This window comes from Coregonus lavaretus (assembly GCF_964263955.1).
Source record: "Coregonus lavaretus genome assembly, chromosome: 15".
Classification (NCBI taxonomy): Eukaryota; Metazoa; Chordata; class Actinopteri; order Salmoniformes; family Salmonidae; genus Coregonus; species Coregonus lavaretus.
This window is the reverse complement of record NC_140002.1, coordinates 13,754,697-13,826,785: the sequence shown is the minus strand read 5'-3', so window position 1 is coordinate 13,826,785 and position 72,089 is coordinate 13,754,697. Positions and strand designations below refer to the sequence as shown.

At 42.8% G+C, this 72,089-nt stretch overlaps 3 protein-coding genes across 4 annotated transcripts; 2 read left to right on the top strand and 1 right to left on the bottom strand.

Annotated features, from left to right (window-relative positions):
• The first annotated feature begins 25,645 nt into the window (after positions 1–25,645).
• On the top strand, positions 25,646–42,793 carry LOC311142948 (remodeling and spacing factor 1-like). The gene is made up of 16 exons (XM_084178714.1): positions 25,646–25,821; positions 30,589–30,680; positions 30,871–30,963; positions 31,302–31,507; positions 31,691–31,809; positions 32,064–35,047; positions 35,270–35,542; positions 35,896–36,000; positions 36,146–36,225; positions 36,333–36,387; positions 36,569–36,687; positions 38,421–38,488; positions 38,896–39,121; positions 39,436–39,659; positions 40,112–40,297; positions 40,506–42,793. Exons 1-16 carry the CDS (start codon positions 25,668–25,670, stop codon positions 41,015–41,017), a joined length of 5,496 nt encoding a protein of 1,831 aa, XP_084034840.1. The 5' UTR covers positions 25,646–25,667; the 3' UTR covers positions 41,018–42,793.
• A 2,525-nt stretch (positions 42,794–45,318) lies between these two features.
• LOC311142916 (methylosome subunit pICln-like) lies at positions 45,319–63,700 on the top strand (the record flags this gene model as incomplete). 2 transcript variants are annotated; one of them, XM_084178658.1, is made up of 7 exons in its annotated part: positions 45,319–45,677; positions 45,826–45,962; positions 55,674–55,796; positions 56,065–56,163; positions 56,715–56,894; positions 62,609–62,663; positions 63,359–63,700. In XM_084178658.1, coding segments are annotated over 7 exons (759 nt in total). In that variant the 3' UTR covers positions 63,360–63,700. The 2 variants fall into 2 exon arrangements, with proteins under 2 accessions (XP_084034784.1, XP_084034783.1); XM_084178657.1 differs by lacking the exon at positions 63,359–63,700 and having other exon boundaries at positions 45,514–45,677; positions 62,609–62,756.
• Positions 63,701–69,445: 5,745 nt separating this feature from the next.
• LOC311142777 (aquaporin-11-like) lies at positions 69,446–71,727 on the bottom strand. Its single transcript, XM_084178448.1, has 3 exons — positions 70,964–71,727; positions 70,499–70,615; positions 69,446–69,729 (listed from the first exon to the last, which is right to left on the bottom strand). The coding sequence occupies exons 1-3, from the start codon at positions 71,649–71,651 to the stop codon at positions 69,623–69,625; spliced, it is 912 nt and encodes a 303-aa protein (XP_084034574.1). The 5' UTR covers positions 71,652–71,727; the 3' UTR covers positions 69,446–69,622.
• Positions 71,728–72,089: the final 362 nt, after the last annotated feature.

The following is a 72,089-nucleotide window of genomic DNA, read 5'->3' as shown; positions in this document are numbered from 1 at the left end:
AGTTTTGATGTCTTCACTATTATTCTACAATGTAGAAAATAGTCAAAATAAAGAAAAACTCTGGAATGAGTAGGTGTGTCCAAACTTTTGACTGGTACTGTATGTTGACCCGAATAAAACAAGCATCCTTTGGGCATGCTTTTTAATGTTTGGAAACTTTGTTTCATTCAGTGAGCCATAGAACTAGTCTATTGTTGCTGTTTTGTACTTCTCCTTCAAAGCACTGTCACATTGGATGTCGATGAGCTCCAATTGTCTGGTGGTGCTTTCTCATGATACAAGCTCCAGCTCAGTCTCAATCTTGGTGAAGTCTGAGAAGCGGCGGGAAAACTCAGCATGCAGGTCGATCAAAGTGCTGCTGTACAGTTGAAGTCGGAAGTTTACGTACACTTAGGTTGGAGTCATTAAAACTTGTTTTTCAACCACTCCACACATTTCATATTAACAAACTATAGTTTTGGCAAGTTGGTTAGGACATCTACTTTGTGCATGACACAAGTAATTCTTCCAACAATTGTTTACAGACAGATTATTTCACTTATAATTCACTGTATCACAATTCCAGTGGGTCAGAAGTTTACATACACTAAGTTGACTGTGCCTTTAAACAGCTTGGAAAATTCCAGAAAATGATGTCATGGCTTTAGAAGCTTCTGATAGGCTAATTGACATAATTTGAGTCAATTGGAGGTGTACCTGTGGATGTATTTCAAGGCCTACCTTCAAACTCAGTGCCTCTTTGCTTGACATCATGGGAAAATCAAAAGAAATCAGCCAAGTCCTCAGAAAAATAATTGTAGACCTCCACAAGTCTGGTTCATCCTTGGGAGCAATTTCCAAATGCCTGAAGGTACCACGTTCATCTGTACAAACAATAGTACGCAAGTATAAACACCATGGGACCACGCAGCCGTCGTACCGCTCAGGAAGTAGACGCGTTGTGTCTCCTAGAGCTGAATGTACTTTGGTTCGAAAAGTGCAAATCAATCCCAGAACAACAGCAAATGACCTTGTGAAGATGCTGGAGGAAACAGGTACAAAAGTATCTATATCCACAGTAAAACGAGTCCTATATCGACATAACCTGAAAGGCCGCTCAGCAAGGAAGAAGCCACTGCTCCAAAACCGCCATAAAAAAGCCAGACTACGGTTTGCAACTGCACATGGGGACAAAGATCGTACTGTTTGGAGAAATGTCCTCTGGTCTGATGAAACGAAAATAGAACTGTTTGGCTATAATGACCATCGTTATGTTTGGAAGAAAAAAGGGGTAGCTTGCAAGCTGAAAAGCACCATCCCAACCGTGAAGCACGGGGGTGGCAGCATCATGCTGTGAAAAAGCGTGTGTGAGCAAGGAGGCCTTCAAACCTGACTCAGTTACACCAGCTCTGTCAGAAGGAATGGGCCAAAATTCACCCAACTTATTGTGGGAAGCTTGTGGAAGGCTACCCGAAACGTTTGACCCAAGTTAAACAATTTAAAGGCAATGCGACCAAATACTAATTGAGTGTATGTGAACTTCTGACCCACTGGGAATGTGATGAAAGAAATAAAAACTGAAATAAATCATTCTCTCTACTATTATTCTGACATTTCACATTCTTAAAATAAAGTGGTGATCCTAACTGACCTAAGACAGGTAATTTTTACTAGGATTAAATGTCAGGAATTGTGAAAAACTTAATTTAAATGTATTTTGATAAGGTGTATGTAAACGTCCGACTTCCACTGTATGTCTCAGCGCGGCACTGCGATGTGTGCGCGTTCAGTGCGGCCAGTGTTGGAAAATGAAAGAGACCGGCTGCTCATTTGTCTGGAGAACAATATAAGTTTATCCTATAATGCTTTCACGTTGGAATACAGTTCAAGCACAAAAACACAATTTCCCTGCAGTTTCACATTTAGATCGTTCAGATGCCCCAATATGTCCACACCGAAAGCAAAGTCGCCCAGCCAGTCTGTGTCTTTTAACTCGGAGAAGTCGTCAGCTTTACCGACCTTATCAAGGAACATACCTATCTCCCCTCTCAGTTCCCACACACGGCAAAATACTTTTCCCAGGTTTAGCCAGCGCACATTTGAATGGTACAACAAGTCCTGGTGCTCTGCCTCTGTGTCATTGAACAGCTGAATGAACTGATGATGGTTAAGCTCCCTTGCCCGTATAAAGCTGACAAGTTTTACAACCCCTTTGACAACATTTTCCAGCTTTAACACACTTTTAGCATGCTTGCTTGAAAAATGAAGATTGAGATTATATTCCTTAAAAACGGCAACGCTTTCTTGGCATATTAGTAAAAAAGTATTTTGCTGTCCATTCTGCTTCAAACACATGACATTCAGTGTCCACTTTTGTCATTTTCGCAGCACTCATTTTTTCACCTCAAAAGTCGTCAAGCAATGAAGTTGCTATGATGACTGAGCGCATTCTGAATCTGACTGTAGGCCCAAATACAGAGCGCTGCCAGACTACAGCGCCATCTATTGGAGGTTGTTTGTATATCATGGAATTAGTAATTTTGGGTCATAAATCGTAACTCAAATATAATAATTTGAATACATTTAATAAATGACTCGCGGGCCTGAATTGAAGTGCCCGGCGGGCCGGATACGGCCCGTGGACCCTACTTTGCCCCCACTTGCCCTAGCCCCTACTGCCCAGAGTCAAGACACTTGTGGAGATCTGAGAGGGATTGATGGGTGGTGACATGGTGAGAGTTCCACCTTACTCTCTGATAGGCATGGTGGAATTTTGCGGGTATTGCTTACACCTGTCCAATTCTCTCAGATCTCCACAAGTGTCTAGGGGTAAGGGCTAAGGGTTGTTTCTGGACAGGACCCCACAACCCTTTGGGTATGTGGTGGACCTACAGCTCAACACTTAAAGCATTGGTTGGATGTTTAATTCCATTGCTGTACACACATAGATTTGCACAGGTGTAAACTGGACACACCCACGGCACCTTATCGAGCTGAACAGACAGGTCTGGGTAGCTAGAGACCTGCTGTAAACAGTGAAATAATATATTTACATGTCTGCTATTCACACCCATGTGTTGTGACTAGAACTGTTTGGCTATAATGACCATCGTTATGTTTGGAAGAAAAAAGGGGTAGCTTGCAAGCTGAAAAGCACCATCCCAACCGTGAAGCACGGGGGTGGCAGCATCATGCTGTGAAAAAGCGTGTGTGAGCAAGGAGGCCTTCAAACCTGACTCAGTTACACCAGCTCTGTCAGAAGGAATGGGCCAAAATTCACCCAACTTATTGTGGGAAGCATGTGGAAGGCTACCCGAAACGTTTGACCCAAGTTAAACAATTTAAAGGCAATGCGACCAAATACTAATTGAGTGTATGTGAACTTCTGACCCACTGGGAATGTGATGAAAGAAATAAAAACTGAAATAAATCATTCTCTCTACTATTATTCTGACATTTCACATTCTTAAAATAAAGTGGTGATCCTAACTGACCTAAGACAGGTAATTTTTACTAGGATTAAATGTCAGGAATTGTGAAAAACTTAATTTAAATGTATTTTGATAAGGTGTATGTAAACGTCCGTTTCAACTGTATGTCTCAGCGCGGCACTGCGATGTGTGCGCGTTCAGTGCGGCCAGTGTTGGAAAATGAAAGAGACCGGCTGCTCATTTGTCTGGAGAACAGTGGCGGCTCCTGAAAAAATTCTCAGGGGGGGCAATTTTTCTGATGATTTAGGTGACCTACACATATTTTAAAAAAGATATGTCCAGCAACAACATGAAGACAGGGGCAGCATATAAGTCAATACCAGAAGCATTTATTGACTGATCTCAAAAGTGTTGGCTTACCAGGGTTGGTGGAGCCCTCAGTTTCATCTTTGCCTCGCAAAGCTAACTCAAACACTCCGCAAAACTTCACACACTGGATTAGCCGGCTGAGGATGTGACGGTTCTTGCTAATGTCGTAGTAAATATATTTGTTATAGTGAATATGGAATATGATATGTTGAGTAAAATGTTGTGCTAAGATCTATTTAGGTCAGGAGCTGGTTATAAGTTCTGTTCCTATCCAATAACAATGGACAAAAGGGTCCTATCTTGTCAGCCTTGTCAGCAGGTGGCCAAGGACAACACCCACGCCATAGGCCTCTCAGTTCTTCCAACTCACGAGTTCTTGCTCTGAGGACACACACACACACACACACAAACACACACACACACACATCATCACTGTTAAACACACACACACACACACACACACACACACACACATCATCACTGTTAAACACACACACACACACACACACACACAAAAATCCCCTCTCTTAGGCTGAACATTTGAAGACAGAGAACTCGACTCAGAGCCAATGCAACAGTGACAGTAGCCTGGAGGGGACCTCGCCCAACTCATCAGGACCAATCAGAAGATCAGAACTACTAGATTCAACCTACTTCATTTATTGCATAAAATGTCTGCACACAATGTTTCGGGGCTCTCTTCAGATAATAATAATAATAATAATAATATGCCATTTAGCAGACGCTTTTATCCAAAGCGACTTACAGTCATGCGTGCATACATTTTTGTGTATGGGTGGTCCCGGGGATCGAACCCACTACCTTGGCGTTACAAGCGCCATGCTCTACCAGCTGAGCTACAGAAAGTGGATACTCATGGATGCGCATCGCAATTGTAAAATGTCAACACAATTGGAGACACCACGTCATTTTTGGAGACATGTTATTGACAGTAAACTATTGTAGATGCGACTGCTAACTAAATAAAACATTTTAGCTGGCTAGCTAATCATCTTAGCTAAATGTGGGGCAAACAATTCAGTTATTTACCGTTAATTTGAGGGATTGGGGTGAAAGAAATCGAGTTACATAGTGATACTTTACGATATACTGTATTGACAATATCGCAATATTTTAGCGCTAGTTGGCTGTACCTGCACCAAAACACCATTATTGTTCCTTCATAGCTTGTTCTCAATCTTTTCACATTGGGAGCCAATTTGTTTTCAGCACTTTTATTTCCATGACTGATCAAAACTCGTTCTCATGGCTTTCTGATCCCTCTGCAACAGACATATGGTGCGCAATAAAATCACAGTATCGAATCGCAATACGTATAGAATCATGAGACTCGCAATGCTGATGCATATATCTTATCGTGAGGTTCCTGGCAATTCCCAGCCCAAGTTCATTTGCCACAACAAATCTCTTCGCTAGCAAACGCGATGTCTTCTCCAAAACGGCAATGTGTCTCCAGCAATGTTTACTTTTTTGACGTTCTATGGCATCTCCACTTTCCAAGCATATATGACCACATGTAATATTTTGGTAAGTGATGCAAATAGTGAACTATGTAGGGCCAGGATGTAAAATATATGTAGCTGCAGCAATTTCTCTTATCTGATATGGTAAGTAATGGGGCTTAATTTATAGCTCCCTAAGAGTTTGACGAACGGGTCCGTGCACGCGATTCCAGATATCTTTACCTCTGAATAAACTGCCTTTATTATACCATATCCACCCTGTCCAAAGTCTCTACTTGGTCTCAGTTCTCCAGTAAACTTGTGATTATCAACACTAACCTCATCGTTGTGGCGGCGGACAGCTAGCCTGTATCCCTCATCAAGTTGAGTGGCAATGTTATTTTTCCGTTTGTACCAATTTTTGGAAAATCCTCGGGTGTAGGACTTTCCGCCACTGGCGCCCTGTGCTCTTCACAGATGAAAGCAGGTTCACACTGAGCATATGTGACAGACGTGACAGAGTCTGGAGACGCCGTGGAGAACGTTCTGCTGCCTGCAACATCCTCCAGCATGACCGGTTTGGCGGTGGGTCAGTCATGATGTGGGGTGGCATTTCTTTGGGGGGCCGCACAGCCCTCCATGTGCTCGCCAGAGGTAGCCTGACTGCCATTAGGTACCGAGATGAGATCCTCAGACCCCTTGTGAGACCATATGCTGGTGCGGTTGGCCCTGGGTTCCTCCTAATGCAAGACAATGCTAGACCTCATGTGGCTGGAGTGTGTCAGCAGTTCCTGCAAGAGGAAGGCATTGATGCTATGGACTGGCCCGCCCGTTCCCCAGACCTGAATCCAATTGAGCACATCTGGGACATCATGTCTCGCTCCATCCACCAACGCCACGTTGCACCACAGACTGTCCAGGAGTTGGCGGATGCTTTAGTCCAGGTCTGGGTGGAGATCCCTCAGGAGACCATCCGCCACCTCATCAGGAGCATGCCCAGGCGTTGTAGGGAGGTCATACAGGCACGTGGAGGCCACACACACTACTGAGCCTCATTTTGACTTGTTTTAAGGACATTACATCAAAGTTGGATCAGCCTGTAGTGTCGTTTTCCACTTTAATTTTGAGGGTGACTCCAAATCCAGACCTCCATGGGTTGATAAATTTGATTTCCATTGATAATTTTTGTGTGATTTTGCAGTGTATATTCTAAAATTTGAGTGAAACATATGGTAAGAGCATCGTTTCATTTGGAATGGTCTGTTTTTGAAAGCATATTAAGGAACAATTCTCATCTCCATTGTGAGCCATATTTACAGTTATCCAATCACCTCAGCCCAAATCTGACTGATTAGTTATTACCTGTATCCAAGTGCATTGCTGGATAATTCTCACTGCATAACCATCACCATGAAAAAGTATAATCCTTGCCTACCCCAGTCACGGTTATTAGAGTCTTAATGTGAACTATGGGTTTGGTCACCTCTCATGGCAAGGGCATCAAAGTCTGGTGTCAGATTCTCAGAACAGCTGACAAGTGGTCATTTGTTAAAATTGACCTGTGACAGGATTTGTTGTTATTCATGACTGAGAATGTTTGTTCACACACATACAGTACCAGTCAAAAGTTTGGACACACCTACTCATTCAAGGGATTTTCTTTATTTTTACATTGTAGAATAATAGTGAAGACATCAAAACTATGAAATAACACATATGGAATCATGTTGTTAACCAACCTCATGAAGCTGGTTGAGAGAATGCCAAGAGTGTGCAAAGCTGTCATCAAGGCAAAGGGTGTCTACTTTGAAGAATAGTTTTGATGTCTTCACTATTATTCTACAATGTAGAAAATAGTCAAAATAAAGAAAAACTCTGGAATGAGTAGGTGTGTCCAAACTTTTGACTGGTACTGTATGTTGACCCGAATAAAACAAGCATCCTTTGGGCATGCTTTTTAATGTTTGGAAACTTTGTTTCATTCAGTGAGCCATAGAACTAGTCTATTGTTGCTGTTTTGTACTTCTCCTTCAAAGCACTGTCACATTGGATGTCGATGAGCTCCAATTGTCTGGTGGTGCTTTCTCATGATACAAGCTCCAGCTCAGTCTCAATCTTGGTGAAGTCTGAGAAGCGGCGGGAAAACTCAGCATGCAGGTCGATCAAAGTGCTGCTGTACAGTTGAAGTCGGAAGTTTACGTACACTTAGGTTGGAGTCATTAAAACTTGTTTTTCAACCACTCCACACATTTCATATTAACAAACTATAGTTTTGGCAAGTTGGTTAGGACATCTACTTTGTGCATGACACAAGTAATTCTTCCAACAATTGTTTACAGACAGATTATTTCACTTATAATTCACTGTATCACAATTCCAGTGGGTCAGAAGTTTACATACACTAAGTTGACTGTGCCTTTAAACAGCTTGGAAAATTCCAGAAAATGATGTCATGGCTTTAGAAGCTTCTGATAGGCTAATTGACATAATTTGAGTCAATTGGAGGTGTACCTGTGGATGTATTTCAAGGCCTACCTTCAAACTCAGTGCCTCTTTGCTTGACATCATGGGAAAATCAAAAGAAATCAGCCAAGTCCTCAGAAAAATAATTGTAGACCTCCACAAGTCTGGTTCATCCTTGGGAGCAATTTCCAAATGCCTGAAGGTACCACGTTCATCTGTACAAACAATAGTACGCAAGTATAAACACCATGGGACCACGCAGCCGTCGTACCGCTCAGGAAGTAGACGCGTTGTGTCTCCTAGAGCTGAATGTACTTTGGTTCGAAAAGTGCAAATCAATCCCAGAACAACAGCAAATGACCTTGTGAAGATGCTGGAGGAAACAGGTACAAAAGTATCTATATCCACAGTAAAACGAGTCCTATATCGACATAACCTGAAAGGCCGCTCAGCAAGGAAGAAGCCACTGCTCCAAAACCGCCATAAAAAAGCCAGACTACGGTTTGCAACTGCACATGGGGACAAAGATCGTACTGTTTGGAGAAATGTCCTCTGGTCTGATGAAACGAAAATAGAACTGTTTGGCTATAATGACCATCGTTATGTTTGGAAGAAAAAAGGGGTAGCTTGCAAGCTGAAAAGCACCATCCCAACCGTGAAGCACGGGGGTGGCAGCATCATGCTGTGAAAAAGCGTGTGTGAGCAAGGAGGCCTTCAAACCTGACTCAGTTACACCAGCTCTGTCAGAAGGAATGGGCCAAAATTCACCCAACTTATTGTGGGAAGCTTGTGGAAGGCTACCCGAAACGTTTGACCCAAGTTAAACAATTTAAAGGCAATGCGACCAAATACTAATTGAGTGTATGTGAACTTCTGACCCACTGGGAATGTGATGAAAGAAATAAAAACTGAAATAAATCATTCTCTCTACTATTATTCTGACATTTCACATTCTTAAAATAAAGTGGTGATCCTAACTGACCTAAGACAGGTAATTTTTACTAGGATTAAATGTCAGGAATTGTGAAAAACTTAATTTAAATGTATTTTGATAAGGTGTATGTAAACGTCCGACTTCCACTGTATGTCTCAGCGCGGCACTGCGATGTGTGCGCGTTCAGTGCGGCCAGTGTTGGAAAATGAAAGAGACCGGCTGCTCATTTGTCTGGAGAACAATATAAGTTTATCCTATAATGCTTTCACGTTGGAATACAGTTCAAGCACAAAAACACAATTTCCCTGCAGTTTCACATTTAGATCGTTCAGATGCCCCAATATGTCCACACCGAAAGCAAAGTCGCCCAGCCAGTCTGTGTCTTTTAACTCGGAGAAGTCGTCAGCTTTACCGACCTTATCAAGGAACATACCTATCTCCCCTCTCAGTTCCCACACACGGCAAAATACTTTTCCCAGGTTTAGCCAGCGCACATTTGAATGGTACAACAAGTCCTGGTGCTCTGCCTCTGTGTCATTGAACAGCTGAATGAACTGATGATGGTTAAGCTCCCTTGCCCGTATAAAGCTGACAAGTTTTACAACCCCTTTGACAACATTTTCCAGCTTTAACACACTTTTAGCATGCTTGCTTGAAAAATGAAGATTGAGATTATATTCCTTAAAAACGGCAACGCTTTCTTGGCATATTAGTAAAAAAGTATTTTGCTGTCCATTCTGCTTCAAACACATGACATTCAGTGTCCACTTTTGTCATTTTCGCAGCACTCATTTTTTCACCTCAAAAGTCGTCAAGCAATGAAGTTGCTATGATGACTGAGCGCATTCTGAATCTGACTGTAGGCCCAAATACAGAGCGCTGCCAGACTACAGCGCCATCTATTGGAGGTTGTTTGTATATCATGGAATTAGTAATTTTGGGTCATAAATCGTAACTCAAATATAATAATTTGAATACATTTAATAAATGACTCGCGGGCCTGAATTGAAGTGCCCGGCGGGCCGGATACGGCCCGTGGACCCTACTTTGCCCCCACTTGCCCTAGCCCCTACTGCCCAGAGTCAAGACACTTGTGGAGATCTGAGAGGGATTGATGGGTGGTGACATGGTGAGAGTTCCACCTTACTCTCTGATAGGCATGGTGGAATTTTGCGGGTATTGCTTACACCTGTCCAATTCTCTCAGATCTCCACAAGTGTCTAGGGGTAAGGGCTAAGGGTTGTTTCTGGACAGGACCCCACAACCCTTTGGGTATGTGGTGGACCTACAGCTCAACACTTAAAGCATTGGTTGGATGTTTAATTCCATTGCTGTACACACATAGATTTGCACAGGTGTAAACTGGACACACCCACGGCACCTTATCGAGCTGAACAGACAGGTCTGGGTAGCTAGAGACCTGCTGTAAACAGTGAAATAATATATTTACATGTCTGCTATTCACACCCATGTGTTGTGACTAGAACTGTTTGGCTATAATGACCATCGTTATGTTTGGAAGAAAAAAGGGGTAGCTTGCAAGCTGAAAAGCACCATCCCAACCGTGAAGCACGGGGGTGGCAGCATCATGCTGTGAAAAAGCGTGTGTGAGCAAGGAGGCCTTCAAACCTGACTCAGTTACACCAGCTCTGTCAGAAGGAATGGGCCAAAATTCACCCAACTTATTGTGGGAAGCATGTGGAAGGCTACCCGAAACGTTTGACCCAAGTTAAACAATTTAAAGGCAATGCGACCAAATACTAATTGAGTGTATGTGAACTTCTGACCCACTGGGAATGTGATGAAAGAAATAAAAACTGAAATAAATCATTCTCTCTACTATTATTCTGACATTTCACATTCTTAAAATAAAGTGGTGATCCTAACTGACCTAAGACAGGTAATTTTTACTAGGATTAAATGTCAGGAATTGTGAAAAACTTAATTTAAATGTATTTTGATAAGGTGTATGTAAACGTCCGTTTCAACTGTATGTCTCAGCGCGGCACTGCGATGTGTGCGCGTTCAGTGCGGCCAGTGTTGGAAAATGAAAGAGACCGGCTGCTCATTTGTCTGGAGAACAGTGGCGGCTCCTGAAAAAATTCTCAGGGGGGGCAATTTTTCTGATGATTTAGGTGACCTACACATATTTTAAAAAAGATATGTCCAGCAACAACATGAAGACAGGGGCAGCATATAAGTCAATACCAGAAGCATTTATTGACTGATCTCAAAAGTGTTGGCTTACCAGGGTTGGTGGAGCCCTCAGTTTCATCTTTGCCTCGCAAAGCTAACTCAAACACTCCGCAAAACTTCACACACTGGATTAGCCGGCTGAGGATGTGACGGTTCTTGCTAATGTCGTAGTAAATATATTTGTTATAGTGAATATGGAATATGATATGTTGAGTAAAATGTTGTGCTAAGATCTATTTAGGTCAGGAGCTGGTTATAAGTTCTGTTCCTATCCAATAACAATGGACAAAAGGGTCCTATCTTGTCAGCCTTGTCAGCAGGTGGCCAAGGACAACACCCACGCCATAGGCCTCTCAGTTCTTCCAACTCACGAGTTCTTGCTCTGAGGACACACACACACACACACACAAACACACACACACACACATCATCACTGTTAAACACACACACACACACACACACACACACACACACATCATCACTGTTAAACACACACACACACACACACACACACAAAAATCCCCTCTCTTAGGCTGAACATTTGAAGACAGAGAACTCGACTCAGAGCCAATGCAACAGTGACAGTAGCCTGGAGGGGACCTCGCCCAACTCATCAGGACCAATCAGAAGATCAGAACTACTAGATTCAACCTACTTCATTTATTGCATAAAATGTCTGCACACAATGTTTCGGGGCTCTCTTCAGATAATAATAATAATAATAATAATATGCCATTTAGCAGACGCTTTTATCCAAAGCGACTTACAGTCATGCGTGCATACATTTTTGTGTATGGGTGGTCCCGGGGATCGAACCCACTACCTTGGCGTTACAAGCGCCATGCTCTACCAGCTGAGCTACAGAAAGTGGATACTCATGGATGCGCATCGCAATTGTAAAATGTCAACACAATTGGAGACACCACGTCATTTTTGGAGACATGTTATTGACAGTAAACTATTGTAGATGCGACTGCTAACTAAATAAAACATTTTAGCTGGCTAGCTAATCATCTTAGCTAAATGTGGGGCAAACAATTCAGTTATTTACCGTTAATTTGAGGGATTGGGGTGAAAGAAATCGAGTTACATAGTGATACTTTACGATATACTGTATTGACAATATCGCAATATTTTAGCGCTAGTTGGCTGTACCTGCACCAAAACACCATTATTGTTCCTTCATAGCTTGTTCTCAATCTTTTCACATTGGGAGCCAATTTGTTTTCAGCACTTTTATTTCCATGACTGATCAAAACTCGTTCTCATGGCTTTCTGATCCCTCTGCAACAGACATATGGTGCGCAATAAAATCACAGTATCGAATCGCAATACGTATAGAATCATGAGACTCGCAATGCTGATGCATATATCTTATCGTGAGGTTCCTGGCAATTCCCAGCCCAAGTTCATTTGCCACAACAAATCTCTTCGCTAGCAAACGCGATGTCTTCTCCAAAACGGCAATGTGTCTCCAGCAATGTTTACTTTTTTGACGTTCTATGGCATCTCCACTTTCCAAGCATATATGACCACATGTAATATTTTGGTAAGTGATGCAAATAGTGAACTATGTAGGGCCAGGATGTAAAATATATGTAGCTGCAGCAATTTCTCTTATCTGATATGGTAAGTAATGGGGCTTAATTTATAGCTCCCTAAGAGTTTGACGAACGGGTCCGTGCACGCGATTCCAGATATCTTTACCTCTGAATAAACTGCCTTTATTATACCATATCCACCCTGTCCAAAGTCTCTACTTGGTCTCAGTTCTCCAGTAAACTTGTGATTATCAACACTAACCTCATCGTTGTGGCGGCGGACAGCTAGCCTGTATCCCTCATCAAGTTGAGTGGCAATGTTATTTTTCCGTTTGTACCAATTTTTGGAAAATCCTCGGGTGTAGGACTTTCCGCCACTGGCGCCCTGTGCTCTTCACAGATGAAAGCAGGTTCACACTGAGCATATGTGACAGACGTGACAGAGTCTGGAGACGCCGTGGAGAACGTTCTGCTGCCTGCAACATCCTCCAGCATGACCGGTTTGGCGGTGGGTCAGTCATGATGTGGGGTGGCATTTCTTTGGGGGGCCGCACAGCCCTCCATGTGCTCGCCAGAGGTAGCCTGACTGCCATTAGGTACCGAGATGAGATCCTCAGACCCCTTGTGAGACCATATGCTGGTGCGGTTGGCCCTGGGTTCCTCCTAATGCAAGACAATGCTAGACCTCATGTGGCTGGAGTGTGTCAGCAGTTCCTGCAAGAGGAAGGCATTGATGCTATGGACTGGCCCGCCCGTTCCCCAGACCTGAATCCAATTGAGCACATCTGGGACATCATGTCTCGCTCCATCCACCAACGCCACGTTGCACCACAGACTGTCCAGGAGTTGGCGGATGCTTTAGTCCAGGTCTGGGTGGAGATCCCTCAGGAGACCATCCGCCACCTCATCAGGAGCATGCCCAGGCGTTGTAGGGAGGTCATACAGGCACGTGGAGGCCACACACACTACTGAGCCTCATTTTGACTTGTTTTAAGGACATTACATCAAAGTTGGATCAGCCTGTAGTGTCGTTTTCCACTTTAATTTTGAGGGTGACTCCAAATCCAGACCTCCATGGGTTGATAAATTTGATTTCCATTGATAATTTTTGTGTGATTTTGCAGTGTATATTCTAAAATTTGAGTGAAACATATGGTAAGAGCATCGTTTCATTTGGAATGGTCTGTTTTTGAAAGCATATTAAGGAACAATTCTCATCTCCATTGTGAGCCATATTTACAGTTATCCAATCACCTCAGCCCAAATCTGACTGATTAGTTATTACCTGTATCCAAGTGCATTGCTGGATAATTCTCACTGCATAACCATCACCATGAAAAAGTATAATCCTTGCCTACCCCAGTCACGGTTATTAGAGTCTTAATGTGAACTATGGGTTTGGTCACCTCTCATGGCAAGGGCATCAAAGTCTGGTGTCAGATTCTCAGAACAGCTGACAAGTGGTCATTTGTTAAAATTGACCTGTGACAGGATTTGTTGTTATTCATGACTGAGAATGTTTGTTCACACACATACAGTACCAGTCAAAAGTTTGGACACACCTACTCATTCAAGGGATTTTCTTTATTTTTACATTGTAGAATAATAGTGAAGACATCAAAACTATGAAATAACACATATGGAATCATGTTGTTAACCAACCTCATGAAGCTGGTTGAGAGAATGCCAAGAGTGTGCAAAGCTGTCATCAAGGCAAAGGGTGTCTACTTTGAAGAATAGTTTTGATGTCTTCACTATTATTCTACAATGTAGAAAATAGTCAAAATAAAGAAAAACTCTGGAATGAGTAGGTGTGTCCAAACTTTTGACTGGTACTGTATGTTGACCCGAATAAAACAAGCATCCTTTGGGCATGCTTTTTAATGTTTGGAAACTTTGTTTCATTCAGTGAGCCATAGAACTAGTCTATTGTTGCTGTTTTGTACTTCTCCTTCAAAGCACTGTCACATTGGATGTCGATGAGCTCCAATTGTCTGGTGGTGCTTTCTCATGATACAAGCTCCAGCTCAGTCTCAATCTTGGTGAAGTCTGAGAAGCGGCGGGAAAACTCAGCATGCAGGTCGATCAAAGTGCTGCTGTACAGTTGAAGTCGGAAGTTTACGTACACTTAGGTTGGAGTCATTAAAACTTGTTTTTCAACCACTCCACACATTTCATATTAACAAACTATAGTTTTGGCAAGTTGGTTAGGACATCTACTTTGTGCATGACACAAGTAATTCTTCCAACAATTGTTTACAGACAGATTATTTCACTTATAATTCACTGTATCACAATTCCAGTGGGTCAGAAGTTTACATACACTAAGTTGACTGTGCCTTTAAACAGCTTGGAAAATTCCAGAAAATGATGTCATGGCTTTAGAAGCTTCTGATAGGCTAATTGACATAATTTGAGTCAATTGGAGGTGTACCTGTGGATGTATTTCAAGGCCTACCTTCAAACTCAGTGCCTCTTTGCTTGACATCATGGGAAAATCAAAAGAAATCAGCCAAGTCCTCAGAAAAATAATTGTAGACCTCCACAAGTCTGGTTCATCCTTGGGAGCAATTTCCAAATGCCTGAAGGTACCACGTTCATCTGTACAAACAATAGTACGCAAGTATAAACACCATGGGACCACGCAGCCGTCGTACCGCTCAGGAAGTAGACGCGTTGTGTCTCCTAGAGCTGAATGTACTTTGGTTCGAAAAGTGCAAATCAATCCCAGAACAACAGCAAATGACCTTGTGAAGATGCTGGAGGAAACAGGTACAAAAGTATCTATATCCACAGTAAAACGAGTCCTATATCGACATAACCTGAAAGGCCGCTCAGCAAGGAAGAAGCCACTGCTCCAAAACCGCCATAAAAAAGCCAGACTACGGTTTGCAACTGCACATGGGGACAAAGATCGTACTGTTTGGAGAAATGTCCTCTGGTCTGATGAAACGAAAATAGAACTGTTTGGCTATAATGACCATCGTTATGTTTGGAAGAAAAAAGGGGTAGCTTGCAAGCTGAAAAGCACCATCCCAACCGTGAAGCACGGGGGTGGCAGCATCATGCTGTGAAAAAGCGTGTGTGAGCAAGGAGGCCTTCAAACCTGACTCAGTTACACCAGCTCTGTCAGAAGGAATGGGCCAAAATTCACCCAACTTATTGTGGGAAGCTTGTGGAAGGCTACCCGAAACGTTTGACCCAAGTTAAACAATTTAAAGGCAATGCGACCAAATACTAATTGAGTGTATGTGAACTTCTGACCCACTGGGAATGTGATGAAAGAAATAAAAACTGAAATAAATCATTCTCTCTACTATTATTCTGACATTTCACATTCTTAAAATAAAGTGGTGATCCTAACTGACCTAAGACAGGTAATTTTTACTAGGATTAAATGTCAGGAATTGTGAAAAACTTAATTTAAATGTATTTTGATAAGGTGTATGTAAACGTCCGACTTCCACTGTATGTCTCAGCGCGGCACTGCGATGTGTGCGCGTTCAGTGCGGCCAGTGTTGGAAAATGAAAGAGACCGGCTGCTCATTTGTCTGGAGAACAATATAAGTTTATCCTATAATGCTTTCACGTTGGAATACAGTTCAAGCACAAAAACACAATTTCCCTGCAGTTTCACATTTAGATCGTTCAGATGCCCCAATATGTCCACACCGAAAGCAAAGTCGCCCAGCCAGTCTGTGTCTTTTAACTCGGAGAAGTCGTCAGCTTTACCGACCTTATCAAGGAACATACCTATCTCCCCTCTCAGTTCCCACACACGGCAAAATACTTTTCCCAGGTTTAGCCAGCGCACATTTGAATGGTACAACAAGTCCTGGTGCTCTGCCTCTGTGTCATTGAACAGCTGAATGAACTGATGATGGTTAAGCTCCCTTGCCCGTATAAAGCTGACAAGTTTTACAACCCCTTTGACAACATTTTCCAGCTTTAACACACTTTTAGCATGCTTGCTTGAAAAATGAAGATTGAGATTATATTCCTTAAAAACGGCAACGCTTTCTTGGCATATTAGTAAAAAAGTATTTTGCTGTCCATTCTGCTTCAAACACATGACATTCAGTGTCCACTTTTGTCATTTTCGCAGCACTCATTTTTTCACCTCAAAAGTCGTCAAGCAATGAAGTTGCTATGATGACTGAGCGCATTCTGAATCTGACTGTAGGCCCAAATACAGAGCGCTGCCAGACTACAGCGCCATCTATTGGAGGTTGTTTGTATATCATGGAATTAGTAATTTTGGGTCATAAATCGTAACTCAAATATAATAATTTGAATACATTTAATAAATGACTCGCGGGCCTGAATTGAAGTGCCCGGCGGGCCGGATACGGCCCGTGGACCCTACTTTGCCCCCACTTGCCCTAGCCCCTACTGCCCAGAGTCAAGACACTTGTGGAGATCTGAGAGGGATTGATGGGTGGTGACATGGTGAGAGTTCCACCTTACTCTCTGATAGGCATGGTGGAATTTTGCGGGTATTGCTTACACCTGTCCAATTCTCTCAGATCTCCACAAGTGTCTAGGGGTAAGGGCTAAGGGTTGTTTCTGGACAGGACCCCACAACCCTTTGGGTATGTGGTGGACCTACAGCTCAACACTTAAAGCATTGGTTGGATGTTTAATTCCATTGCTGTACACACATAGATTTGCACAGGTGTAAACTGGACACACCCACGGCACCTTATCGAGCTGAACAGACAGGTCTGGGTAGCTAGAGACCTGCTGTAAACAGTGAAATAATATATTTACATGTCTGCTATTCACACCCATGTGTTGTGACTAGAACTGTTTGGCTATAATGACCATCGTTATGTTTGGAAGAAAAAAGGGGTAGCTTGCAAGCTGAAAAGCACCATCCCAACCGTGAAGCACGGGGGTGGCAGCATCATGCTGTGAAAAAGCGTGTGTGAGCAAGGAGGCCTTCAAACCTGACTCAGTTACACCAGCTCTGTCAGAAGGAATGGGCCAAAATTCACCCAACTTATTGTGGGAAGCATGTGGAAGGCTACCCGAAACGTTTGACCCAAGTTAAACAATTTAAAGGCAATGCGACCAAATACTAATTGAGTGTATGTGAACTTCTGACCCACTGGGAATGTGATGAAAGAAATAAAAACTGAAATAAATCATTCTCTCTACTATTATTCTGACATTTCACATTCTTAAAATAAAGTGGTGATCCTAACTGACCTAAGACAGGTAATTTTTACTAGGATTAAATGTCAGGAATTGTGAAAAACTTAATTTAAATGTATTTTGATAAGGTGTATGTAAACGTCCGTTTCAACTGTATGTCTCAGCGCGGCACTGCGATGTGTGCGCGTTCAGTGCGGCCAGTGTTGGAAAATGAAAGAGACCGGCTGCTCATTTGTCTGGAGAACAGTGGCGGCTCCTGAAAAAATTCTCAGGGGGGGCAATTTTTCTGATGATTTAGGTGACCTACACACATTTTAAAAAATATATGTCCAGCAACAACATGAAGACAGGGGCAGCATATAAGTCAATACCAGAAGCATTTATTGACTGATCTCAAAAGTGTTGGCTTACCAGGGTTGGTGGAGCCCTCAGTTTCATCTTTGCCTCGCAAAGCTAACTCAAACACTCCGCAAAACTTCACACACTGGATTAGCCGGCTGAGGATGTGGCGGTTCTTGCTAATGTCGTAGTAAATATATTTGTTATAGTGAATATGGAATATGATATGTTGAGTAAAATGTTGTGCTAAGATCTATTTAGGTCAGGAGCTGGTTATAAGTTCTGTTCCTATCCAATAACAATGGACAAAAGGGTCCTATCTTGTCAGCCTTGTCAGCAGGTGGCCAAGGACAACACCCACGCCATAGGCCTCTCAGTTCTTCCAACTCACGAGTTCTTGCTCTGAGGACACACACACACACACACACAAACACACACACACACACATCATCACTGTTAAACACACACACACACACACACACACACACATCATCACTGTTAAACACACACACACACACACACACACAAAAATCCCCTCTCTTAGGCTGAACATTTGAAGACAGAGAACTCGACTCAGAGCCAATGCAACAGTGACAGTAGCCTGGAGGGGACCTCGCCCAACTCATCAGGACCAATCAGAAGATCAGAACTACTAGATTCAACCTACTTCATTTATTGCATAAAATGTCTGCACACAATGTTTCGGGGCTCTCTTCAGATAATAATAATAATAATAATAATATGCCATTTAGCAGACGCTTTTATCCAAAGCGACTTACAGTCATGCGTGCATACATTTTTGTGTATGGGTGGTCCCGGGGATCGAACCCACTACCTTGGCGTTACAAGCGCCATGCTCTACCAGCTGAGCTACAGAAAGTGGATACTCATGGATGCGCATCGCAATTGTAAAATGTCAACACAATTGGAGACACCACGTCATTTTTGGAGACATGTTATTGACAGTAAACTATTGTAGATGCGACTGCTAACTAAATAAAACATTTTAGCTGGCTAGCTAATCATCTTAGCTAAATGTGGGGCAAACAATTCAGTTATTTACCGTTAATTTGAGGGATTGGGGTGAAAGAAATCGAGTTACATAGTGATACTTTACGATATACTGTATTGACAATATCGCAATATTTTAGCGCTAGTTGGCTGTACCTGCACCAAAACACCATTATTGTTCCTTCATAGCTTGTTCTCAATCTTTTCACATTGGGAGCCAATTTGTTTTCAGCACTTTTATTTCCATGACTGATCAAAACTCGTTCTCATGGCTTTCTGATCCCTCTGCAACAGACATATGGTGCGCAATAAAATCACAGTATCGAATCGCAATACGTATAGAATCATGAGACTCGCAATGCTGATGCATATATCTTATCGTGAGGTTCCTGGCAATTCCCAGCCCAAGTTCATTTGCCACAACAAATCTCTTCGCTAGCAAACGCGATGTCTTCTCCAAAACGGCAATGTGTCTCCAGCAATGTTTACTTTTTTGACGTTCTATGGCATCTCCACTTTCCAAGGATATATGACCACATGTAATATTTTGGTAAGTGATGCAAATAGTGAACTATGTAGGGCCAGGATGTAAAATATATGTAGCTGCAGCAATTTCTCTTATCTGATATGGTAAGTAATGGGGCTTAATTTATAGCTCCCTAAGAGTTTGACGAACGGGTCCGTGCACGCGATTCCAGATATCTTTACCTCTGAATAAACTGCCTTTATTATACCATATCCACCCTGTCCAAAGTCTCTACTTGGTCTCAGTTCTCCAGTAAACTTGTGATTATCAACACTAACCTCATCGTTGTGGCGGCGGACAGCTAGCCTGTATCCCTCATCAAGTTGAGTGGCAATGTTATTTTTCCGTTTGTACCAATTTTTGGAAAATCCTCGGGTGTAGGACTTTCCGCCTTTAGTAGAAACCTGTTGAATTATTAAATTTGGTCTGGGAGGTCCTAATTGTTTCGTTGCCAATTTATCTTCATTTGTTCGCCGACAAAAAGGAACTTCTTTCAAAGACACAATCCGCTCTTTTCTCAGTTACATTCATGGTTACGTTACGTTACGTATGACGAAAGCGCGTAAGTGCAAGCCCTCAGACACCCATAGAGATTGTATTGAAGGCTCTGAAATTTGAAAAAAATAGATTTTACATTAGAGGCTATGAGAGACTTCTGGGCGATTTTCAACCTGACTGAAATCGCCCCAAAAGGGGGGGGAGCCATTTGAAGCACGACTTTAGCCTGATTCGACATTTAGTGGCAGTGTGGCACTGTGGCAGATCAGACGTATAGATTACAACACTGATAACTACTGTTGCCGTGATATAATTGATTAGAAAAAAAATCCCTTCCTTTTCCCGTTTGGCAGTGCGTCGCCCATATCGCCCTATTGAACAGGCCGCCCCTGCATCCAACCAATGCTTTAAGTGTTGAGCTGTAGGTCCACCACATACCCAAAGGGTTGTGGGGTCCTGTCCAGAAACAACCCTTAGCCCTTACCCCTAGACACTTGTGGAGATCTGAGAGAATTGGACAGGTGTAAGCAATACCCGCAAAATTCCACCATGCCTATCAGAGAGTAAGGTGGAACTCTCACCATGTCACCACCCATCAATCCCTCTCAGATCTCCACAAGTGTCTTGACTCTGGGCAGTAGGGGCTAGGGCAAGTGGGGGCAAAGTAGGGTCCACGGGCCGTATCCGGCCCGCCGGGCACTTCAATTCAGGCCCGCGAGTCATTTATTAAATGTATTCAAATTATTATATTTGAGTTACGATTTATGACCCAAAATTACTAATTCCATGATATACAAACAACCTCCAATAGATGGCGCTGTAGTCTGGCAGCGCTCTGTATTTGGGCCTACAGTCAGATTCAGAATGCGCTCAGTCATCATAGCAACTTCATTGCTTGACGACTTTTGAGGTGAAAAAATGAGTGCTGCGAAAATGACAAAAGTGGACACTGAATGTCATGTGTTTAAAGCAGAATGGACAGCAAAATACTTTTTTACTAATATGCCAAGAAAGCGTTGCCGTTTTTAAGGAATATAATCTCAATCTTCATTTTTCAAGCAAGCATGCTAAAAGTGTGTTAAAGCTGGAAAATGTTGTCAAAGGGGTTGTAAAACTTGTCAGCTTTATACGGGCAAGGGAGCTTAACCATCATCAGTTCATTCAGCTGTTCAATGACACAGAGGCAGAGCACCAGGACTTGTTGTACCATTCAAATGTGCGCTGGCTAAACCTGGGAAAAGTATTTTGCCGTGTGTGGGAACTGAGAGGGGAGATAGGTATGTTCCTTGATAAGGTCGGTAAAGCTGACGACTTCTCCGAGTTAAAAGACACAGACTGGCTGGGCGACTTTGCTTTCGGTGTGGACATATTGGGGCATCTGAACGATCTAAATGTGAAACTGCAGGGAAATTGTGTTTTTGTGCTTGAACTGTATTCCAACGTGAAAGCATTATAGGATAAACTTATATTGTTCTCCAGCAGGGGCGGCCTGTTCAATAGGGCGATATGGGCGACGCACTGCCAAACGGGAAAAGGAAGGGATTTTTTTTCTAATCAATTATATCACGGCAACAGTAGTTATCAGTGTTGTAATCTATACGTCTGATCTGCCACAGTGCCACACTGCCACTAAATGTCGAATCAGGCTAAAGTCGTGCTTCAAATGGCTCCCCCCCCTTTTGGGGCGATTTCAGTCAGGTTGAAAATCGCCCAGAAGTCTCTCATAGCCTCTAATGTAAAATCTATTTTTTTCAAATTTCAGAGCCTTCAATACAATCTCTATGGGTGTCTGAGGGCTTGCACTTACGCGCTTTCGTCATACGTAACGTAACGTAACCATGAACGTAACTGAGAAAAGAGCGGATTGTGTCTTTGAAAGAAGTTCCTTTTTGTCGGCGAACAAATGAAGATAAATTGGCAACGAAACAATTAGGACCTCCCAGACCAAATTTAATAATTCAACAGGTTTCTACTAAAGGCGGAAAGTCCTACACCCGAGGATTTTCCAAAAATTGGTACGAACGGAAAAATAACATTGCCACTCAACTTGATGAGGGATACAGGCTAGCTGTCCGCCGCCACAACGATGAGGTTAGTGTTGATAATCACAAGTTTACTGGAGAACTGAGACCAAGTAGAGACTTTGGACAGGGTGGATATGGTATAATAAAGGCAGTTTATTCAGAGGTAAAGATATCTGGAATCGCGTGCACGGACCCGTTCGTCAAACTCTTAGGGAGCTATAAATTAAGCCCCATTACTTACCATATCAGATAAGAGAAATTGCTGCAGCTACATATATTTTACATCCTGGCCCTACATAGTTCACTATTTGCATCACTTACCAAAATATTACATGTGGTCATATATGCTTGGAAAGTGGAGATGCCATAGAACGTCAAAAAAGTAAACATTGCTGGAGACACATTGCCGTTTTGGAGAAGACATCGCGTTTGCTAGCGAAGAGATTTGTTGTGGCAAATGAACTTGGGCTGGGAATTGCCAGGAACCTCACGATAAGATATATGCATCAGCATTGCGAGTCTCATGATTCTATACGTATTGCGATTCGATACTGTGATTTTATTGCGCACCATATGTCTGTTGCAGAGGGATCAGAAAGCCATGAGAACGAGTTTTGATCAGTCATGGAAATAAAAGTGCTGAAAACAAATTGGCTCCCAATGTGAAAAGATTGAGAACAAGCTATGAAGGAACAATAATGGTGTTTTGGTGCAGGTACAGCCAACTAGCGCTAAAATATTGCGATATTGTCAATACAGTATATCGTAAAGTATCACTATGTAACTCGATTTCTTTCACCCCAATCCCTCAAATTAACGGTAAATAACTGAATTGTTTGCCCCACATTTAGCTAAGATGATTAGCTAGCCAGCTAAAATGTTTTATTTAGTTAGCAGTCGCATCTACAATAGTTTACTGTCAATAACATGTCTCCAAAAATGACGTGGTGTCTCCAATTGTGTTGACATTTTGCAATTGCGATGCGCATCCATGAGTATCCACTTTCTGTAGCTCAGCTGGTAGAGCATGGCGCTTGTAACGCCAAGGTAGTGGGTTCGATCCCCGGGACCACCCATACACAAAAATGTATGCACGCATGACTGTAAGTCGCTTTGGATAAAAGCGTCTGCTAAATGGCATATTATTATTATTATTATTATTATCTGAAGAGAGCCCCGAAACATTGTGTGCAGACATTTTATGCAATAAATGAAGTAGGTTGAATCTAGTAGTTCTGATCTTCTGATTGGTCCTGATGAGTTGGGCGAGGTCCCCTCCAGGCTACTGTCACTGTTGCATTGGCTCTGAGTCGGGTTCTCTGTCTTCAAATGTTCAGCCTAAGAGAGGGGATTTTTGTGTGTGTGTGTGTGTGTGTTTAACAGTGATGATGTGTGTGTGTGTGTGTGTGTGTGTGTGTGTGTGTTTAACAGTGATGATGTGTGTGTGTGTGTGTTTGTGTGTGTGTGTGTGTGTGTCCTCAGAGCAAGAACTCGTGAGTTGGAAGAACTGAGAGGCCTATGGCGTGGGTGTTGTCCTTGGCCACCTGCTGACAAGGCTGACAAGATAGGACCCTTTTGTCCATTGTTATTGGATAGGAACAGAACTTATAACCAGCTCCTGACCTAAATAGATCTTAGCACAACATTTTACTCAACATATCATATTCCATATTCACTATAACAAATATATTTACTACGACATTAGCAAGAACCGCCACATCCTCAGCCGGCTAATCCAGTGTGTGAAGTTTTGCGGCGTGTTTGAGTTAGCTTTGCGAGGCAAAGATGAAACTGAGGGCTCCACCAACCCTGGTAAGCCAACACTTTTGAGATCAGTCAATAAATGCTTCTGGTATTGACTTATATGCTGCCCCTGTCTTCATGTTGTTGCTGGACATATCTTTTTTAAAATGTGTGTAGGTCACCTAAATCATCAGAAAAATTGCCCCCCCTGAGAATTTTTTCAGGAGCCGCCACTGGTTTGGATGTTTAATTCCATTGCTGTACACACATAGATTTGCACAGGTGTAAACTGGACACACCCACGGCACCTTATCGAGCTGAACAGACAGGTCTGGGTAGCTAGAGACCTGCTGTAAACAGTGAAATAATATATTTACATGTCTGCTATTCACACCCATGTTTCATTCCAGCTAATTAGATATGCAACTACTAACTAACTATAGCTAGGGCATATATCTAGCAATAGATACTGTTGTTTTGGCTGTATAGCATAATTTAATAAGATTACCAATGGTTAGCTAGGTAGCTAGTATATATCAGTCAGCTAACCATTTACAGTAACAGCAGTTCACTAATAAATCAATAAACACTCAATATTATGCAGAAATTGAGAAATCTTACCTTGTCTTGGCACAGTGGCACAACATGAGCAGCTATTAATCAGTTCATTAATTAATAGATAATAGATTCATAGAATGGAATTAGAAGGGTGACCTCCTACTTTGAAAGAGCAGGAATGTTGGCTGTTCACTTGACCAGGCATTCTACATTTAATCCCACCCACATTTGAACATAGAAATATCATCATCTATATGCAAAAATACAATTTCATTTTAAAAACGAACAAACAAACCGTTTTCACGTTCCCAATTGCTCCGTTTTAACTCGGGAAACAAACGATCAAAAAGTACATGTTGTCCACTAAATAGGCTTATTATCTTCACCGCTGTAACAACATAGACACCTAAATGTACTGCCAATCCTCAAAATCAACATAATTCCCGAACTTTGGCTGTTGTTAAATCGCGTGCAGTATCACACAAGTTCTTTATCGCTTGACTGTCATTCAGAAAATCCTTTCCTGAATCAGCTGATGTTGCACGATAATGTCCCCATGTAACTAAACAGCTAGACATCAAACAACTATTATGTGTAATTATTGAAGAACCCCATTAACCCCGTTGGATTTTGCAATCATATACATTTTTTGGGATATGTGTGCCCATGAAAACTGTTTTCACACGTTAACATAGGGAGATAAGAAATGTTACAAGGTTACAGTACACTTCCAAGATCCCCATACAAAAAAAAGAGTCCGAAAGCAATATCCAGGAATTTCACAGGATCAAGGTCAATGTGTAATTAAATTGAAGAAAAAAAAGCCACAGTATTATTAATGACTTTGTAACATTGTGCTACATTGGATCACATTGTACAAGTTCAGCAAGCTTTTGTATCAAAATCAAGTTGCCAATCCTAAACGCTACAAAATGGCAGCTGCTCTTATTATACCTCAGTGGTCCGAGCCACTGTATGGCCGACTTTACATTAGTCAATCGGCGCTAAATTACCTATGGAAGAATATGAAAATGTTCACACCATCAGTGCAGACATTATCACAGAGTGATCATTCCCCACGCATACTCATTTGTTTACATTAGTAAGTTGGTTTTTTTTTTTACCGGAAAGACCTCTGGGCCACTATTTTCTTTGACGCGGTGAATTGTGGGCAGTCATTGGTCCTCGGACCGTCCTGTCAGAGACAGAAGAGGAAGCGAGACACCCAACTTGCTGTATTTTTCTTGTTCAATGAAAGTCAATGAACTAAGTAGACCCGACCAGTCCCAGCTGCTATTGCATTGGAGTCTATGAGAGACGCACCCAGTTAAGTAGACCGGAACTGACAAAACATTTCAATGGTAAACGGCTTGTGTGAACTATCTTCATTTATCCACCATCTTTGTTACTGTCTGCTTCTCTTCCATTGGAAAAGATGGCTGCCTCGGCAGCATCGGCGGGTTCTACCCCCGGTTTTTGCCCAAGCTACGCCGTGATATGCTCTTTTCTAGAGCGGTATGGAGCCTTGCTGGATCTACCGGAGCTTACATTTCCACAGTTGGAGCGATATCTCCAAGACACAACCTCAGGTATAGTTTGAAAAGCGCGAGCTACTGTGGGGAGATGCGACTCCACATTGCATAGTGTTCTGTGTCGTTCGTACTAGTTGTGTTATTGTGTGGTTTCCAAACATAACGCATTTTATATACGTTTATTGTTGTCCCAGATGTATTGTTAGGATCCAGGGTGAAGTAGATGCATTGTTTAACCGTGAACTGATCGAAGATCGAAGGGCTTCGGTGAAATTTGGGGGCTTTAAATTATATCATTTATTTTCCAGCCAAGCCAGCCGTTATCTGCCAGGGACTGAAATGCACTTAATCACATAGCCTACTGAAAATGTTGTACTTTGAACTTTTGCACTGAGGTGATCTGTTTTTAACATTTATTAAAGTATATTGGGCAGTGCTATTATTCGGTTTATGACTGAGTATGTTGCGATAATGACAACATTGTCCATTGTGTTTACAGTTAAGTAATGTTTTGGTATAGTGGTTCGCTCGCGCTGTATTGCGCATGCGCACGTTCATCTTCAGGGCTTCTTGCTCACTGATGTCCCCATGTAAGTCTGCTTCATTCAAACTATTTTGGCGGATTTTGGTTGTTTGTATCACACATACTACATTGTTATTCCATACTTCCATATTATTGTATTTGTAATGATATTATTACGTTATTTGTTTATTGTTAGGAAATGAGGAAATGTCTAATTTAATGCATTGTTCTAGTTTTAATAAATTAAACCATATTGCATTATGCACGCCTTTAATTTTGGTATTGTACACTGCCCCAGTGTCTCCACTTCAGTGATGTATGACTTGTCTCCTCTCTAACGCCCAGGAAGTTCCAATTCAAACTCCCATTAGACAGCTCTGTAAGCGTTATAATGTCAAAATACGTTCGTTACTCAGCAAATATGGAGTTTCGCTGAGCAACCATCTTCATTTACTTCTGCTACAGCCGGTATGTACTTCCAAAAAAGGTTTAAATAAAAATGTACAACCCATCGAAATAAATGCATATTCGGCAACTCCAATCCAATTTGTAAGTCGCTCTGGATAAGAGCGTCTGCTAAATGACGTAAATGTAATTACTGGCATTACTGCCACGCACAGGTCGGAAGTCTACAACAGCTCATAGAGGTGTCCAAGATGTAAATGTTTATTTAGACCTTTTTTGGAAGTACATACCGGCCATAACAGGAGTAAATAAAGATAGTTGCTCAGCGACATTATATATTTGGTGAGTAACTAACGTATTTTGAATTTTGACATTATAAGGCTTGCAGAGCAGCAGTGGCGGCTCCTGAAAAAATTCTCAGGGGGGGCAATTTTTCTGATGATTTAGGTGACCTACACACATTTAAAAAAAGATATGTCCAGCAACAACATGAAGACAGGGGCAGCATATAAGTCAATACTGATATACACATTACTTGCTTCAAAAAGGCCTCATGGTTGAATTGGAAATATGTGCACCTGAGCATAATTCACAACAAGCAAGCAGGAGCTTTTGATAGAGGCTACTGAAAACATTGATGCAAGTTATTGGTAATAGGAAATGTTTATACACTTCCATATTCTGCCCTCTTGTATAGATTTGTGAAAATGAACAGTGATAGACATTTTGCCTGAAAACAGAATTTGAAAATAATTTCTAGAAAAGGTAAACACAGCTATCTGTATGGCTTTGTAAAAATGAACAACCATATTCTGGCCAATTGTATAGATTTGTAAATATGAACAACCATATTCTGGCCAATTGTATAGATTTGTAAAAAAAAAGTTTTACTTTTTTTTTAATGAAAAATAACTATTTTAAACAACATCAACTGTGAACTGATTTGGGCGTGTGTGTGTTAAAGAGACAGACAGGGAGGGACAAAGAGAGAGAGAGGCTACATTACTTGTACTGAAACTGTTCTCTTCTCTCTTTCAATGCAGCAAAGCGGTCAATGACTTTCTCATTGAAATCAGGCATAAAATTCAGCTGATGCACATAGCAATGCACGTAATGGGCATTCTTGAAATGCTCACGTACCTTTTGCTGCACACCAGCCTTCTCTCCCCTCATCACACTGGCTCCATCGTAAGCTTGCGCAATGAGTTTGACTCTCAGTTTCAGTCTCTCCAAAAGCACACTGGCGATTGAGACTGAGGTTGATTCCGAGATGGGAAGGAACTCAAAAAAGCGCTCCTGCACTCTGTGGTTGCTATCTATGTACCTCAGCACCAGCTGTGTATGTGTAGAAACGTCCGTGGTCTCGTCAGCTTGGATAGCTACGAAGTTCGCCGACTTCACCTCCTCCACAATATGTTCCCTCATGACCGCTAGCATACACTCCAGTAGCTCGTTTTGAATAGTCTTTGATGTGAACTTCTTTCAAAGAGACAATCGAGTTGCACTGAACGCTATAGCCATCTTGATAGTAGTACGTGAATTGATTGACGCTGCTACCCGCTCTTTTCTTAGTTACGTTCATGGTTATGTTACGTATGACGAAAGCGCGTAAGTGCAAGCCCTCAGAAACCCATAGAGATTGTATTGAAAGCTCTGATATTTGAAAAAAAAAGATTTTACATGAGAGGCTATGAGAGACTTCTGGGCGATTTTCAACCTGACTGAAATCGCCCCAAAACGGGCGGGGCCATTTGAAGCACGACTTTAGCCTGATTGGACATTTAGTGGCAGATCAGACGTCTAGATTAGAACACTGATAACTACTGTTGCCGTGATATAATTGATTAGAAAAAAAATCCCTTGCTTTTCCCGTTTGGCAGTGCGTCGCCCATATCGCCCTAATGAACACACCGCCCCTGCAGAGCAGTCGAATCAGAGCTTCCTGGGCCTTAGAGAGGAAACACCTTATACTCATTGTCGACATCTCTAACGCACAGATACTGGGGCAACCTTGCACAGGAGTTTATTTAATATGTGAAGAAATGTTTATTTTGTTATTGCCCACAGTCATCAAAACCTATTTTAATTCCTTTGTCTCCATTTGATAATAACTAATGCAAAAGTAATTAATTTTAAGTGCTCATAGTGGACCAATACCTATAAATATGATCAAATGTAGTAGGATATGGATTCGTGACAGTGTGTGAGTGGGATTCATATTCAACATACACATGCTGTAGCTGCATTCGGAAAGTATTCAGACCCCTTGAGTTTTTCCACATTTTATTATGTTACAGCCTTAAAATGGATTAAATAAATAAAAATCCTCAATCTACATACAATACCCCATATTAACAAAGCGAAAACTGGTTTTTAGAAATTTTAGCAAATTGATTTAAAAACAAAAAACAGAAATACCTTATAAGTATTCAGACCCTTTGCTATGAGACTCGAAATTAAGCTCAGGTGCATCCTGTTTCCATTGATCATCCTTGAGATGTTTCTACAACTTGATTGGAGTCCACCTGTGGTAAATTCAATTGATTGGACATGATTTGGAAAGGCACACACCTGTCTAGATAAGGTCCCACAGTTGACAGTGCATGTCAGAGCAAAAACCAAGCCATGAGGTCGAAGGAATTGTCCGTAGAGCTCTGAGACAGGATTGTGTCGAGGCACAGATCTGGGGAAGGGTACCAAAACATTTCTGCAGCATTGAAGGTCCCCCAAGAACACAGTGGCCTCCATCATTCTTAAATGGAATAAGTTTGGAACGATCAAAACTCTTCCTAGAGCTGGCTTCCCAGCCAAACTGAGTAATCGGGGGAGAAGGGCCTTGAGCTGACCAAGAACCCGATGGTCACTCTGACAGAGCTCCAGAGTTTTTCTGTGGAGATGGGAGAACCTTCCAAAAGGACAACCGTCACTGCATCACTCCACCAATCAGGCCTTTATCGTAGAGTGGCCAGACGAAAGCCACTCCTTAATAGAAGGCTGAAGACAGCCCACTTGGAGTTTGCCAAAAGGCACCTAAAGACTCTTAGACCATGAGAAACAAGATTCTCTGGTCTGATGAAACCAAGATTGAACTCTTTGGCCTGAATGCCATGTGTCACATCTGGAGGAAACCTGGCACCATCCCTACGGTGAAGCATGGTGGTGGCAGCATCATGCTGTGGGGATGTTTTTCAGCGGCAGGGACTGGGAGACTAGTCAGGATCGAGTAAAAAATGAACGAAGCAAAGTACAGAGAGATCCTTGATGAAAACCTGCTCCAGAGCACTCAGGACCTCAGACTGGGGTGAAGGTTCACCTTCCAACAGGACAACGACCCTAAGCACACAGCCAAGACAATACAGCAGTGGCTTCGGAACAAGTCTCTGAATGTCCTTGAGTGGCCCGTATTTGAACCCGATCGAACATCTCTGGAGAGACCTGAAAATAGCTGTGCAGCAACGCTCCCCATCCAACCTGACAGAGCTTGAAAGGATCTGCAGAGAAGAATGGGAGAAACTCCCCAAATACAGATGTGCCAAGCTTGTAGCGTCATACCCAAGAAGACTCGAGGCTGTAATCGCTGCCAAAGGTGCTTCAACAAAGTAAAGGGTCTGAATACTTATGTAAATGTGATATTTCAGTTTATTTTTAATACATTTGCAAACATTTATAAAAACCTGTTTTTGCTTTGTCATTATGGGGTATTGTGTGTGGATTGATGAGGAACTTGTTTTTTTTAAACCATTTTAGAATAAGGCTGTAACGTAACAAAATGTGGAAAAAGTCAAGGGGTCTGAATAGTTTCCGAATGCACTGTATTGGCCTATACAATAGGTGATATGTGGTTGAGAAACATTGATGTTTACCAAATGGTGTCATTATCCCACCTCTCCCCTCAGTTCCAAAGCTCTTGGTGGACCTTCATGTGAAGTTGTTGAGGAAGATTGGCAAGTCGGTGTCCGCAGACAGATGGGAGAAGTACCTTGTGAAGGTAAATAGATCTCAGAACAAGGCTGGACATTTTCTGCACACTCAGATACAGTTAGGCTTAGCTTTATAGATGAATCAAATTTCAATATATTACATTTTTGTAAAATACAGGCAGTGGCATGAGTCTGGGCATTCTGAATTATGATACTGTAGAGGTTAACCAATGGCTGATGGAATGTGTTTCCTTACAGGTGTGCCATGAGTTCAACAGTACTTGGGCATGGGAACTTGAAAATAAAGGATACAAGGACATGTCTGTGGAGTGCAAGACTGGAATCCTCAAAGTAAGGTTGCAATATAGCTATACTTAAGCTAGTTCTGCATGCAAAGACATGCAACATATATTTCCAAACAAGATGCAGGTGGTAAAAATGTAAGCTGCTTTTCATGTTCTTAAATAAGGCCTATCTTCTGTATGGTACAAAAGTTAATTCTCTGAAAATAGTCGTGCCAGTGGTGGTGGGACAGAACTTGTGCACTTCACCGAAGTGTGTTGTTGTATTGCAAGTCATATTCCATAAAAAATATTACAATATATTTTGTCCATATCATGCAGCCCTACTAACGTAATTTCCCCCCCCCCAAAGGCAACATTTCAAATACTTTCTCTCTGTCTGTCCAGCACTTGTGTGAGTGCCAGTTTGATGACAATGTCAAGTTCAAGACTGCAATCAATGAGGAGGATCCCGATAAGATGCGGCTTCTCCCTATTGGCAAGGACAAGGATGGCCTGATGTACTGGTTCCAACTTGACCAGGACAACAACGTGAGGGTCTATGTGGAGGAGCAGGACGACCTGGACGGGTCCTCCTGGAAGTGCATTGTCAGGTACTGTGGAACTATTGGCCAGATGGGATTCAGGGGATGAAAGAGGCATACTGTTGTACTGCAGAGCCTAAATGTCAACAGTCTTGTATTCCAGGTGGATCATAGATTACTTGGTTCATATGTAATTTTACCAGAAGATTACTAAGTTGGAAAGAGTTATTTGAATTATCCATCTCTATGCAGAGACAGAAACAGCTTGGCTGAGATCCTGGCACTGCTGAAGACTCAAATCGACCCAGCACTGTTGACAAAGAAAGAAGGAGAGGAGGAAGATGAGGAGAAAAATAATACTCGGGGAGAAGGTAGTGTTACATCAACAAGGCTTGTTACACCAATAATGTCATATGCCATCTGTTATTTGTTGTTTACTCACAAACATTTTCATGATATTGAAAAAGCATGAGTTAAGTAATATGCCTTGAATTGGATCTACTTTGTCAAAAGTAAACAACATTTATTTCCCTGACAGATGCAGTTCTAAATCTTGTACTTTTATTTTCTATGAATATATCATTCTGTTTAACTGCAATTCCTATGTATACCTTTTCTCCTATAGGGGAAGTTAAAAAGACAGATGATACCTCAGAAGATGAAGAGGACAAGCCCTCCAAGGGTACAGCTTCCTTAGTCTCCCCAAAAACGGAGAGTACAGAAAAAGAGGAATCAAAACTAGACGTATCAGATGCCAAATCCCCATTGAATGGCCTAAAAGATGAGTTCGAGTCAAAAAGCCAATCAGAGAAGCCTATGGTGGATGACAAAGTCACCATTAACACCCAGGCCATCAAAGAAGAGCCAATGGAGGTGTCAGAATCCAAGGAGAGCACAGCCACAAGTGCTACAGAGCCTCTTGCAGAGAAACCTTGTCTGACGCCACAGACAGAACAGACAGAGGAAGCCAAGAGGAAGACTGCAAAGGAACTCCAAAGGGCGATGAAGAATGACCAGCAGGCCAAAATCCCCTTGAAAAAGAGAGAGATGAAACTTAGTGAAGATTTTGATAATAATAGTGGCAGTGGCAGTAGTATTATTGTGCGAAACCCATCTGTTGCTCCTGAAGTCGAGGAGACAAGTAAAGAGGTATCTGATGCCCAGGTGGGGACTATGGAGTGTAAAAGTGATCAAGTGAATGGTGATGCTCGGCCTGCCACAGAAAAAAGTGTCAATAATGGGTTGAGAGACTCTGCTGATGGCAAAAAACAGCAAACAAAAGCTGTTGCTGGGGAAGACCGTAAAGGATCAGAAATAAACCTGCCCCTGGACAAAGACAAGGAGAAAGGGGAGATGGCAAGCAACACTGAGGAGCCCATGGAGGTGGCCATGGCTGATGAAACTAGCCTACAGAAAATTGTTCCAGTAGAAAAGGAAAGCACTGAAGATTCAGAGGAAGTAAAAAAATCTGCCCTCAAAGAGGCTAAATCTCCGTCCCCTCTAATGACAAAGCCATTGACTTCATCTAAGAATGCAACAAGCCCACCGGAGAAGTCCTCTGATTGTAAAGAGGAACAAAAAGTCAAGGTATCCAAGTGGGATGTAAAAGTGCGTCATACAGAACACACAACATCCACATCAATAGAAACAGATAAAAACCCTTCATCTAGTAAGTCACAGAAACCAGATGAAACTCAAGGAACAGATTCATCTATTGCCTCTCAAGAGGTAAAGTCAGCTGCCTCTAAGGGAACAGATAAAACAGTTGTCAATAAGGACGGTTATTCTCTTTCTGTAGTGAAAGAGATGGAAAAACCAACCGTCACAGAAAAGCGGTCGAATCCTAAAAACCCAGAAACCTCAGTCATCGCTAAACAAACCGGGAGACCTGACCCCATTACAGAGAAACCAGACCGCTCTAAACGCACAGAGATGCCAGCAGTCATAAAAAATACAGAGAAACCACCTTCTAACAAAGAGGGTGTAGAGAAATGTGATGTTTCTAAAGATATCAAAACATCTTCTGTAATGAAAAAGACAGAGATTTCAGAGAAGAGTAAAGATGCAGAGAACTTGGCCAGCTCTAAAGAGACCAATACGTCGTCAGTCATTAAAAAGGCAGACAAACCAGTTCCCAATAAAGAAGCAGAGAAACTGGAGAGCACTAAAGAGACTGACAAATCGTCTGTCATTAAAATGACAGTGAAAGCAGAGGCATCTAAACATACAGAGAAATGTGATAACCCTAAAGACATTGAAATGTCAGCTGCCACCAAGGAGAAAACTGCTGTCAGTGCTGAGATGAAGAAAAAAGCTGTCCTGGAGAAAGACGCTGAGAAAACGGCTATCTGTAAAGATGAAATGAGAACTGTTGCTAAAGCGACTAAGACACAATCTGGCCCAAAAGATGTGGAGATGGCAGACTTCTCTGAGAAAACAACCCAGTCACAACTGGATGAACCCAAAAAGGTAGAGAAATTGGCTACCCCTAAAGATGCTGGGAAATCAGCTACCCCTAAAGACACAGAGAAATGTACTGAATCAGCAACGCCTGAAGACGCAGAGAAATTGGCTACTCTTAAAGATGCTGTAAAATCGGCTACCCCTAAAGTTGCTGAGAAATCGGCTAAAAACACAGAGACGATCTTTAAAAAGATTGAGAAATCTTCCAGGGGACAGAAACCAGACACCTCTAAAGAAACTGAGAAACTGGCAGACACAAAGCCAGGTGCAGAAAAAGGAGAGAAACTTGTCACCTTTGAGGATGCCAAGCAATTACCCTCTCTCAAAGAGTCTGTCCCAGTGGAGGGGAAACAGGAGGAGCCTATGGAAATAAGTTCGGAAAAGTCAACCGATGACAACGTAAAGATCAAGGGACATGCTGAAAAAGGCTGGCCAAAAAAGGCTGTTAAAAGTGGAGAGAAGTGTGAGCTCAAAGACACAAAGCTCATGGACTGTGATGCACCATCAGAAAAACCGGCTGCTAGTAAGAAGGCATCATCTCTCACAGAGACTGAAGGTGAGACAGACGAAAGCCAGGACAAAGTAATCAAGGAAGATGCCACAACACAGGGATGCCCTCAAAAAGAGGATGGGAGGAAGGACGATCAGGCTAAGAAAGATGACAAAAAGGAGGATGATCAAGCCAAGAAAGATGACAAAAAGGAGGATGATGGGGCTGAGAAAGATGACAAAAATTCAACGGTAGCAGAGAAATCGGGTCAGGCAAAAGCAAGTGAAGGGTCTGAGGAAGATGAGAACAAGAACAAAGAGGATGAGGACAAGAGTGAAAAAAAGGATGCAGGGACAACATCAGAGATCCAAGAGGAGGGAATTCGCCTGAAAATACGTGGGATTACCCACCGGAGGAGAGCTGAGCTCCAGAGAGAGGAGAGGGACTCTGGGTCAGATACTGGTGAGACTGGGAGATCCCTGAGAAGGTCACCCAGGATCTGCAGGCCGACCGCTAAGGGGGTGGAGTTCCAGGACAGGAGGCTGGAGAAGAAAGAGGCCTCACCCCCTTTAGAGAAGGGTGACGATGAGGAGGAGAAAACTGTTCAAAGGAAGCCAAGAGAGAAGGTTGATCAAGATGGGCTGTACAAATCTAAGGTAAGCTCTTTCAGTAACTGCAGATATTTCTACATTCATATTACACAGGTGGATTGTGAATACATGTTTTTGGATCAACAGCATATTTTAGATCAGGGATTCACACAGTGTCAGCCTTCAGTAACTTACGTGTATGCTGTCCTACATTAGCCTTATGAAACCCAAAAGGTAGAATGTCTGTTTTTATGATTTGGCTGTCAAGATGACATCTTTTGTTTTCAGGGGCGACGGAGGAGAAAGACCCGGTGGTCCAACACTCGAACACAGAGGCGCAAAAAGAATGGTTCTGGTGAAGATGATGAAAGCGAGTGGAGCGAAGAGGAGAGCGAGGAGGACAACAGTGATGAGAGCTTTAAGGTGGAGAGGGGCAAGAGGAGGAGGAGGAACAGGAACAGAGAGAGGCACAATGACGACTCTGACACCTCCTCGGATGATGACCTCCCTCCTAACGATGACCCCTGCAAACACTGCGGCCTCCCCAACCATCCTGAGCTGGTGGGTCCTGAAAACGTGATCCCCATTTTCTCATCTCAATAAATGGCATATAGTTGTGATAATTATAATGGAATTGCCCACATGGTGGGCTGCAGGGTTGGGGTCAATTTCACTTAAATTCCAGTCAATTCAGAATGTAAATCAAATTCCAATTCCACATTTTTCTTATTTAAATGCATTGAAGATCATTTAAATTTGAATTTCAGTGTACTTCCTGAGTTTAAATGGAATTGACCCCAACCCTGGTGGGCTGTCATCATGGTTATACTATATTCATAATATGTATCTACACTGACAGATAAGACTACAATATAATGTGTTCCAGCTAATACACCTTCGTGTTCCCCTCACAGATCTTGCTGTGTGACTCGTGTGACAGCGGCTACCACACGGCCTGCCTCAGACCCCCTGTCATGATCATCCCAGACGGGGAGTGGTTCTGTCCACCCTGCCAACATGTAAGTAACCACCAGATAGTAAACAATTGGTAGTTGCACTACAGTTTGGATGCTAGCCACGTTACTGTGTTTTAAACGAATGGCTTGCTTTATATGTGTGGTATTATTTGTCATTCTTACCCCTCTCTCCTCGTGATCCCTGCAGAAGCTGCTCTGTGACAAGCTTGAGGAGCAGCTTACTAATCTCGATGCTTCCCTGAAAAAGAGGGAGCGCGCTGAGCGACGGTATCAACCTCTGAACCATGACCCTTGGTGTAAAACAGCAAATGACAACAGGAAGATAATGTAGCTCATAAAAAGTTGTTTTAAATTATTGTATTTTCTCCCTCCAGAAAAGAGCGGTTGGTCTATGTTGGAATCAGTGTTGAAAACATCATCACTCCCTCGGTAGGCAGCATTTGGTTGCTATGGTTATACCATCATGAAAGTCAATTGCAACACATCCAGAATTGTGTTTGTAGGACATCTGTGTAAGATGGTCTGTCACACTGTTCACTGCCTAGTCTAGATTGATGTTTGCTTCCTATATTGTACTGTGAACTGACACATTGCCAACTCTCATTTTCAGTTGGAGGTAGAGGAAGAAAAGGAGGAAGAGGTGGTGAAGAAGGAGAAGAAAGAGAAGAAAGAGAGAACCAAGAGCTGGGGTCGAAGGTCGACAAGGGCAAAGAAAAGCATAAGCTACAGGTATGACGTCTGTACTAAACTCATGGTTATCAGAACATTGTACAGTGAGGGAAAAAAGTATTTGATCCCCTGTTGATTTTGTACGTTTGCCCACTGACAAAGAAATGATCAGTCTATAATTTTAATGGTAGGTTTATTTGAACACTGAGAGACAGAATAACAACAAAAAAATCCAGAAAAACGCATGTCAAAAATGTTATACAATGATTTGCATTTTAATGAGGGAAATAAGTATTTGACCCCCTCTCAATCAGAAAGATTTCTGGCTCCCAGGTGTCTTTTATACAGGTAACGAGCTGAGATTAGGTGCACACTCTTAAAGGGAGTGCTCCTAATCTCAGTTTATTACCTGTATAAAAGACACCTGTCCACAGAAGCAATCAATCAATCAGATTCCAAACTCTCCACCATGGCCAAGACCAAAGAGCTCTCCAAGGATGTCAGGGACAAGATTGCAGACCTACAAAAGGCTGGAATGGGCTACAAGACCATCGCCAAGCAGCTTGGTGAGAAGGTGACAACAGTTGGTGCGATTATTCGCAAATGGAAGAAACACAACAGAACTGTTAATCTCCCTCGGCCTGGTGCTCCATGCATGATCTCACCTCGTGGAGTTGCAATGATCATGAGAACGGTGAGGAATCAGCCCAGAACTACACGGGAGGATCTTGTTAATGATCTCAAGGCAGTTGGGACCATAGTCACCAAGAAAACAATTGGTAACACACTACGCCGTAAAGGACTGAAATCCTGCAGCGCCCGCAAGGTCCCCCTGCTCAAGAAAGCACATATACAGGGCCGTCTGAAGTTTGCCAATGAACATCTGAATGATTCAGAGGAGAACTGGGTGAAAGTGTTGTGGTCAGATGAGACCAAAATCGAGCTCTTTGGCATCAACTCAACTCGCCGTGTTTGGAGAAGGAGGAATGCTGCCTATGACCCCAAGAACACCATCCCCACCATCAAACATGGAGGTGGAAACATTATGCTTTGGGGGGGGGGGTTCTACTAAGGGGACAGGACAACTTCACCGCATCAAAGGGACGATGGACGGGGCCATGTACCGTCAAATCTTGGGTGAGAACCTCCTTCCCTCAGCCAGGGCATTGAAAATGGGTCGTGGATGGGTATTCCAGCATGACAATGACCCAAAACACACGGCCAAGGCAACAAAGGAGTGGCTCAAGAAGAAGCACATTAAGGTCCTGGAGTGGCCTAGCCAGTCTCCAGACCTTAATCCCATAGAAAATCTGTGGAGGGAACTGAATGTTCGAGTTGCCAAACGTCAGCCTCGAAACCTTTATGACTTGGAGAAGATCTGCAAAGAGGAGTGGGACAAAATCCCTCCTGAGATGTGTGCAAACCTGGTGGCCAACTACAATAAACGTCTGACCTCTGTGATTGCCAACAAGGGTTTTGCCACCAAGTACTAAGTCATGTTTTGCAGAGGGGTCAAATACTTATTTCCCTCATAAAAATGCAAATCAATTAATAACATTTTTGACATGCATTTTTCTGGATTTTATTGTTGTTATTCTGTCTCTCACTGTTCAAATAAACCTACCATTAAAATTATAGACTGATCATGTCTTTGTCAGTGGGCAAACGTACAAAATCAGCAGGGGATCAAATACTTTTTTCCCTCACTGTATGTGTGTGTGGCTGGTCTTTATTTATTGTTTCAGTATGGTGGCTGATAAATTCCCTGAATAATTTCAAAGTCTTGTTTGCAGGTTTGATGAATTTGATGAGGCTATTGAGGAGGCAATTGAAGAAGACATCAGAGAGGCTGATGGTGGAGGTAGGAAGACATTATGGAATATGGCAACAAAGTCCCAGAATTATGAATTTCATTCAATAGTTTATGCCGCGTCTCTTAGTTTTATTGATGTTCTGAAATTATTTTTGGCTGCATCATTTCATCTGTGCAACCATGGTGTTTGCGCAGATGCCCTAATAATTGTGCACTCCTTTAATAAGGTTACGAAGAGTCAAGTCTGAGGCTGCATTTCATCCTAAGATAGATGTTCCCTCCTCTCTGCCCTCATATCCATATCCACTCCTATCAGATCTGTCAAGAAGAGTAAAGGAGGGATTTTCCCTGAATGAAATGCAGCCTCAGAGCCTTTTTAACTCATGTAGCCTGCAAACAATCTTTGTGTTCCTGTTTGATTGGGTCTAAACATTAACGTGTGTTACCCTCTACAGGAGCTGGTCGAGGCAAGGATATGGCCAACATCACATGCCATAGCAGAGGGAAGGACATGTCCACCATCCTGGCAGCAGGAGAGGGTGGCGAGGGCAAGGAGAACGGGCGCCCGCCGCGGCCCAATGCCGGCCAGCGCAGGAAGAAGCGTCGGCGTCTCAACGACCTGGACAGCGACAGCACTGTGGAGGAGGAGGAGAGCGAGGACGAGTTCCGTCTCAGTGACAGGTAGGTTCATTAGGGAAGTGGGAGGTAGGGGTTCATAAATCAGAACAGGGAGGACAAGGTTGTGTTCATAGGGCACCAAATGGAAGACAACGGACTGAAACGCGGAGGGACTACCTGGACTTTTTCGTTTTCCACTGCAAAACTTTTTTAAACGTTTCCCATTTTGTGCCATAATGAACACAAGCCAAGGTTCCACTTCATTGACAGCTATTACAGCCACAAAGGTGTGACACAAAGGGGTGTTGTTGAATTAATTTGTCACTCATTCTTCTCTCTGTTTTTTCTCTCTCTCCACTGCACACCTTTTCGTGTAGTACGGAGGAAGAGGAGTTTGTGGCGTCGGACAAGAGCGACGCAGAGAGCGAAGCGGCAGTCGTCTCCAACGACGACAGCGACTTCGGCAGCACACAACGCAGAACCGCCAGAACAAGGAGGCCGGCCAAACGTCAGAGGAGCACTCAGCCGCGACGGCGCCGCAGACCGCGAGGGTACTCAGACGATGAAGAGGAGACGAGTGAGGAAGATGAGGAAGAAATGGGTACATTGGCATCGTCATTTCCTCTGTGGTTTGAAGGGACATTACACTCCAGAATCAAACTTTGTTCGATGTTTTCAGATCTCAAAAGTGGTCTTCTCTTGAGACAAGTTCCAGGCTATCTGTTTTGTAGATTAAGCTTTATGCCATAATCCAAAATGAATAAATAAGAGCGTCTGCTAAATGACTAAAATGTAAATGTAAATGAATTGAAAAGGTCCTGATTTGTAGCGCTTATCAGTTCCATTCATTTGGGGTTGAGGCCTTCAGTACACTGGTTAGACACAGCCAATTGTGTGGGGGACGTGGATCCATCTTTAGATTTTAAGGTCTGAAAACATCTGCCATAATGACATTTGGAGTGTTGATTTTGTAATTGTCCTTTTAAAAACCAATAGGTATGTGGTGGCATCCCTGTGATGTGGCTCTCTTTCTGTGTTGACCTGTGTAACTAGTGTCAGAGGGCTCCAGCGAGTTTAGCGACAGCGACCTGGACTGTAGCCGACGCCGATCCCGCCGAAGTCAGACGAAGAAGCAGGTCAACTACTGCGAGTCGTCCGGCGACTCCGACGGCTCCAAGGCCAATACAAACCGCGACAAAGTCAAACCGCGGCGGCGCCTCGCCAGTTCAGACAGCGAAGGTCAGCCAGACGTTTTTTTCTAAACATGTACTCTTTGCCTCATCGACACCGCCATTAGCGTAGGTTCTCTGTAGGATGTGTGTCAACTGTAGTTAGTTGGCTCATTAATTTGTTTCTTTAACGTGTCCTCACTTGCTGTTACTTTAACTGATATTAACAATATGGTTTTAGCTAACGTCCTCTGTTTCCATGTGCCTGGTTCTTTCAGCGAGCTCCTCCAGAGGCTCAGACGACAGCGAGAGGACTAGGTTGAAGAGGAGGGCCGACTCATCCGAGAAAGAGTCCCAGCAGCACCGCAGACGGCTCTCGCTGAAACGGCGGCGAGCCTCCGAGGAGGACGATGACGACCACGATTCCGATGAATCATCGGAGGGAGAACGTCCGGTCCGCAAGCGTGTGAACCGCATCGACTCGGATGACTCTGACAAGGAGGAGGAGAAGGAGAAGAAAGAAACCAAGGAAGAGGAGGAAGGGGGGGTGCTGGGGAAGGGAGCCAGCCCGTTGGACTACAGCCTGGTGGAGCTGCACCCCCCCACCAACGGACAGAGTCCCATCAAGGCCCTGGAGGGCCTGGCTCACATTGGGCCCCAAAAGCCTGGGGCCACAGCTGTCGCCATAGCGCCCAACGGACTGGAGTTGGCACCACAGGATGATGATGAGGATGACCTGCTGGGGGTCACAGACCTGGTGGACTTTGTCTGCAACAGTGATATGTTGTAAAACCCAAGCTGTATGTTTGTTATTTTCTGTAGTATTGTATTTTTTGATATGTTGTTTTTCTTCTGTCCTTTTTTTATTTTATTTGTATTCATCCTCCTCGTCCCCTCATCAGTATGACCACATCCATCTGTATGAACTGGATGCCTTACGTGGGGAAAGTTCATTGTCTTCACTCTTAGCACCTCTCGCAGTGGGATTGTACAGTCATTGAGAGCACTAACCCACAGGTTGTTAAGTGGCATGTGACTTTGCATTGCATTGCATTGTCTTATCCTCTGTACTCGGTCACCGATGGACATGCGGGTCAGATACTTGACCGTAAATGACACACAAATGAACCTACCTGTTTCTCCAGCCAACTTCCAGGGTTGTCTACTCAGGGGTCCATCCACTACCCCATGCAATCCCCCATACAAAGAGTCCATCCCCCAACTTCATGGTTGTGTTCATTAGGCCCCAAAAGGAAGAAAACAGACAGAAACAGAGAGGAACTACCTTGCCTTGTCCAATAAGAAACGCTAATTTTCCGTTGTGTGACCTAATGAACATGACCCATGACCTCTGTTCTCCTGAGAGGCACCTCTCATAGTGTTCCTGCCTGGGAAAGAGGAGGTTGTATTGTATGATATTAATTCCTTGTTAGTTGGTCTTTGTAGGATGTAGATGTGTTTGGTTTTGTCTATATACCATTGCCACTCGTATGAGTTCAACATTGTTATGAGAATAGAAGATGGCAGAGGTCAGGGGTCAAACTGCATTCCATTAACGACTTAAATTAACATAGTTTTGTGGATCAACTGCTGGAAACCAATCGTTGTTTTGATCCCCCTGCTCTTTACCCCAAACTTTTAATATGAACGTCTTTCACTTTTTGATATTTGAATTCCATATTTTAATCCTCCTACATCGATCAAACTATTTATTCTTTGTTTTGATGTGTTCAATTCTATTAGTCAGTAGTTTGATAAGCTAAACCATTACACAGGTTTCCCACTTTCTTTTTTGGTCCATTTACAACAAGCACTGAATGAAAAAGCATGAGCACAACAGAGTTTAAGTCAGAATTCCCATGGGAAAACGGGACACAGAACCATCATCATTATCATGCTAGAAACAGCTTTTTTTAACTGACAGACTGGGAGACCAGACCCACAACCGATCCCATACTTTCTAGAAAATACAATCTCCAAAGAGTATTTCTCATGGATTTGGTCAATTGTTTTTACCCAAAGTATTGAAACGTTGTACTGGCACCTATATCCAGTTCTTTTTTTTTTTTTATCAATCGTTCCCATCATGTGGTATTTTGACTGTTTTTAATTAATTATTGATACGAAACACTATCAAGGCAACTAGCTCCTCAGTGCATCACGCCAAATTACAGGTGTCATTTAATCAACATTAAAATCTGTTAACTACCACCACATTGACAAGACTTTCCTTTAAATGGAGATTTGATGTCACCGACTGGAGTAGACCAACCCTGATCTTCTCACCTCTGTGTGCACATGAACCTGTTTCTAAAAACCCTAGTTTAGTTTTTGTATACTGTACACACATATAAATATAATTTTAGTGTGTGCTGTCAACACTATCAATGGATTAAATGCCCATGTTTTAGACTAATTTTGTAATATTGTTGTGTGGAATCACTGAGTATTTACAGAAAATTCTGCCAACTTTCTCTGTCCCTCCCAATAACCATGTCAGCATTTTAACCATTATTTTACGTACGTTGTGTTTTTATAATGTATTTCTTTGTATATTAAATCCTCCTCCTCTATTATCGTTTTCCTCCCTAGCAAACCATCAAGTGGCATACTGTTTCCTATGTACCTTCTTGTCAATACTGTGTGTAGGTTCAAAACCTTGAAGTAAAGGTACTTACTGAGTACACCTAACTACCTGCCGTTGTTCATCAAGACTATTATTTAGAAGTATATATATATTTTTATGGCCCCTGGTCTTTTTGTAACTCTCTGCCACCACCAGTGTTTATTGTAGAGAACACTACTCTTGCGCTAGTCTCCCCTCTACATTTTACTGCATCAACTGGAGACTAAATAAACGTCTCCGATCTCAAAGGCCTATCCTTTGTCTGTTCTCATATGAGTTCATTTTGGTTTTAGGGTTCCATTTTGAGGTCAGGTTAAATCACTGCCTTTCTGGGCCCATTTTCAAAAAGTGTCTCAGAGTAGGAGTGCTGTCCATATAATATTATTCATTATGATCTAAAAGGCAAAACAGATCCTATATCAGCACTCCTACTCTGAGACTGTGAATACAGGCCCTGGCCTCGAATCAAAATAATATTATGAATAAACGGCGCACTGGATTCATCTTTATATTAGGGAATGATATACCAGAATGCAACTTGTTTGGGGAAATGGTCCAGACCATAAATTGACCTCTAATGTATATATCTGTAGTTTTTGCTGTAATATATATTTAGAGGCATCTTTCTTTTATCATGGAAATAAATATATTTGATTGCATCTGTTTATAATAGTTTTCCTTGTAGAGGGGTCGTGATATTGGCACAACTGTTTTGTAATGAATTCATTGGATATCTGGCATGTTTGTTGGATGTTATTTTGTTATGTGCAGATGTGTTGGCCACCTTAAGGATTTGCCAGGTTCAATAACCACAGACCTCTAAACTCCTTTGCTCAGCAGTGTTCCTTGTGTCCTGCTACTGAACAGGAGAGCATGAACCAACCACTGGAGGCACAGACTATACCTGGCAGGACTGATGAGTTGTGTTCCGTAGGCATACAATTGTAGAAAACAGAGTGAAATGGGGAGATACTAACTGAACTTGTCCAATATGAAAAGCTTGTTTTCATTTTCAGTTGTGCCCCAATGTACATGACCCTGGACACAAACAAAGGTGGCCATCGTCAGAATCATGGGAAAGGTTCAAGATAAATGCGCTCAAATTAAGAAATGAAGCCTGTTTGTAAATTTGTCTTTTGTGAAATAGTGTTGGCATGTGTTCATCACCGATGGTAAACGTATCTTATTATTCTTGGTTAATCACACAATGTGTTTAATACTTCAAACTATGAAGGAAGATTTCCAAGGCAAATTACAAATCATTTCTGAGCTGCCTGCAATGCACTCAACTAACATGGTAATATTGACTACAGTTACCGCACCATTAGTTTGACTGCCCCAAAGCTTCTACTGGCAGTTCCATTGTGGGAATCCGATGCAAATGACTAGGGTTAGTTTACCATCGTTTTGGGATGAAGAAATGTATGATTTCTGATGTAATGTTCTCAAGAGATTACGTTTACAGCTGTATTTCATGAGTATGACATGGTGGGCCTACTTCATTTTAAATGACAAATCTGTTGTAGCAAATTATCATAAAAAGGTAGGAGTACACTAGTTGGGAGGGGCAGTTTCAGTCAGACACACAGGCAGTCCTCTGCCAGGGGGAAGTTGGTGCAAATGATTCAAAAGTGTTTGTTCATTAATATCGTTTATTACAGGTAAAATTGGAAGACTGGGGAGACAACTATACTGTAGGTCTGGCGTATGAACATTAGCTTGTAGATTGGTTGTCTATGTTTTGTCTGTTCCTCTTCAATACCTTTTTATTATTTAATTTTACTATTTTCTTTCATAATAATACAATCTTGTACATTTGTCATAATAAAAAGCTTTTTAAACAGGGTATGGTAGGCCTACTTGTTTTCTGTCTCTTGAAAAGGGGAGAGGACAGCATGATGGTGTGAAATATTGATCAAATCAGCTTTCTGACTAATTAATGCAGGCATATCCACTTGAGAACATCTGGAGAAAGTGTCTAGGGGGCATGTTTCCTTAAAGATGCATTCATGGAAGTTTAGTTGCTATAGTTTTTTTCAGAAATGTTTACTTGCATGTTTGTTGTATGGTTTATTTACACAATGTCTTAACTCATGAAGCCAATATTTTAGGCCGTTTTTTTTTTGGCTAATGGGTGTGGAGAGGTGTGCCCCTTTCATTAGGTAATTTCTGGAAAATACTTTATTTTAGGTGGCCTTCTGGCTCAAGAGCACCCCTAGTTGTTAAAGTTCCGTATAGCTTCTTTGCGAATTTGTTTTGCATGGCCCGGTACCCCGGTTGGATGGATATTTCATTTACGTCCCAATGGAATGGTCTACAAGAAGCAAACTACGCACACCCGGAGCACCGCGCCTTTTTAAACGAACTCGCCCACGTTATAACCAACGAAATTACAGCACTCAGAGGATAAATCTACTGCCCCGCCCAAATCTCAATTAGACTACGCTCCGCCAACTGCAGAAACTGGTGTGGAAAGCAGTTAGTTTGGAGTAAAACAACCCTCGGAAAGGAGGCTGAAAAAGACTTTCAAAACACAGTAAGGCAAACAAAGGAGCGCAGTGTCATTCTCGTAATCGAATTGTCCAGGTAACTTCCAAATTCTCCCGACATCATACATCTTTCGTTTATGTCTGCAGCCAGGTGGAAATTATCCTATCAGTATGTTTAATTCACTTAAGGCGGGTTGGGGGGATAGAGAAGGCACGATGGTGTCTCTGAAAAACGTATCTCCTCCAAGTGAAGGAATACGGCACGAGCAAGGTGAAATCACCGCTATTTGGAATGGCGAGGGGCTTGGACCAGGGACTCTGTACATTGCAGAAACGTGAGATTTTTAAAATTTTATCAAGAAACTGCGAGATTTGATTGAAATCGACTAGTATGTGTTTGACAAAGGCCTTTCCTCATCTTGCCAAACTCACGTGCGTAACATTTATTTTTCATTAACTATTTTTGGCATTCATCTCTCTCAGATGTGTATCATGGTTCGATGGGTCTGGAATGGGCTTTTCTTTGGAATACCGGTCAATCAGCCTCCACGCAATCTCGCGGGACCTTACCGCGTACCCGAAAGAGCACCTGTACGTCATGGTCAACACCAAACTCAAAGGTGAGGTTTCTCAAAGATTCTTTGTCTTTCTCTCAAGTCCAGTGTATTCAGAATAGTCTCACTTTCCGAAGTGCAATGAGACCATATCATTTTGAAGCGAGCGGAAAGTTATAAAAAGTTGAGCCTGTACATAGACCTAATTATTGTCTAATATTATGCACGAAAAGGTTGCTTCGACATAAGCGGTTTCTCACAGCATGCCAACCCAAAGACCGCATTGTAGCCTAACGTTACATTTTGTACTAACAAAGTAAGGGTGTATTCATTATTCGGATTCCGTTTCAAAACGTTTTGCAACAAACCCTTTACTCCAAAAACGTTTAGCAATGAAAGAGTTTCTATCGGACAAATTCAGGAAGGGCCCTCAGTTTTTTTCTGTTTGGTTCCTAAAGTAAAATGTAACCGGTTTCCATAGCAAAAGATTTTGCAACAGACAACGTTTTGCAATCTGGCTAATACATCCTTGGCATGCCTCCTGTCCAGCCTGGTCTCATAGACTAGACGTAACATAGTAAACGTAAATCCGGGATACTGAAATTAGTATGGTATGTTAGGTTTGGTATGGTTACATAAGACAGATTGGTTACTTATGCAGAAATGAAAAGTAGGGTGTTTGGATGGGTGGGCGTATAATGCAAATGCCTAGCAACCCAAAGGTTGCGAATTCGAATCTTAACATGGACAACTTTAGAATTTTAGCTAATTAGCAACTTTTTAACTACTTGCTACTTTGCAACTACTTAGCATGTTAGCTAACCTTAACCCTTTTAGTGAACCCTTCCCCTAACCTAACTCCTAAACTTAACCCTAAGCTTAATAATAATGCCTAGCTAACGTTATCCAGCTAGCTAGAATTCGTAACATATCAAACATTTAGAAAATTTGTAAAATATTTTACATTTAACAAATTCATAACATATAATACGGATTGTAATTCGTAACATATCATACGAAATGGCAGATGAACAACCACAAATGAATACATACCATACGAAATGTATCATATCATACTAAACGGAGTCCCTCGGATTTACGTAAAGAATAATACAGAAAACTCTGAGACAGGTTGTCCTGTCAGGAACAGCCACCATTCATCCCACACATACTCACCCGCTGCTGAATGGCCGTTTTTACCCCCTAGAGAGGCTCATTGTCGTATTGCGGATGGGCGAGCTGCCAGTCACGGTTGCTCGGACATCCAATGCTCTCGAGAGCTTGTTTACAGCTGAGTTGCTGCAGAGACTAAACAATAAGCAGTGTTTTTGCTTCATGTCTTAGGTCATGCCAAGGTCATTAGACTTAACTTGCTCGCTTATGCCTATTCGTTTTGCCAATTGTTGCATTGTCGAAGGAACCTGCAAGTAAGCATTTAGTTGGATTGTGTATCCTGTACATACGACTAATAAAATGGCAAACTTGAAATTGTACTTTGTCATTTTATTAATGCCAGTTAACAGTTATTGTAGTGCTCTTAGATTCACCTTCACACTTTTTTGGTAGGAAAGGTGGTTTAAAATGTTAAATAAAATATTGTTCCATTTGCACATTGGACACTTGGTTGTATAGGTAGTGAAAAATCAAAATGAAAGTCAACTTTCTGTCAATTTTTCTTTGAGTTAAGCTTTGTGGGGCTTTCATTCCTTTTATGGAAAGGAAAGAGCTGACATCCTTTGGGAGAGGAGGGTTTTCCTTAGCCCAGGTTCTAGACCAAGTGGAACTCGGGTCTAGTTGTATTACATATACCCACCTTGCGAGTTACTTCCCGACCTGTGCCTGTTTGGGGACACTTTTCCCAAGTCCGAAGGTATATCCGTAATCTGTATACAGTTCTGATTGAAAAAGGCGTCCTGTGCATTGCCGAGTAGGCAAGACTTGTCTGACATCTGAGTGTTTTTCTGCTGTACTGTGTCAGTGGAGGCTCCTCAGAGGAAGGGGAGGACCATCCTACTCAGTAAATTTCAGAAAAATTTAAATAGTTAAGCAAAGTTATCCTTTTTAGATAAAACTATACTAAATATATTCACTTGTCACCAAATAACTGATTTAAACACTGTTTTGCAGTGGTCTACAGTAGCCTCAACAGCACCCTCTTGGGTAGCACCATGGTGTAGCCGGAGGACAGCTAGTTTCTGTCTTCCGCTGGGTACATTGACTTCAATACAAAACCTTGGAGGCTCATGTTTCTCAACCCCTTCCATAGACTTATACAGTAATAATGACGACTTCCGAAGGATGTTGCCCAACCTCCGCTCTTGCAGTATGAACTGACATGTTGTCCATCCAATCAAAGGATCAGATAATTAATATACACTACCGGTCAAAAGTTTTAGAACACCTACTCATTCAAGGGTTTTTCTTTATTTTTACTATTTTCTACATTGTAGAATAATAGTGAAGACATCAAAACTATGAAATAACACATATGGAATCATGTAGTAACCCAAAAAGTGTTAAACAAATCAAAATATATTTTATATTTGAGATTCTTCAAATAGCCACCCTTTGCCTTGAGAGCTTTGCACACACTTTTATAACTGTTTGGAATAATGATTGCACCCAAGATCAGCTAGATGCAGGCAAGAGTGTGCAAGGCGGTATCGAATATGTCACCTTGATTACTCAAATGTGTCTCTCGACCTGTGCACATGTTAAACTTTCATTTGTAGGCTAGGTTGTAGCACCGTCACCGGCTTCATAAGGAAATGTGTGGGCGACGTTGTCCCTACAGTGACGGTTCGCTGCTTCCCCAATCAAAAGTCCTGGATTAACACGGAGGATCAAATCAAAATGTATTTGCCACATGGGCCGAATACAGCAGGTCTAGACCTTACAGTGAAATGCTTACTTACAAGCCCTTAACCAACAATGCAGTTTTAAGAAAATAAAAGTGTTAAGTAAAACATAAAAATAGCAAATAATTAAAGAGCAGCAGTAAAATAAAATAACAGTAGAGAGGCTATACAGGGGGTACCGGTACAGTGTCATTGTGCGGGGGCACCGGTTAGTCGAGGTAATTGAGGTAATATGTACATGTGGGTAGAGTTAAAGTGACTATGCATAGATAATAAACAGAGTAGCAGCAGCGTAAAAGAGAAGGTGGGGTGGGGGGGCAATGCAAAAAGTCTGGGTAGCTATGATTAGCTGTTCAGGAGTCTTATGGCTTGGGTAGAAGCTGTTACGAAGCCTTTTGGACCTAGATTTGGCGCTCCGGTACCGCTTGCCATGCGGTAGCAGAGAGAACAGTCTATGACTAGGGTGGCTGGAGTCTTTGACCATTTTTAGGGCCTTCCTTTGACACCGCCTGGTATAGAGGTCCTGGATGGCAGGAAGCTTGGCCCCAGTGATGTACTGGGCCATACACACTACCCTCTGTAGTGCCTTGCGGTCGGAGGCCGAGCAGTTGCCATACCAGGCGGTGATGCAACCAGTCAGGATGCTCTCGATGGTGCAGCTGTAGAACCTTTTGAGGACCCATGCCAAATCTTTTCAGTCTCCTGAGGGGAATAGGCTTTGTCGTGCCCTCTTCACGACTGTCTTGGTGTGTTTGGACCATGATAGTTTGTTGGTGATGTGGACACCAAGGAACTTGAAGCTCTCAACCTGGTCCACTACAGCCCCGTCGATGAGAATGGGGGCGTGCTCGGCCCTCCATTTCCTGTAGTCCACAATCATCTCCTTTATCTTGATCACGTTGAGGGAGAGGTTGTTATCCTGGCACCACTCGGCCAGGTCTCTGACCACCTCCCTATAGGCTGTCTCATCGTTGTCTGTGATCAGGCCTACCACTGTTGTCGTCGGCAAACTTAATGATGGTGTTGGAGTCGTGCCTGGCCATACAGTCATGGGTGATCAGGGAGTACAGGAGGGGACTGAGCACACACCCTTGAGGGGCCCCCGTGTTTAGGATCAGTGTGGCAGATGTGTTGTTACCTACCCTTACCACCTGGGGGCGGCCCGTCAGGAAGTCCAGGATCCAGTTGCAGAGGGAGGTGTTTAGTCCCAGGGTCCTTAGCTTAGTGATGAGCTTTCAGGGCACTATGGTGTTGAACGCTGAGCTGCAGTCAATGAATAGCATTCTCACGTAGGTGTTCCTCTTGTCCAGGTTGGAAAGGGCAGTGTGGAGTGCAATAGAGATTGGATCTGTTGGGGTGGTATGCAAATTGGAGTGGGTCTAGGGTTTCTGGGATAATGGTGTTGATGTGAGCCACGACCAGCCTTTTCATGGCTACAGATGTGAGTGCTACGGGTCGGTAGTCATTTAGACAGGTTACCTTAGTGTTCTTGGGCACAAGGACTATGGTGGTCTGCTTGAAACATGTTGTTATTACAGACTCAGTCAGGGACATGTTGAAAATGTTAATTGAAGACACTTGCCAGTTGGTCAGTGCATGCTCGGAGTACACGTCCTGATGATCTATCTGGCCTTCGGCCTTGTGAATGTTGACCTGCTTAAAAGTCATACTCACATCGGCTACGGAAAACGTGATCACATAGTCCTCCGGAACAGCTGATGCTCTCATGCATGCTTCAGTGTTGCTTGCCACGAAGCGAGCATAGAAGTGATTTAGCTCATCTGGTAGGCTTGTGTCACTGGGCAGCTCGCGGCTGTGCTTCCCTTTGTAGTCTGTAATAGCTTTCAAGCCATGCCACATCCGACGAGCGTCGGAGCCGGTGTAGTATGATTCAATCTTAGTCCTGTATTGACTCTTCGCCTGTTTGATGGTTCGTCGGAGGGCATAGCGGGATTTCTTATAAGCGTCCGGGTTAGTGTTCCGCTCCTTGAAAGCGGCAGCTCTACCCTTTAGCTCAGTACGGATGTTGCCTGTAATCCATGGCTGTTGGTTGGGGTATGTACGTATGGTCACTGTGGGGACGACGTCATCGATGCACTTATTGATGAAGCCAGTGACTGATGTGGTGTACTCCTCAATGCTATCGGAAGAATCCCGGAACATATTCCAGTCTGTGCTAGCAAAACAGTCCTGTAGCTTAGCATCTGCCTCATCTGACCACTTCCTTATTAACCGAGTCACTGGTGCTTCCTGCTTTTAGTTTCTGCTTATAAGCAGGAATCAGGAGGATGGAGTTATGGTCAGATTTGCCAAATGGAGGGCGAGGGAGAGCTTTGTACGCGTATGTACGTATGGTCACTGTGGGGACGACGTCATCGATGCACTTATTGATGAAGCCAGTGACTGATGTGGTGTACTCCTCAATGCTATCGGAAGAATCCCGGAACATATTCCAGTCTGTGCTAGCAAAACAGTCCTGTAGCTTAGCATCTGCCTCATCTGACCACTTCCTTATTAACCGAGTCACTGGTGCTTCCTGCTTTTAGTTTCTGCTTATAAGCAGGAATCAGGAGGATGGAGTTATGGTCAGATTTGCCAAATGGAGTGTTTTTTCTTCTGGTTGCACATTTAACATGCTGGTAGAAGTTAGGTAGAACGGATTTAAGTTTCCCTGCATTAAAGTCCCCTGCCACTAGGAGCGCTGCCTCTGGATGAGCGTTTTCCTGTTTACTTATGACCTTATACAGCTCATTGAGTGCAATCTTCGTGCCAGCATCGGTTTGTGGTGGTAAATAGACAGCTACGAAAAATATAGATGAAATCTCTCTTGGTAAATAGTGTGGTCTACAGCTTATCATGAGATACTCTACCTCAAGTAAGCAAAACCTCGAGACTTCCTTAGTATTAGATTTTATGCACCAGCTGTTGTTTACAAATATACACAGACCGCCACCCTTTGTCTTACCAGAGTCAGCCGTTCTATCCTGCCGATGTAGCGTATATCCCGCCAGCTGTATGTTATCCATGTCGTCGTTCAGCCACGACTCGGTGAAACATAAGATTACAGCTTTTAATGTCCCATTGGTAGGATAACCTTGATCTTAGGTCGTCCAATTTATTTTCAAATGATTGTACATTGGCTAATGGGATTGATGGAAGAGGCACTTTACTCGCTCGCCGTCGGATCCTTACAAGGCACCCCGACCTACGTCCACGATATATCCGTCTCATGCGAATGACGGGGATTTGGGCCTTGTCGGGTGTCTGTAGAATATTATTCGCATCCGACTCATTGATATAAAGATCTTTGTCCAATACGAGGTGAGTAATCACTATCCTGATATCCAGAAGCTCTTTTTGGTCATAAGAGACGGTGGCAGAAACATTATGTACAGAATAAATTACAAATAACGCGAAAAAACACTGATAATAGTACAATTGGTTAGAGGGCTGTAAAACGGCAGGTATCTTCTCCGGCGCCATTATCTGGCGCTAAGCTAAGCGTAATCAAACGAGCAAAAGGTCAATATAGGAATAAAGTGGAATCATACTACACAAGCTCTAACTTCCGCCGCATGTGGATTACAAAGGAAGACCCAGCTGTGATCTGCCCAACGATGCCACTCTTCCAGACGAACTCAATACATTTTATGCACGCTTCGACAATCACACCGTGCGTGAGGGCCCCCACTGACTCAGGACTGGGTGATCTCGCTCTCCGAGGCCAAGGTGAGGTAAGGTCTTTTAAATCAGGTTAAAACTCACGGGGCCGGACGGTATTCCAGGGAGCGTTCTCAGAGCATGTGCCGATCAGCTGGCAGGCATATTCACGGTAATAAAATGCAAATGAATTACTTAAAAATCATAATGTGATTTTCTGGATTTTTGTTTTAGATTCCGTCTCTCACAGTTGAAGTGTACCTATGATAAAAATTACAGACCTCTACATGCTTTGTAAGTAGGAAAACCTGCAAAATCGGCAGTGTATCAAATACTTGTTCTCCCCACTGTATACTGACTACCCACACACACTTGCCTAAAATCATCATTTACGTTGCTGCTACTCTGTTTATCATATCCTGATGCCTAGTCACCTTACCCATATACATACACTACGTGACCAAAAGTATGTGGACACCTGCTCATCGAACATCTCATTCCAAAATCATGGGCATTAATATGGAGTTGGTCCCCCCTTTGCTGCTATAACAGCCTGCACTCTTCTGGGAAGGCTTTCCACTAGATGTTTGAACTTTGCTGCAAGGACTTGCTTCCATTCAGCCACAAGCATTAGTGAGGTCGGGCACTGATGTTCTGCGATTAAGCCTGGCTCGCAGTCAGCGTTCCAATTCATCCTAAAGGTGTTCGATGGGGTTGAGGTCAGGGCTCTGTGCAGGCCAGTCAAGTAATTCCACACCGATCTCAACAAACCATTTCTGTATGGACCTCACTTTGTGCACTGGGGCATTGTCATGCTGAAACAGGAAAGGGCCTTCCCCAAACTGTTGCCACAAAGTTAGAAGCACAGAATCGTCTAGAATGACATTGTATGCTGTAGCGTTAAGATTTCCCATCACTGGAAGTAGGGGGCTTAGCGTGAACCATGAAAAACAGCCCCAGAACATTTATTCCTCTCAACCAAACTTTTGTTGGAACTATACATTGGGGCAGGTAGCGTTCTCCTGGCATCCGCCAAACCCAGATTTGTCCGTCAGACGATGGTGAAGCGTGATTCATCACTCCAGAGACTCGTTTCCACTGCTCCAGAGTCCAATGGCGGCAAGCTTTACATCACTCCAGCTGACGCTTGGCATTGCGCATGGTGATCTTAGGCTTGTGTGCGGCTGCTCGGCCATGGAAAGCCATTTCATGAAGCTCCCGACAAACAGTTCTTGTGCTGACGCTGCTTCCAGAGGCAGTTTGGAACCCGGTAGTGAGTGTTGCAACCGAGGACAGACGATTTTTACACGCTACTCGCTTCAGCACTCAGCGGTCCCGTTCTGTGCGCTTGTGTGGCCTACCAGTTCACGGCTGAGCCATTGTTACTCCTAGATGTTTCCACTTCACAATAACCGCACTTACAGTTGACCAGGGAAGCTCTAGCAGGGCAGACATTTGATGAACTGACTTGTTGGAAAGGTGGCATCCTATGCCGGTGCCACGTTCAAAGACACTGAGCTCTTCAGTAAGGCCATTCTACTGCCAATGTTTGTTTATGGAGATTGCATGGCGGTGTGCTCGGTTTTATACCTGTCAGCAACGGGTGTGGCTGAAATAGCCAAATCCACTAATTTGAAGGGGTATGCACATACTTTTGTGTGTAAATTCAGAAAAAAAAGAATCGTCCCTTCTTCAGGACCCTGTCTTTCAAAGATAATTTGTAAAAATCCAAATAACTTCACAGATCTTCATTGTAAAGGGTTTAAACACTGTTTCCCATGCTTGTTCAATGAACCATAAACAATGAATGAACATGCACCTGTGGAACGGTTTTAAGACACTAACAGCTTACAGACGGTAGGCAATTAAGGTCACAGTTATGAAAACTTAGGACACTAAAGAGGCCTTTCTACTGACTCTGAAAAACACCAAAAGAAAGATGCCCAGGGTCCCTGCTCATCTGCGTGAACGTGCCTTAGGCATGCTGCAAGGAGAAATGACGACTGCAGATGTGGCCAGGGCAATAAATTGCAATGTCTGTACTGTGAGACGCCTAAGACAGAGCTACAGGGAGACAGGACGGACAGCTGATTGTCCTCGCAGTGGCAGACCATGTGTAACAACACCTGCACAGGATCGGTACATCCGAACATCACACCTGCGGGACAGGTACAGGATGGCAACAACAACTGCCCGAGTTACACCAGGAACGCACAATCCCTCCATCAGTGCTCAGACTGTCTGCAATAGGCTGAGAGAGGCTGGACTGAGGGCTTGTAGGGCTGTTGTAAGGCAGGTCCTCACCGGCAACAACATCGCCTATGGGCACAAACCCACCATCGCTGGACCAGACTGGTCTTGCAAAAAGTGCTCTTCACTGACGAGTCACTGACAAGGACACATTATTCAATTTCTGTTAGTCACATGTCAGTGGAACTTGTTCATTTTGTCTCAGTTGTTGAATCTTATGTTTATACAAATATTTACACATGTTAAGTTTGCTGAAAATAAACGCAGTTGACAGTGAGGACGTTTTCTTTTTTTGCTGAGTTTGTGTATAGATCTAGCTATCACTCCAGTATCCCTGCACATTGTAAATATGGTATTGGAACTGACCCTGTATGTAGCTTCTTACACTCTCCTTTTCTTTTTATTTAGTGTGTATTTTTGATCTACCTTATGTCGTGGAAATTACCACCAGGGACACTTGAAGTCAATCTTAAATTAATCATTGTTTATTAACAGCAAGCTGGAGAGGTCACAGTCAAACTTAGATGCGTAAAGTACCGGTCTGAAGTGAGCTCTACCGGGGCAGTTTGGTTAGTTCTCTTATATACTGCTTAAACAGACAAGTTATATTTGCATGATTTAGCTTATTCATCATTCATAATTAATTCATTAACGTTTGGTTCATGCATGTGACTGACCAATACCTCATGAGGCTTCTTCTCTCCAAGCTGAGAGATCCCTTTCGTTCTCAAAACAATGTTCTGGGCGTACTGCCAAATTGCAGATACTGATAATGAGGATTCCTCCCAGGCACGATCTATCAGTCACTTGCATGAACCCAGTCGAATTGGTAATTAGAAAAGCACAAACACAAAATGTTCCATCATATTTGTTATTGACTCTATGGCTGCGTTTATCCGGGCAGCCCAATTCTGATCTTTTGCCCAATTTTTTTGTAGCAAAATATCTGAATTGGGCTGCCTGTGTAAACGCAGATTAACAAGTTACCCCCCCCCCCCCACACACACAGATAACTGTGAGAAGGATGTGGAGGAAGAGGATGATGAAGATGAGAGTACTGATGATGACTGCGATGCTGATTCCATAAGTCCTGTTACAGAGATCCGTTTTGTGCCCAGTGACACGGCCTCCTGTAAGTGGTAACTGTGGAATACCATACATGCATACTTCACCCTATTGTGAGCTATATCAGCACAGTATTGGACTCTGTAATAGATATTCAGGCCTGAGCTAAATTTGAAAATGAACCCCAAAGGAATGTTACTTAGATCGGACCAAATTGATGGTCGCTTTTACAGCTGAAGAGGTAACAACTTAGATCTATGGTTCGGGGAAAGTGTTGGTTTGAACAACTTTCCCAAATACTTCCTGAATTTGTGTGTGTGTTTTCCACCCTCCAGTGGAGCCCATGTTCTCAGCCATCTCTGAATGCCAGGCCCTGCACCCTGACCCTGAAGACTCAGACTCTGAGGGAGATGAGTACGACGTTGAAGAAGCTGGTGAGTGAGCACTCCATGGCCATGTTCAGTATTCATTAGGGCACACAGCAGAATGTTTTGCAACGGGAAACGAAAATGAACCTTTCCCATTGAACAAGTCCAGGTAGTCCCTCCCTGCTTTAGTCTTCTGCCGTTTGGTGCCTAATGAACACAACCCGTCTTTCTTGCCAACAAATGAACTTCTCTAGACTTGGATGTTTCATGGCTAAATGTCCTCCATGCACCTCCTCGACACCTTGACAACTGTTCTGCGATCAGTATAAGGATGCACATTAATTTGTCTCATTCAGGTCGTGTTGGACTAGGTCAGTGCTAAAATAATAATTGATGTTGGCTAACTTTAACGAAAGTGTTCATTCGGTTTATGATGCCATGCCTAAACGCATAGTGACTGTAAATCCAGAAGAAACATACTTTTTTAATTTGATTTTTTTATTTAAAGACCACAACATACTTTACAGTCCCACAGAATAATTTCATTGGGGCGCCCAGTGTCAACTATATGTGGATATTTTACTAACCCTGCGGTCTCTTGTCTCCCCCACCCACAGAACAGGGTCAGATAGACCTGACCGCATTTTACAATTTTGAGGATGGTCTGTCCCAGCTCACCCTGGAGGGCCAGGCCACCCTGGAAAAACTGGAGGGGATGCTGGCCAACTCTGCATCCCAGAAACACCACTGCGTGGCCGGGGCCATGCCCGAGGACACCCCAACGGGATGCTGCAATGGTATGGGCTTGAAACAAATTGGAATGTGGTCTGCATTGCTTTGTATATGCACCTGGGTCGCCTTCATTAGGGCATGCAATGGAAAAAGAAAATGAGTCCAAGTTGTCCCTCCCCGTTTCAGTCTTTCTGTTTGGTGCCTAATGAACACCCCTGATTTGGGTAACAGTAGGTCCTAGGGGTGGACATTTTGTGGTAGTACCGGGAAAAATGCAAGATGCTCTGATGAAGATGCATGAAGCATCAGCGACACGTGTCAGCATTTGATTATTGAAGGGAATCAATTTGCCGTCCTGAACCTCCTGCCAGCATTTTAGTTTAACAGTATTAAGCACCCCATCAGTAGTCTAGCCTCAAATTCCAAACTGAATAACACTAGGTTTCACTATTGTTTCAAGTAGCCCTTATGTTACTGAATGTATTCATATTTCGTTATCAACAAATGCTGCAAAAAGTACAGATGTGTAAAATGCACATAAAATTAACAATAGCGTTTGGATTCAGTCTAGTAAGCTGGACGGCTTTGTCCTCACCTTTTGATCCATTCATTTCCCCATAATCTCCAGACTGTTCCTTTTCAATTGCTACCATGGTTATGCATTTCATATTTCATCTGTAAGAAACATTTTAATTTAGTGTTGTCCGTGATATAGGCCAATTCCCATGAGTGTAAAGGTTTAAGAAATGCAGCATAATTCAGCCCTGTTTTCAAGGCTTCCCCTTCAGCAGTCCAGTAAAAATAAAATCTAATACCCCATAATGACAAAGCAAAAACAGGTTTTAGAAATGTTAGCGCATTTATTAAAAAGAAGAAACTGAAATATTACATTTACATAAGTATTCAGACCCTTTACTCAGTACTTTGTTGAAGCACCTTTGGCAGCGATTAGTCTCAAGTCTTCTCGGGTATGACGCTACAAGCTTGGCACACCTGTATTTGGGGAGTTTCTCTCATTCTTCTCTGCAGATCCTCTCAAGCTCTGTCAGGTTGGATGGGGAGCGTCGCTGCACAGCTATTTTCAGGTCTCCCAGAGATGTTCGATCAGGTTCAAGTCCGGGCTCTGGCTGGGCCACTCAAGGACATTCAGAGACTTGTCCCGAAGCCACTCCTGCGTTGTCTCGGCTGTGTGCTTAGGTTTGTTGTCCTGTTGGAAGGTGAACCTTCGACCCAGTCTGAGGTCCTGAGCGCTCTGGAGCAGGTTTTCATCTCTCTGAGGTCCTGAGCGCTCTGTGCTCCGTTCATCTTTCCCTCGATCCTGACTAGTCTCCCAGTCCCTGCCGCTGAAAAACACCCCCACAGCATGATACTGCCACCACCATGCTTCACCGTAGGGATGGTGCCAGGTTTCCTCCAGACGTGACGCTTTGCATTCAGGCCAAAGAGTTCAATCTTGGTTTCATCAGACCAGAGAATCTTGTTTTCATGGTCTGAGAATCCTTTAGGTGCCTTTTGGCAAACTCCAAGCAGGCTGTTGTGTGCTTTTTTTACTGAGGCGTGGCTTCCATCGGGCCACTCTACCATAAAGGCCTGATTGGTGGAGTACTGCAGAGATGGTTGTCCTTCTGGAAGGTTCTCCCATCTCCACAGAGGAACTCTGGAGCTCTGTCAGTGACCATCGGGTTCTTGGTCACCTCTCTGACCAAGGCCCTTCTCCCTCGATTGCTCAGTTTGGCCGGGCGGCCAGCTCTAGGAAGAGTCTTTGGTGGTTCCAAAATTCTTCAATTTTAAGAATGATGGAGGCCACTGTGTTCTTGAGGACCTTCAATGCTGCAGACATTTTTTGGTACCCTTCCCCAGATCTGTGCCTCGACACAATCCTGTCTCGGAACTCTAGGGACAATTCCTTCGATCTCATGGCTCGGTTTTTGCTCTGACATGCACTGTCAACTGTGGGACCTTTATATAGACAGATGTGTGCCTTTCCAAATCATGTCCAATCAATTGAATTTACCACAGGTGGACTCTAATCAAGTTGTAGAAACATCTCAAGGATGATCAATGGAAGCCTGATGCACCGGAGCTCAATTTCGAGTCTCATAGCAAAGGGTATGAATACTTATGTAAAAAAAAAAGGTTTTCAGTTTTTTTTATTTGTAATACATTTGCAAAATTGTCTAAACCTTTTGTCATTATGGGGTTTGTGTGTGTTTAGGTTGTGATTTGTATTTATTTAATCAATTTTAGAATAAGGCTGTAACGTAACAAATGTGGAAAAAGTCAAGGGGTCTGAATACTTTCCGAATGCACTGTATGATGACGTTAGAGGAGGAAATGCAGAGTTTTGGGAAGCATAGTCTTGTTTTCCTTTTAACTCTCACTTGATTATTACCGCCCAAAATCCTTTTAGGTCAAGGGACATAAAAAGAAAAAAAAACTATTCGAGGGTGTTCTTCATTAGGGCACGCAGCAGAAAGCTCTTTAAAATGTTTTGCAACGGAAAATGGAAATTAGTGTTTAAGTCCAAGTAGTCCCTCCCTGTTTCAGTCAGTTTTCTTCCGTTTGGTGCTGAATGGACGCTACCCACGGGTCTGCTTTGAGGAGATTAAGCTCAGATTGAGTGGCACACCACCAGCAGATGGCCCAAGTGAAGCAATTAAGCAGTCTTCCAACGTTCAAACACCATGTGACCAGAGACCTACACCACCTTTGGGGTGAAGTTTCCCCTAGGTACAGATGTAAAATCAGCTTCCCCAATCCTAATCTTATCCGTTAGTGAAGGAAATGCAAAACGGATCATCATGTATGGGCAACTTCACCCTACCCCCTTTCACCACGTTAGATATGTTGACACTTAAGTGCCAGTATAGCATAGCACATTCCATTCCATTTCGGGCGGGGTGTAGTGTCATGTATATGCTACAGCGAATGTCCTCCATACTGTAATATATAGGTTTATGAGCTGTCACCTTAAGTGACTGAGGCGTTTTGAAACAGGATGGTGGAGCGCACTCGTGTTGCATGCATGCGTTCCATACATTCTATAGGGCAACGCTGCCAGATGCACAAAGCTTTGCTTTGCAACGCTGCTGCCTGTCGTTGCTGCGTCACAGAGTCCAATTGACACCCGACACTAACCTTTTTGGTCTGTGACCTTAGGGTAGCTAGTGTATCCCCAACCTATTCTTGATTATATTCCACTTATTTGAACTATTCCAGTTCTAGCATGGCTGATCTGATACCATGAATTGGTCAATTAATCATCAAGCCTTTGATTAGTTAGCCTTTCCTCAACTGAACTGGTCAACTGAATGAACAGCGACATAGAGGAATATTAACATTTTATTAAAATAGTTTTCGGCATAGCCTCGTCTCAGGAATTATCCTTGGAGCCGAAATTCTGATTTCAGGTAGCCAGCCCAATGGGGGGAAACTGGCATCGAGACCCCCTGCTGGGAGAAAGGAGTTTGATGGGTCTTAAACTGGTGGTGGGGAGGTGGATGGTTGTCAAACTGTTACAAAAAAACAGCAAGTGAGAGAACAAAGGGTAAGTTGACATAAATGCATCCTGCGATTTACGCCCATTGGTTGAGAGGAAGGTGATAATTGCAAGCGTTAGCCCATAGGATAAACAGCAAGCGTGAGGAATGTGTATTATTGTGCCATGCTCATAGGCTATAAGGGAAATAGGTGTATGACATTCCGCACGTGGCAAATAGAAAGGAGTAGATATGAAGCTTTGATAGTTTGTAAACACTAATATATTCCCACTATGATCATAGAGGAAGCAATGTGAATATACACTACCGTTCAGAAGTTTGGGGTCACTTAGAAATGTCCTTGTTTTCTAAAGAAAAGCAAAAAAAAATGTCCCTTGAAATAACATCAAATTGATCAGAAATACAGCGTAGACATTATTGTAAATGGCTATTGTAGCTCGAAACGGCAGATTTTTAATGGAATATCTACATAGGCGTACAGAGGCGCATTATCAGCAACCATCAGTCCTGTGTTCCAATGGCACGTTGTTTGCTAATCCAAGTTTATCATTTTAAAAGGCTAATTGATCATTAGAAAACCCTTTTGCAATGATGTTAGCGAAGCTGAAAACTGTTGTGCTGATTTAAAGGTTGCAAAGAAAAAGCTATATCTCAGACTGGCCAATAATAAGAAAAGATTAAGATGGGCAAAATAACACTGGACTTTTTCTTTGCAACTCTGCCTAGAAGGTCAGCATCCCGGAGTCGCATCTTCACTGTTGACGTTGAGACTGGTGTTTTGCGGGTACTATTTAATGAAGCTGCCAGTTGAGGCGCCTGTTTCTCAAACTAGACACACTAATGTATTTGTCCTCTTGCTCATTTGTGCACCGGGGCCTCCCACTCCTCTTTCTATTCTGGTTAGAGCCAGTTTGCGCTGTTCTGTGAAGGGAGTAGTACACAGCGTTGTACGAGATCTGCAATTTCTCGCATGGAATAGCCTTCATTTCTCAGAACAAGAATAGACTGATGAGTTCCAGAAGAAAGTTATTTGTTTCTGGCCATTTTGAGCCTGTAATCAAACCCACAATTGCTGATGCTCCAGATACTCAACTAGTCTCAAGAAGGCCAGTTTTATTGCTTCTTTAATCAGCACAACAGTTTTCAGCTTTGCTAACATAATTGCAAAAGGGTTTTCTAATGATCAATTAGCCTTTTAAAATTATAAACCTGGATTAGCAAACACAACGTGCCATTGGAACACAGGACTGATGGTTGCTGATAATGGGCCACTGTACGCCTATGTAGATATTCCATAAAAAATCAGCCGTTTCCAGCTACAATAGCCATTTACAAAATTAACAATGTCTACACTGTATTTCTGATCGATTTGATGTTATTTCAATGGACAAAAAAATAGCTTTTCTTTCGAAAACAAGGACATTTCTAGGTGACCCCAAACTTTTGAACGGTAGTGTATTTGCTTACTGATGAAGTTAAAGAAGCAAGCCATTCAGACCACCTTAGTGATGTTGAACTTGTTGACCAGTTCTCGTGCTGGAATAAGATCAAATAAGTGCAACTTGTTGGGGGTACCGATACTCAAGTTTGGGAAACACTGACTTAGGGTATAGAGTGATATAACTGAAGTTTCCTCAGGGGAAAATTACAGTAATTATATCCTATTCAATATGGGATCTTTTCCAATTGTTCCAGGGATATTTCATTGTTCCTATTACATTTAAATTTTTGTCATTTAGTAGACGCTCTTATCCAGAGCGACTTACAGTAGTGAGTGCATGCATTTTCATATTTGTTCGTAATGATCCCCCGTGGGAATCGAACCCACAACCCTGGCGTTGCAAGTGCCATACCCTACCAACTGAGCCACACTATTCTCTCCTCTTCACCTGCAGTACCTCAAACACTGAGTATACAAACATTAAGAACACCTGCTCTTTCCATGAGACTGACCAGGTGAAAGCTATGATCCCTTATTGATGTCACTGGATTGTGTATGTGTGCCATTCAGAGGGTGAATGGGAAGACAAAAGATTTTAGTGCCTTTGAACGGGGTCTGGTAGTAGGAAGGTGTTCCAAATGTTTGGTATACTCAGTGCAAGTGTCATGTTCAGTAGGAAAATATTTTTAAATGGAGTGAAACGGGGAGGTACTGCCTTATCCAATGAACACATTTTCCATTGCAAAACATTTTGCTACAGTTTGCACTCAGGTGTCCAGAAGGACAAGTTGTTTCATGAAATACTTATCTGACTCCTACCCTTCCTCTCCACCTCCAGAGTCTGGTGCAGTAGGGGTCTCAGGACAGTTTGAAGACGCCGACGTTGATCATTGGTAAGACTGTCACCTTCCTCCTGGGAATGGGTTCAATTGATTGATTTAGATTTTTATTGGATAATTAAAAGTACATAGGCTTCTCCAGGTGGTTGATTTTATATAATTCAGTGTTTCCATCACTAGCACACCTGATTCAACTAGTCAAAGCCCTTTTATTAGCTGTGTCAGGTGTGCTAGTACTGGAATAGACTAAATAAGGGGAACGGCTGGGGGTACTCGAACAGAGGTTAGGGAAACGCTGCTATTATGCCTCTAATTATTATTAGGGCTCATGATTGGCTCTCTCCTCCTGTGCTGTTGCTAATTGTATTGTTGGGTTTTAAATGATTGTGTGACTATGAATGGCTCTGTTCCCGTGCGTAGTTTTAACGATCCCTGTACTGTAATCAAGCTGGGTAGTTCTAATACTCTCGTTGGCAGAGACTGCCTAGCTTGGCCTGCAACTGATAAATTCCACCTTCCATTCACCCGTGGCACAAGTTCCCCCTAGACTTTACACAGTGTGATTTTAATCATTGACTCACGCTCCAGTCCCTTACCCCAAGGCCACCTATAGCGTGTTCAAGCAGTCATTTTATTTTAGCACTTTTTGGACTAATGAAGAGTCATGATAACATGGCCATGATGTCACCGTGATCAGGTCCATTTCCTGGCCACTAATCAGCCGTGTGAAATGTGATCTTGTGTTGCAGATGGAACAGAGAGGCCCTTGTTCGCACCCCCCTGACTGAAAGCTTTTTGAAAACGGGGGCATTAGGGTGGAATCGAGGAGGGAGGCCTAAAGGTCTGATTGCGTAACACAGATGCAGGGAGGGCCAAGGCACTGGGTCTCCTCTGAATGAGAAAGTCTCACCCAGCTAATCTCTACTGGCGGGTCACCATAGGCCTCTAAGTCTGGAAGACTAACACAAATAACAACTCACTTTTTTTTATGTGGAGTTTCCATTTTTGTTACTGAGAGAAAAGACCAGCAGATTTATTTTGAGCTTTGTATGTTCAAATACTAAATAATAAAACTTGGTTTTGTATAAAGCAAAGTGTGTGTGTGAGAATGGATTAATTGGTAGTTGAAATGTAGTCAAACATAATCTGATTCATCTGAAGTGAGCACAAGGACTTTCAAACAGCAACTTGTAAATCTAATCAACCTTCTACTGTAATTCTTATCAACCTGTGTTTTAACAAGTGATAAGTTGCAGGATAAGGATTTGAGATGTAATGCTGGTGGGATGTTCAGTTGGCTGCCACAGGCCAGCTCTAGGGCCGTAACAACATTGTTTGCTGAAAATACTTTTTGTTTGCCAACTGGCACCCTGGTTGAGTGGCATTGTGTTTTTCTGTAGGACTGCCACTCTACCCTCCCCCCCCCCCCCCCCCTTGTTGAAAGAAAGCTTTGTGTGTGGGGCGTGGGGGGGTCTGGCTCTACTGCCACGCAGAGAAAGAATGGATTCAGAGGATTTATGCTGAAATACAGTGACCGCTCAGAGCCCAAACACCATCCCAGTCCCCTTTTCTCTTTTGATCGTTCCTTCTCCATTTAAAAGGGAAATAGTGTTGGGAAGTCTTTCTGCACACCGTGTGCATTTTAATCAGAGGGAAAGCATTGTTGAATTTTTTAAATATATATAAAATCTGTAATCAAAAATTGCAGTAGGCTACTGGATCCCAATAATTTTTTGATCCTGCTTTGGAATATACTGCTAACTGATAATCTGTTTCCACTAGTTCCAAAAATGCAGGAGAATGTGGATGTTGCTGAATAACCAGCTAACCATTTAAACTGTTTGGAGGAAACAAAAAGTTGAAAATAACATCACTTTAAATACTTTTGAGTAATCTTCAGGATCAAATTCTGAGCTAACAAGTTCTACAGTGAAGGAAGTTGTGCTGTGTTTACTGTTTTAGTTTGTAATGCTCAATTATGGAGATGGAATCTCTAAAGCCAACTGTACAGGACGGACACTCCACCCAGTTTACCGCCTTCCCCAGAGCTTAAAATACTGACTTGATAACATGATGATACAAACAGTTCAATGTTTTCTAGTGGTAAAATTACCCAATATAATAAGCAATTTCCTTTAGCATTACTCCTTATGGCTGTTGGGAATTTGGGATATGTGGGAATATTGTGATGGTGTATTCTGAGATAATCCCCATATTTTAGATTTTATTAAATCGCAAAACATTTATTTTATTTTGAACATTAACTTTTTTCCTTTTTAGCAATTCTTTAACTAAACAAGCTTCTGTTCAGCTAAAGCAAAAACGGTGTCTGTCTCAGAACTATACCTACAAGCAGAAGTGTATCTTTTGTAGATAAATTCGATGTACTATTTGCCCATCTGAATTGCAGCAGAACTCTGAAAATGGAGGCAGCTAGTACACAGAACACTAGGGTAAAAATCTACAGACAAACTGAGAAATTCAAACAGAAATGCAAATTATATGCAGGTCCTCATGTCCGTAAAAAAAAAAAAAGAAGTAAATATTTTTGAATTAAGTAACAGAATCACCACTGACTGCAATAAGAGCTCTATCTTAAAGAACAAAACAATCTCCATGCATCATTTAACAAATTGAATACTCTTCTTTGGCCTGAGACGCTACTGAGGTACTGCTGGACAAACAACATTGTAGAATTCCTTCTAGAATCAACATTTATAGAACCATTATGAAGATGGCATTATAGAACCGTTATGCACGAGATAGAAGTGGAGTAGTGATTGAGTCGAGGCATTTTGTGTTTTTTATGGCTTTGTCTGAAACTGCACCCTATTCACTAGTGTGTGTGTGTGTGTGTGTGTGTGTGGATATAGTACACTACTTTTGACCAGGGCCTATAGGGCTGTGATCAAAAGTAGTGCACTATATATAGGGAATAGGATGCCATTTCAAAGACGCTCACTGTTATGTAACTGCAGTGAGGTAATGCCAGGGTTTGCCTATACATTCTGAGTTTACTCTTTGGCAGAAAGAGAAAGCAAAGTGACTTTTGCAGTTATAATGCATTGTAAGACTTGACATGAGCATTTGACCCCTTCATAACCCCTTAAATGTCTAATCATAATGATCCAGACTATTCATAACATATTATAACCCTTGTTTTTAGACAAAGGCTCATACATATTTATACTGGGAGTGGTACCATGACTCAGGTGCTTTTACCTATGGCAACTAAAATGGGACAGTTGAAGCGTGGTCAAACACCAGCACACATGCAAAGACTAAGGTACTCCATCGGTTGGAACAGAACTTTAAACATTTGAGGGGCTGCAAACGCCTGGCTCCATTTGCATTGCAGAATGTTTTTCACTGAGGTATGTCACTCTGCCTTCTATAGATAGGTATGTCACAATGACTGACGATATTAGGAACTGGGAGGGGCCTGGTGCCCAACTGGATGTATGTCACGCAGCTGAGAGTCGAGTGTGGAGACGAATGGGTTCGGTTCAGTCAGTCGTCCTGATAAGCCCTTGTAAACTAAAGTGATGTTTGTCAATGGGGCGAGGGAGGAATAACTTGTAGTATTGGTCACCATCTCCAATTTGTTTAATCCCACTTGATTTTATTTTGAGTAGGATAGCAGCCTACATGTGAAATAACTTGAAATATTCTTAGTAACCATCTGGATGTCACCGTGAAACAGTCTACCTTCACTGCTCAATGGGGAGAGTTTGCGCTGCAAGCCGACAACACGGGGCACCATGTCCTTCGCTCCCGCTTGCTGCAGTAAGGAGAGGGAAGTAGCTAGATAGTGTAGCCAATATCAGGCCAGTAAGGAGAGGGAAGTAGCTAGATAGTGTAGCCAATATCAGGCCAGTAAGGAGAGGGAAGTAGCTAGATAGTGCAGCCAATATCAGGCCAGTAAGGAGAGGGAAGTAGCTAGATAGTGTAGCCAATATCAGGCCAGGGTGACCGCTAAAGCACATTTTATTGTAGTGATTTTCACCGTACAACTATGGCATTAGCATCTAACGTTACATTTTTGTAAAAAAGTAAAACTATTACTCCGATTAAAAGCTGAATGCTTCTGAACACTCCCAAGTCCCAATTTAGTCAGACAAGTTTCAAATTCTAGCTCAACTTTCTAGCCACAATCATTAAACTAGCTAGCGGTGAACGGCTCATCAGGATGACTGGCTGCAGCTGAGCTGTGGTCTGAGCATTTCTTATTATTCTGTATGTAAATCCGAGACTCCATTTAGTATATGTTACGTTTGTGGATGTCCATCACCCATTTCGTCTGTTACCAATTTCAATTCTTAAATGTTGAGAATTTGCTAAAACGTACAATATGTTACGAATTTGCAAAATGTATGATATGTTACAAATTCTAGCTAGGTGGCTAACGTTAACTAGCTGGCTAACATTAGGGTTAAGTTTAGGCGTTAGGTTAAAGGGGAAGGGTTAGCTAACATGCAAAGTAGCTAAACAGTAGTAAATAGTTGCTAAATTGCTAAAGTTGTCTGTGATGAGATTCGAACTCGCAACCTTTGGATTGATAGACGTTCGACATACGATCACCCATCCACCCCAACCAACCACCATACTTTTGTTTTTGCCTTAAGTAACCATCTGTCTTATGTAACCATACCAAATGTAACATATCATACTAATTTGAGTGTCTCGGATTTTCACTGTTACGTCTAGTCTGAGACCAGGTTGCTGACTGAACCAAATATTTGTCTCCACTCAACTCTCGTTGCGCGTCATCAATTTGGGCACCAAGCGTGTCTGTATAGCCTCTCCCTTAGGAACATGTTTAGTATTCCTTTCCTTTCCATTCTGCTCATCTTGAGTATGTTGTACTGGTGTAGTCATCCCGGGTATAAGGTTCATACAGCAACAACGTGGTACAGTGCATTCGGAAAGTATTCAGACCCCTTCACTTTTTCCACATTTTGTTACGTTACAGCCTTATTCTAAAATGGATTAAATAAAAAATTACTCAATCTACTCACAATACCCCATAATGACAAAGCAAAAACACGATTTTTGAAATGTTTGCAAATTTATTACAAATGTAAAACAGATACCTTATTTACATAAGTATTCAGACCTTTTGCTATGCGACGCAGTTGAGCTCAGGTGCATCCTGTTTCCATTGATCATCCTTGATGTTTCTACAACTTGATTGGAGTCCACCTGTGGTAAATTTAAATTAATTGGTCATGATTTGGAAAGGCACACACCTGTCTATATAAGGTCCCACAGTTGACAATGCATGTCAGAGCAAAAACCAAGCCATGAGGTCGAAGGAATTGTCCGTAGAGCTCCGAGACAGGATTGTGTCGGCACAGATCTGGGGAAGGGTACCAAAACATTTTCTGTAGCATTGAAGGGTCCCCAAGAACACAGTGGCCTCATCATTCTTAAATGGAAGAAGTTTGGAACCACCAAGGTTCTTCCTAGAGCTGGCCGCCCGACCAAACTGAGCAATCAGGGGAGAAGGGCCTTTGTCAGGGAGGTGATCAAGAACCCGATGGTCACTCTGACAGAGCTCCAGAGTTCTTCTGTGGAGATGGAAGAACCTTCCAGAAGGACAACCATCTCTGCAGCACTCCACCAATCAGGCCTTTATGGTAGAGTGGCCAGACGGAAGCCACTCGTCAGTAATAGGCACATGACAGCCCGCTTGGAGTTTGCCAAAAGGCACCTAAATGACTCTCAGACCATGAGAAACAAGATTCTCTGGTCTGATGAAACCAAGATTGAACTCTTTGGCCTGAATGCCAAGCGTCACGTCCCTACGGTGAAGCATGGTGGTGGCAGCATCATGCTGTGGGGATGTTTTTCAGCGGCAGGGACTGGGAGACTAGTCAGGATCGAGGGAAAGATGAACGGAGCAAGGTACAGAGAGATCCTTGATGAAAACCTGCTCCAGAGCGCTCAGGATCTCAGACTGGGGGCGAAGGTTCACCTTCCAACAGGACAATGACCCTAAGCACAACACCAAGACAACGCAGGAGTGGCTTCGGGACAAGTCTCTGAATGTCCTTGAGTGGCCCAGCCAGAGCCCCGACTTGAACCTGATCGAACATCTCTGGAGAGACCTGAAAATAGCTGTGCAGCGACACTCCCCATACAACCTGACAGAGCTTGAGAGGATCTGTAGAGAAGAATATCCAAGAAGACTCGAGGCTGTAATTGCTGCCCAAGGTGCTTCAACAAAGTACTGAGTAAAGGGTCTGAATGTGATATTTCATTATTTATTTTTATTTTATAAATTTGCAAAAATGTCTAAAGACCTGTGTTTGCTTTGTCATAATGGGGTGTTGTGTATCGATTGAGGGGGAAAAAACTATTTAAACAATTTTAGAATAAGGCTGTAACGTAACAATGTGGAAAAGGTCAAGGGAACTGAATACTGTGCCATTGCTGTAGTCATCCAGAGTAGAAGGTTCATTTCAGTTCATGCGGTCATGACAGTGTCGGGATAGGTTCATACGGGAACATGTTATGCCATTAGAGGTAACCCTGCACTAATGACTAAAATGTATATTGCGTAATGACGAAGTCCAGGGAGCTTTTTCTCAGCACATTTTCCCATATAAAAATCTTATTTTTTACTGAATAACCGCTGTTAGAATTAGTTAAATATAGCCCTTTTTAGGGCAGCAAAAATAGAAAATGAGTAGCAACTGTTTGTTGCATGGATGAGCACTTAGCCCTGAGCATAGACCGAATACTGTTTTTTGTTGTCTGTGGCAGGCACCAATATCGATAATTCAATAGATTACATATAGATTTGTGCCCACTACTAGTTTTTTGGGGGGCGGGGGGGGGGGGGGGGGGGGTGGTAAAATGATCACAAAGTTAAGACTTTGTATGTGTGAGCGCCCTTAGATCTAGTAATGTTAAGGTGACCATAATGACCAAATACTAATGGCCGACCCTGCACCATCTTATAGAAAAGAGCCTACACAGAGGACCAAAGCCACAATCTCAGTTGTGTGTTACTGTATCTTCTTCTTCTGGACAACAGGGATGCCCAGGCCCATTGTGCTTTTCCCAGATAGGAGTTGGATGACTTTGTCAAAGAGCAGGATGCACATTGCCATGCCTGTGAATACAGATAGATTATACAGGTTACACTTAGGAGCAAGTAGTCCAGCCCTGTCCCAAACCCCACGGCAGGGTGAAACTCAATTGTCTTACACAACAACCCATTTTTCTAGTCTGGTCCCAAATTGTCATGCCAGCAGCATACCACCCTGCATCCCACTGCTGGCTTGCCTCTGAAACTAAGCAGGGTTGGTCCCTGGATGGGAGAACAGATGCTGCTGGAAGTGGTGTTGGAGGGCCACTAGGAGGCACTCTTTCCTCTGGTCTAAAATAAATCCCAATGCCCCTGGGCAGTGATTGGGGACATTGCCCTGTGTAGGGTGTCGTCTTTCGGATGGGACTTTAAACGGGTGTCCTGACTCTCTGTGGCCCATGGCACTTATTGTAAGAGTAGGGGTATTCAGGCTAAATTCCCAATCTGGCCCTCATAAAATCATGGCCACCTAATCATCCCCAGCTTCCAATTGGCTCATTCATCCACCCTCTCCCCTGTAACTAATCCACAGGTCGTTGCTGTAAATGAGAATGTGTTCTCAGTCAACTTACCGGATAAAAATAAATAAAAATGGGCTGTACAGCACAAACCGATCTGGGACCAGGCTATCATTTTTCTATCTTAGTGGAACCCGACAGATATCACGACAGCTCACATTCTGTTTCAATTCACGTATCACAAGTATGACGAAGTGTGAGAGCTGTTGTCAGTCTGCTTGACCAGGCTACCATTTCCTTTACAGCCAGTAGGCAAAATAGCACTAGTACTTTACCTATGACTGGTCCCAGCCAGTAGACAAAAGCATATTCCAGGAAGGTGTGTCCACTGCAGGGGAACTGGACGGAGAAAGCCATGATTGGGTTGAAAACAGCCCCTGAAATATGACCCCCTGAGATGGGGGGGGGGGACAGCAAAGGGTGAAGGTCAGTTGAAGTATCACTAGGATAGTTCCTCTCACATTCATATAGGTTAGTGTAAATACATACACCCACGCCCCCCTTTCTCTCCTTGCCTGCTTGCACACACACTCCTAGTCTCCATTTATTTCCCAGTCCCAAGTCCAGTAATTGCAAACCGAAATTCAATTAGTTCAATTGAAGTATGAATGACATGAGGGCACAAGCAGATAACTGTTGCAAATGATAAGCCGCATAGCCTATAAAAACAACTAGGCTATTATATTTCTGACTTATTAAACAGTTTGGTGATGATCATAATGAAAATCAACTTGACAAACCTGAGTAAACCAGTGATGTAATGACAGCAGCGATGACAGGGGCGTGGAATCTCTCGTCTAGTTTATGAATGTGGAGGACTGCGGCTTGGACAGTGAAAGTACAAGCCAGCTCCACACCAGCGGCCTCCAACAGGGACCCATTGATGGGACTGAAGCATTTAAATCCGAACCTTGCGTGCCTGAGGTGGTGGTCGGATAGACCCAAGGACCAAATGTGGGGCGCAAGGAGCTGCGCTGCTTTCCCACCTATAAACATACAAGTTATGCGCGCCACAGCGCTTTTCCCTGTGATATTCTTGCGGTAAACGTTCTCGAGAGCACCATTTGGGTTGGCGAACGCCCCGTGAAAAGTTATTACGTGGACCACCGTGATTATGAAAGTCAGTGTGAGCCCTATGTGCTGTTCGATTCGGCCCACTTCGCCCAGGACTTTGAGTTCGTGCGTACATGCACAGAGCTGGTAGGTCGAGACAATTTCCACTAGGTAAATCCCATAATCCTTGCCAGAGAAGAGGCGCGAGATCAGTCTGCGCATCGCCTCGCAGAGAAGTACTGTTGTCGCCAATAGTGCCAGTGAAATCCCCAAGTCTGTCATTTTCGCAGAAATTAGGGTATCTTCTGCCGCTTCTCTCAACAACCGTGAATTTGGGTAACTTAATGCACCTCTCTGTGTAGTCGGTGGCAACATGTATCAAAGTCCACCGACGTCTCCGTCGCGAACCGAATGGTCAGCTGGACACACGGAAGTTGTTTTCACTGTTTGTGTCCGGAAGAACAGCAGAGGGCGCACTACACACACAGTTAAAGTAGCCATGCCACATATCACAATTCAACACTGATTTATTTATTAGGCTAAGTGCATTCATTCCAGTGGTTTTTCTGCCTGTTTTTCAGATTTAGCACATTATTAAAAGGCACAATCTGAGATATTTTCTGCTGTTAAATGGAATTTCAATTAATGATATACCTATTGATTCTTTAAGAAAATAACTTATAGATGCCTTAGGCTATAAGGTTGTATTACTTAATGTTTCGTTTTTTGTTGTCATTTCAAATGACTATGCTCTGGAGTTGCAAAAGATAATGATAGCCTACTTGCTATCAGAGAATATGTTACGGCTACAAA

Excerpts from the sequence above, each read along its gene's own strand:
- LOC311142777 (XM_084178448.1), bottom strand. The coding sequence starts at position 71,651 with ATGTTGCCACCGACTACACAGAGAGGTGCATTAAGTTACCCAAATTCA. Across the intron at positions 70,616-70,963 it reads TACATCACTGGTTTACTCAG|GGGGTCATATTTCAGGGGCT; the intron begins GTTTGTCAAGTT and ends CCCCCATCTCAG. Across the intron at positions 69,730-70,498 it reads CTGGCTGGGACCAGTCATAG|GCATGGCAATGTGCATCCTG; the intron begins GTAAAGTACTAG and ends CTGTATTCACAG.
- LOC311142948 (XM_084178714.1), top strand. The coding sequence starts at position 25,668 with ATGGCTGCCTCGGCAGCATCGGCGGGTTCTACCCCCGGTTTTTGCCCA. Across the intron at positions 30,681-30,870 it reads GGGAGAAGTACCTTGTGAAG|GTGTGCCATGAGTTCAACAG; the intron begins GTAAATAGATCT and ends GTTTCCTTACAG. Across the intron at positions 36,226-36,332 it reads AGGGAGCGCGCTGAGCGACG|AAAAGAGCGGTTGGTCTATG; the intron begins GTATCAACCTCT and ends TTCTCCCTCCAG.